The sequence below is a fragment of the Eschrichtius robustus genome, chromosome 10 (genome assembly GCF_028021215.1).
Source record: "Eschrichtius robustus isolate mEscRob2 chromosome 10, mEscRob2.pri, whole genome shotgun sequence".
Classification (NCBI taxonomy): Eukaryota; Metazoa; Chordata; class Mammalia; order Artiodactyla; family Eschrichtiidae; genus Eschrichtius; species Eschrichtius robustus.
This window is the reverse complement of record NC_090833.1, coordinates 35,536,459-35,607,270: the sequence shown is the minus strand read 5'-3', so window position 1 is coordinate 35,607,270 and position 70,812 is coordinate 35,536,459. Positions and strand designations below refer to the sequence as shown.

Genomic DNA, 70,812 nt, shown 5'->3' with positions numbered 1-70,812 from the left:
TCCTGGCTGGGGAGTCGGGGCCCTGGGGCAAGGACCCTCTCCTGAGGGTCTCACTCTCATCAGCTGTAGCCTGGACTCAACTGGCCCTAACGCCTCTTCCTGCTTTTCTGAGTCTCCTAAGTTCATTACCCCCACTAACAAAACAAAACAAAAATCTCTAAACAGAAGTATAAATGTATCCTCCTGGGAAATTCTGAAGGCATTTTCTACATATAAAGAGGTAACAGATTTAAAATTGAAATTTTACTCTGCTCTGTTTCCAAATGAGACTGAAAGTTCCTTTGATATTCATAAATCTTTAAAGTATCTAACCTCAGTTTCTGAAGGGATGAAGACTGCCTCTTCACCATCCATTCCTGAAGACTCCTGATTTCCCTGTCCTTTATTAAGTCCACCCAGTGGGGTAGTGTGTGTGTGTGTGTGTGTGTGTGTGTGCAGAGAGGAGTCATGTCATCAAAAACAACAGCAAATAAAACCGAATCGCACTTCAGTGGGGAATGGGTGGTGACCACATCTCCTCCGATGGTACCTCCCAAGGCAGCTGCCCCAGACGCTGAACCCACGTGTGTTCTCACTCAGTGCCCTTTCCGCGTCCGTGGGAAGGGTGTCGTGATCGCACTTCTGCTGCAGAGCGGTGAAGCCAGTCCAGACCCAGGGCAGCACAGCTGTCACAGGACACTCACGCAGGTGCTCAGCCCACAGCAGGCCGGGCCCATGGGGGCAAGTGAGGAATCGGAGGCCCTCACTCTCCTGGCTGTGGAAGTGCAGGCTCAGCCCCGGCAGGGAGTGTTTCCTTCAACCGCACCCTTCACATGGGCTGGCCTCACCCTGGTCCCCAACCTTGCTGGGGGCTGGGCGCCTGGTGAGAGGAATACCGGATGCAGCTCAAGAGATGCGAGTCCAAAGTTCTGTCTCTGCCACCACTTGTGGACCAGGCACACCTTGACTCTCCCCATTTATAAACCAAGAGGGTTAGAATGGATTGTTTCCAAATTTCTCTCTCTGTTTGATGTCTCCTTTATTCCTGGCCTTGTTGCAGCTCCTGAGGTGGGGCTGGGGGAAACCAAGAGGAACAGGGTCATGTGGTGACTCTGTCCTCACTGCGCTCAAAGTTTGGACAAAGAGATGAAATATGGGCATGAATGCCACTCGGTGGGAAGGAGGCTTGAGTGTGGTCCAGGGAAGCGTTCTGGAACCTCAGAATGGAGAGTGTCTAGCGGGGAGACCAGAGCTGCTTCCTGGAGGAGCAGGACTAGAGCTGAACCTGCAGTATTGGGGGATGTGCATATGCTGAGATGGACGGGGGAGAATCATTACAGAGGAGGATGCGTGGGAGACCCGGCCAGCCCAGCAAAGTGGTCCAGAAGGAACTGCAAGTGAGAACACGAAGTGAGTTTCTTAGTATCCCAGTACTGTGGAGCAGGGAAGAAAGGGATTCGGGGTTTGCTCATATGTGGAGTCAAAGTCTGAACAAAGGATTTTTTTTGCCTGTGACAGTAGCTGGTCTTTGGCCACAGTAGGGGCTTGTTCTGGTGGTGGCATGGATGATTGAGTGGACTCCTCCAAAGAAGTTCTTGGGCCCATTGCCACTTCTAGCATGAGAGTCCTGAGTGGGACCAGCCTGCACTTAATTTTATAAAAAGGAATTTTATAAAAGTTACATAAGACCATCAGAGGAAATTTGGAAAAGAGTAAAGAAGAAAAATAAAATTACCCCCAGCCATCCCTTCATATCATCCTGAGATATTGGGTGTGTTTCTATCCAGTATTTTCCATTAGCGTGGGTGGGCGTGGACTGCTGCTGTGTGGCTTATCTCCATATCACATGGTATGGCTCATACTGTTTGGGCACATTTTTTATCTTGCTTCTTCCACATGCTTCCATCTCCCCCCTCAATAATACCTCTGTATCCATCAGCTGTTGCTATAACAATCCAACTCAAAATTCATGGCTTAAAACAAGATTTATTACTGCTCATGAGTCTGTGGGTCAAGTGGGCAGTTCTACTGATCTGGGCAGGCCCAGCTGGTCTTGATTGGGGTTGTTTATGCATCTGTGGTCAGCTGGTGGGTCAGCTGGTGGGTCTAAGATGGCCTCATTCACATGTCTTGTGACTGGCCAGCTATTGCCTGAGCAACAGGGGTGACTGTGCCACGTGTCTCACCCTCCATCACATTCTGTGGGTCAAAGCAAATCACAAAAGCATCCCAGAGTCAGAGTGGGAAGGACTGCAAATTTCAGGGTAAAGGGTGTCGATACAGGGAGGCCAGTAATCATAGCAGCAATTATTGCCATCAATCTACCATACTCCTGATTTTCATTTTTTTTTTTAATTTATTTTTTGGCTGTGTTGGGTCTTCGTTTCTGTGCGAGGGCTTTCTCTAGTTGCGGCAAGCGGGGGCCACTCTTCATTGCGGTGCGCGGGCCTCTCACTCTTGTGGTCTCTCTTGTTGCGGAGCACAGGCTCCAGACACGCAGGCTCAGTAGTTGTGGCTCACGGGCCTAGTCGCTCCGCGGCATGTGGGATCTTCCCAGACCAGGGCTTGAACCCGTGTCCACTGCATTGGCAGGCAGATTCTCAACCACTGCGCCACCAGGGAAGCTCCCCTGATTTTCATTTTTAATGGCAGTAGAGTTTTTCATAGATGTACCACTTTTCATAGACATACCATTAAATGGGGACATGCCATATTTAATTTGTTTAAAAGTCTTCTCAAATAACGCTTAAGTGAACAACTTGGTAGAGCCTGAGTCTTTGAGGTCAAGGAAAGCAGTGTTTCCCACCCTTAACCAAAAAGCCAAGGTTAAGTAAGAGGATTGAGCCAGAGTGTTCCCAAGGCCCCTTAGAAGCAGCACCCCCTGCAGGCCTTCCTACGTTCCTCATCTGACTGAATTCAAATGTGCCAGACCAGGATTCTCAGAGCCAGTCCTGGCTGTTGAAATCACTTTAAAGAGTCCCTGTGGATCTCTGGGCCTCGGTTTCCCCATCTATAAAACTAGAGGTTCAGACTAAATGGCTGGGGGATTGGGCAAGAATGGTGTTTCTCAAATGATGTCACTCAGATCTAAAAGCCAAAAAGATGCCAGTGACATCCTTCTTACCTGTATTTTTAAATGCATAAGAAACACACAAGGCACACGTGTATCATTCTTCCTGCCCTGCAGTGACCCCCCTTTAAGAAATGGTGCCGTGTAAAGAGCAGAGGGGACAGTGAGAGAGGTGCCGGCTGGCACATGCAAGGGTGATGTTAGATGTGTGTCTCCAGGCCAGGCAGCCATCACAAGGCTGCCGATGATTGCTGGTTTCTGTTCAGTGTCTTGTCTTGTAATCTCAACATGTATTTGTGACCTTGCTCAATGTTCATTGTCTGTTAAATGTACTACAAAATTTAATTCCCATGGTTTGTGGCTGAGCGAAAGAGCTTTTAAAAGAAAGACGGTGTATTTTAACTCATGAGCTCTTGTTATCCTTTTTTTAAGACAGTTTTTTTAGAGCAGTTTTAGATTCACAGCAAAATTGAGAGGAAGGTAAAGAGGTTTCTCATATCCCCCCTCCTGCACACATGCACAGCCTCCCTTGTCAACATCCTGTACCAGAGTGGTACATATTTTAACCAAGGATGAACCTACACTGATATATCATAGTCACCCGAAGTCCATAGTTAACCTTAGGGTTCACTCTTGGTGTTGTATATTCTATGGGTTTGGACAAATGTATAATGACATGTATCCATCACTGTGGTATCATACAGAGCATCTTCACTGCCTTAAAAATCCTCTGTGCTCTGCCTGTTCATTCCTCCATGCCCACCTCCACCTCCTGCAACCACTTACCTTTTACTGTCTCCATAGTTTTGCCTTTTCCAGAATAGCATATACTTGGAATCATACTGTATGTAGCTTTTTCCAGATTGTCTTCTTTCACTTAGTAGTATACATTTAAGATCCCTCCATGTCTTTTTATGGCTTTGTAGCTCATTTCTTTTTAGTTCTGAATAGTATTCCATTGTCTGGAAGTGCCACAGTTTATTTATTCATTCCCCTTCTGAGGGACATCTTCGTTGCTTCCAAGTTTTGGCAATTTTGAATGAAGCTTCTATAAACATCCCTGTGCAAGTTTTCATGTGGGCATAAGTTTTCAGTTCCTTTGGGTCAATACCTTAGAGTACAATTGCTGGATCCTTTAGTAAGGGCATGCTTGGTTTTGTAAGAAACTGATAAACTGTCTTCCAAAGTGGCAGGACCATTACATATTCCCACCAGCAATGAATGAGAGTTTCTTTTGCTCCCCATCCTCACCAGCATTTGATGTTGTCAGAGTTCTGGATTTTGGTCATTCTAATAGGTGTGTAGCTGTATCTCGTTGTTTTAATTTGCATTTCCCTGATGGAATATGGTTTGGAGCATCATTTGATAGGCTTATTTGTCATCTGTTTATCTTCTTTGATGAGGTGTCTGTTAAGGTCCTTGGCCCATTTTTTAACCAGTAATTTGTTTTCTTGTTGCGTTTTAAGAGTTCTTCATATATTTTGAATAGCAGTCCTTTATCAGATATGTCTTTGGTAAATAGTATCTCCCAGTCAGTGGATGGTTTTGTTATTATTTTAAAGAGCTCCATGGATCAAATAAGTGAACTCCAACCATGCGTTGAGTTCTAACAGCCTAGAGAAGAGGTGGGGAGGGGGATGCTTGCTTTTTCTTCCCCAGCTGGGTTCAGAGGTCAACAGTCCTCCCAGACTGGAATAGGCAGGGCTGCCCAGCGGTACTTCTCAAGGGCCGCTGCTCATGATGGCCTCATGCATTGTAGAGACCCTGGGGATAGAACTGGCAATGTCCTGACTGCAGACTTTTCCTGCCTAGTCTGCTGGAAGAGGTCTTTCTGACACTTTGTGCTGGATATGTGGTTTTGTTCGCAAGTTTCTTTGGCAGAACCACTCCTCCCCGACTCCAGGAGGCTGTCAGTTATGATGGCTCCACCCTCCATCCCAGGCTTTCTGAGGCAGATGATCTCAAGGACCACTCCGCCCCACCCCTCAGCACAGTGGTTGGTTCAGGAGTGGGCATGTGACTCAAGCAGCCAATCAGAATTCTTTCCTGGGATTATTGCATAGTCCCTGGGAGAAAGAGGGCTTCCTCTAGATAGCCTTGTCTTGCTGGGAGGTTGTATATCTGGGCTGCCCAGCACCATCTTTCCTAACTCATGGAAAGAAGAAAGCCAAGCAGAGCTAAAAGATGGGGAGAGACACGACCCTGACTGCCTGAGCCCCCACATAAGCCATGCCTGGTTGCACCCAGACTTCTACCTTCCAGGAGCCGATGAATTCCATGATTGCCTAGGTTCAAGTGAGTTAGGTACTTCTCACTTGCAACCAAGAGTCCTTCAAGATCCATTCAGCAGGGCTTCCCTGTTCAGTTGTGCAGGTATGCACTATGTAACCATAGGGGGCATCCTAGACTTATATAATACACATTCTGTTCAGCTGAAAGTAGTAGGGTGCTCAATCATCACCTCCTCTCAGAAGCCCTCTTTGATTTCCCCAGCAGTTAGTCATTCCCTCCTCTATGCTTCCAAGAATCTTGTGAAAAATATACACTGTGGAGCTAATCCCTCTATATTGCAGTTTACATACATACACACCTGCCTGTCTCCCCATCAGACTGGGAGCTCCCTTGTAGGGACTAGATCTGATTTATCTCCTTTTCCTCAGTGACCCAACCGAGAATGTGCTTACGTTTTTATTAAGTGAATTATCAAATCTCATGACAAAAAACAACTGGAATATCCCATCTAGTTTGCTGTAAAGAAAATTCTCCTTGTAATTGCCACAGAAAAGTACTGTAGATCAGGAGCTGACAGACTTTTTTCTGTAAAGAGCCAGATAGTAAATATTTTAGGCTTAGCAGGCCACATTGTCTCTGTCATGACTTTCGTTTCTCCTGTTGTAGCACAAAAGCACCACGATGAGTAAACAAATGAACCTGGCTGCATTCCAATAAAACTTTATTTACAAACACTGTAATTTCATATAATTTCCATGTGTCACACAATAGTATTCTTTTGATTTTTTTCCAACTATTTCACAATGGAAAAATCATTCTTAGCTCTCAAGTCATGCAGAAATATGCACCTGGCAGGATCTGGCCAACAGGCCTCAGTTTGCTGATTCCTGGTATAGACGGTCACTGGGCGCCTCCATCCACAGCGAGCACTGGGACAAAGTTGCGTCTCTCCACTGACTTTGGGTCTCGGAGCTTGAAGGGCTGTCACCTGGTAGAGCAGCCTTGGCCTTCACCTGCCCTCACTATGTGAATAGGAGATTTGGGGCAACCTCCGGTGATCCACAGGCCCGCAGCATGTCAGAGCAAGAAGGACACAGCACAGCTGTACTTACTACAGACCCAGGGAGCTGAGGCCGCTTAAGCTTGCTGACTGGCCCAAGGTCACACACCTTGGTGAATCTGGGTCCCATGGGACCCGGTGTGCTGTCATCCGGGAGGCTTTCACCAAACCACCCAGAGGAGGTTTATTCCTTTAGCCACAATCCTCCAGGTGCTGGTTTCACCTTCACACATCCTCACACACTTGGCTCTCAGCTGCACTCACCTCCCCTAACCCCAAATGCCGCCAAGCTGTGACAGTCTGACGATGGCCTTCCCCTCTCACCTGTGAGGCCCAGATCTCTACCACATGCCGTGGCCCTCACGTGCCAGGTCCTTCCCAGCCCCCGTGAGCCCAGCCCATACAGCCAAGAAGGCACCTTTGTATAAGGGTCTGTTTCAGAGGCCCAGATGGCTCCAAACCGGTCTTCTCCATCTGCAGGAGATAACGGACGTGCATTTTAAAAAAGGAATAAATACATATTTAATGACTTAGTTTAAGGAACTGAGAAAATATTCATTTTCTTAAACTGTTAATACATAATTAACTGATAATAAAATTAATTGGGTAAAACAGCCTAAAAATAATGCAGTACTTATTACATGAGGGAATATAACTGCATTGAAAAGAGGTTTAATTGTTCCAGAGACCTAAAAAGTCCCCAAAAGCAGAGAAGGGAAGAGACTTTGTCCAGCCCCTGGGTAAGAGCTCTGGGTGTGAGGCTCCCTGACCCCCCTGCTAGAAGGGGTGGAGGTAAAGACTGCCTTTTGCAACGCAACAACTTGACGATGGATTTAGAGAGCATCCCAATGCCCACCCCAGCCTTGACAGCACCCCTTCACCACCACCAATTCCAAAAAGGAGAGAAAGAAAAGAAAAAAATCCACTATTTTGCCTGACTGAGTCTCTCCTCTGGGAAGTCTGGGAGGTTAGGGAAAGAAGAGACAGACACAAAATTCCCATAACAACTGGAGAAAAAGGTGAGGGTGCCCGGAGTGCAGTCAGAGGAGGGGAAGGCAACCGGGATCCAGCGAGGATGGGTGGGTGGGCTTTGACAGTGCAGATGAGGGAGGAACAGGAGCAGTGGCCCCAGGCAGGGAGGCACAGGGATCCACAGGAAACAGCTAGAATTTTATCTGGCTGAAACAGGACCCAGGAAGGGCTGGGACAGTGGGTCACAGGTGTGCGAGGAAAGCACTGGCTCTGGCCACCACGCCTGGGGCAGCCCGGCAAGCTCTGGGTCCCACTGTAGACCCTGCCTTTTATTATTCCTCTCTCTTGTGAATTCAGGTGGGGAAGGGTCTGCTGAGAGTCATGCCAGAATTCACAGGAGAAAGATTCTGTAATTTCTTTTAGCTCTGTAACTATGGACAAAGTATTCAGTATTAATTCAGTTGACCATGACATCTTCTGTGTGCGCGACTGACAGACCAAATTACCTTTCCTTATCTCCTTGGGAGAAAAAAGGACCATTTGTTTGACATACTTCATAATCATTTCACCTGCTTGCCCCCTGCGGAGAGCACGGGTGACCCAGTTCCCTCCCTCCTGCACAAGGCAGGAAGCATGTCCTCTAATAAAGCCCAGTTTCTAAAGAATGCTTTTAATCTTGGACTAGTGAGCATGATTTTCAATTGTATTTTTAATTCTCTATCTACTTTTTAAAAGCCCACGTTTCCATCCTCTCTAATTCTCAGCTCATCAGAGCTGGGAGGGAGCTGGGACCTCACACACTCTCATCTCCTGCTTGGCATCTGCTCCGTGGAGAAGGCAGTGGGCAAAGTCTGCTGGGGATTCAGAAGTGAGGGCTCTGTGCCACCCACGGGACACTGTTCTCTAGATGGCGGCTTGGAAATCCTTGGCTTATTGTGCCTGGCTTATTTCACTTAGTGTAATGTCCTCAAGGTTCATCCATGTTATAGTATGTTAGTATATGTCAGAATTTCCTTCCTTTTGGGGGGGGGGGCGGGGGGAGGTGAGAATCTCAGTTCCTTGACCAGGGATTGAACCCTGGCCATGGCAGTGAAAGCCCGGAATCCTAACCACTAGGCCACCAGGGAACTCCCCCAGAATTTCCTTCCTTTTTAAGGTTGAATAATATTCTATTGTATGTATACACCACATGTTGTTTATCCATTCATCCACTGAGGGATACTTGGGTTGCTTCCATATTTTGGCTATTGTGAATACTGCTGCTGTGAACAGAAGTGTCTCTTCAAGTCCCTGCTTTCAACTCTTTTGGGTATATACTCAAGAAGTGGGATTGCTGGATCAGATGGTAATTCTATTTTTAATTTTTTGAGCAGAAGCAGATTTTACTTATTACTCCTCTGGCCTTCTTCCACTCCTCAGGCTGGAGGCTAAGCCAGGCAGCAAATGAGAGCATGAGAAAGCAGTTTAGGGCTTCTCCAGAGAAAGGGAAAACTGACTGTGGGGTGATTTGCACCCACCCACCAGGTTCTGTACACGGCCTCTCAGGGCTTCCTCTGGGGATTTCAAGTCAATGTTTCCTGGGATTTCCAAGACCCTTGCTCTGGACCCTGCCCTTGGGAGCCAGCAGGGGAAGCATTCACATATCAAATAGGATAATAAGCGCCTGGGACCTGGGAGGTAGGTATGATCATTATCCCATTTTACAGATGAGAGTCCTGATGCTCAGAGAGGTTAAATGAGGGGCCCAAGGTCCCAGCTAGAAAGTGGTGAGGCTCAGACTCAAGCCCAGCTCTGTCCATGTTCTTTCCACTACCTCATGCTGCCTCTACTGGCATTTAAATGCGTGTGGAGATGTAAAAACCTCGTGCTACAGGAAGAAGTGTCTAGGGGCAGGGATGGGGGAGACTGATTATGACTTAGAAAGCTGGAAATTTCCTTGTAGGAGCCACATTATAGCAGAACTTTGAAAAACAGGTAGATGTTGGAAGTTGGAGGAGATGGGGGGAACTGGGTGAAAAGCTCCTTAAATGGTTCTGTCTGGTGAGAGGTGATAGATCTTAAATGTGGTAGAGATTTTCTTTTAAGACTGTAGCTCTAGACTATTAAGTTTGAAAGGTTTACAAAATGAATAATTTTATATGAAAATAAACATTTACAAGGTCAACTCAAAAAGAGGCCGTATAAGAAATTGGAAAACTTTCACTTTCTGCATTGTATATTTCTATAATATTTGAACTATAAATGAACATATGTTACTTTTGGAATCTGAAAAATAAATATATAAAAATTAAATAGGTATATTATTGTGGAAAATATGTATGATATATTGTTAGGTGTAAAAAAACAGATTGCAAATCAGTATATGTAGAGAATGACCCCATTTATGTAAGTAAATGTGTGAATGTGCGTATTTGTTTTTGTTTTTAAAACTGTTCTTTTTTTAAAAATTAATTAATTTATTTATTTTTATTTTTGGCTGTGTTGGGTCTTCGTTTCTGTGCGAGGGCTTTCTCTAGTTGCGGCAAGTGGGGGCCACTCTTCATTGCAGTGCGCAGGCCTCTCACTGTCATGGCCTCTCTTGTTGCGGAGCACAGGCTCCAGACACGCAGGCTCAGTAGTTGTGGCTCACGGGCCCAGTTGCTCCGCGGCATGTGGGATCTTCGCAGACCAAGGCTCGAACCCGTGTCTCCTGCATTGGCAGATAGATTCTCAACCGCTGCACCACCAGGGAAGCCCGTGAGTGTGTATTTGAAAGGATATACACCAAAATTCTCTCAATGTTTATCCCTGGGAAGTAGAACTATGGGTGACTTTCTCTTTTCTATCATTTGTATTTTACACTAAGAAAAAAAATTAATTTGAAGAGAAACCTAGATGAGGTTGGGTATGGTGATGTGATACCTTTTCAGATAAAACACCAAAGACACAATCCAGGAAAGAAGTAATTGATAAGCTGGACTTCATTAAAATTAAAGACTTCTGCTCTGCAAAACACAGTATCAAAAGAGTCAGAAAACAAGCCATAGACTGAAAACAAATATTTGCAAAAGACACACCTGATAAAGGACTTGTATCCAAAATATACAAAGAACTCTTAAAATTCAATGATAAGAGGGCTTCCCTGGTGGCGCAGTGGTTGAGAATCTGCCTGCCAATGCAGGGGACACGGGTTCGAGCCCTGGTCTGGGAAGATCCCACATGCTGCGGAGCAACTGGGCCCGTGAGCCACAACTACTGAGCCTGCGTGTCTGGAGCCTGTGCTCCGCAACAAGAGAGGCCGCGACAGTGAGAGGCCCGCGTACCGCGATGAAGAGTGGCCCCCGCTCGCCGCAACTAGAGAAAGCCCTCCACAGAAACGAAGACCCAACACAGCCAAAATAAATTAATTAATTAATTTAAAAAAAATTCAATGATAAGAAAACTACCTGGTTAAAAAATGGGCCAAAGATCTTAACAGACACCTCAGCAAAGATGATAAACAGTTGGCAAATAAGCATATGAAAAGATGTTCCAAATCATATGTCATCGGGAAAAATGCAGATTAAAGAAACAATGAGATACCACTACACGCATATTAGAATGGCCAAAATCTGGAACACTGACAACATCAAATGCTGCTGGTGACGTTGTGGAGTAACAGGACTCTCATACATTGCTGGTGGGAATGCAAATGGTACAGATACTTTGGAAGTTTCATCAGTTTGGCAGTTTCTTAGAAAACTAAACATACTCTTACAATAGGATCTAGCAGTCGTATGCCTTGGTATTTACCCAAAGGAGTTGAAAACTTAGTCCACACAAAAACCTGCACACAGATATGTATAGCAGCTTTATTCATAATTGCCAAAACTTGAAAGCAACCAAGATGTTCTTCAGTAGGCGAATGTCTAAACTGTAGTACATCCAAGACAATGGAATATCATTCAGCACTAAAAATAAATAAATAAATAAACAAACAAACAAACAAACAAAACAAAACAAAAACAGAGCTGTCAAGCCATGAAAAGACATGAAGGAATCTTTTTTTAAATTTACTTTATTGAAGTATAGTTGATTTAGAATGTTGTGTTTAATTTCTGCTGTACAGCAAAATGACTCAGTTATACATATACACATTCTTTTTCATATTCTTTTCCGCTATGGTTTATCACAGGATATTGAATATAGTTCCCCGTGATATATAGTAGGACCTTGTTGTTTATCCATTCTATATATAATAGTTTGCATCTCCTAATCCCAGACTCCCACTCCATCCCTCCCCCACCCCCCTCCCCCCTGGCAACCACAAATTTATTCTCTATGTCTGTGAGTCTGTTTTGTAGATAAGTTCATTTGTGTCATATTTTAGATTCCATACATAAATGATATCATATGGTATTTGTCTTTCTCTTTCTGACTGATGTACTTAGTATGATAATCTCTAGGTCCATCCATAGTGTTGCAAATGGCATTATTTCATTCTTTTTTATGCTGAGTAGTATTCCATTGTGTGTGTATGTATATATATATATATATATACATACGCACACATATATATACACCACATCTTTATCCATTCATCTGTCAGTGGACATTTAGATTGTTTCCATGTCTTGGCTATTGTAAATAGTTCTGCAATGAACACTGGGGTACCTGTATCTTTTCAAATTATAGTTTTCCCCAGATGTATGCCCAGGAGTGGGATTGCAGGATCATATGGCAACTCTATTTTTAGTTTTTTAAGGAATCTCCATACTGTTCTTCATAGTGGCTGTATCAATTTACATTCCCATCAACAGTGTAGAAGGGTTCCCTTTTCTCCACACCCTCTCCAGCATTTGTTATTTGTAGACTTTTTAATGATGGCCATGCTGACCGGTGTGAGGTGGTACTTCATTGTAGTTTTGATTTGCATTTCTCTGATAATTAGCGATGTTGAGCATCTTTCATGGCCTGTTGACCATCTGTATATCTTCTTTAGAGAAATGCCTATTTAGGTCTTCTGCCCATTTTTTGATTGGGTTGTTTATTTTTTTGTTAATGAGTTGTATGAGCTGTTTGTATATTTTGGAAATTAAGCCCTTGTCAGTTGCATCATTTGCAAATATTTTCTCCCAGTTTGTAGGTTGTCTTTTCATCTTGTTTATGGTTTCCTTTGCTGGTCAAAAGCTTGTAAGTTTGATTAGGTCCCATTTGTTTATTTTTGCTTTTATTTCTATTGCCTTGAGAGGCTGACCTAAGAAAACATTGGTACAATTTGTGTCAGAAGATGTTTTGCCTATATTCTCTACTAAGAATTTTATGGTGTCAAGGACCTGAAAGAATATTAGGAGGGGAAAGAAGCCAATCTGAAAAGGCTATATACTGTATGATTCCAACTATAAGACATTCTAGAAAAGGCAAAACTATGGAGACAGTAAAAAGATCAGTGGTTGACAAGGGTTGGTGGGAGTGATAGAAAGATAAATAGGTGAGGCACTTAGGATTTTTAAGATGTATGTTATTATAATGATGGATAAATGTCATCGTACATTTGTCCAAACCCATACAATGTATAACACCAAGATGAACCCTAAGGTTAACTATGGACTTTGGGTGATAACAATATGTTAATGTAGGTTCATCCTTGGTTAAAAATGTACCATACTAGTGGGGATGTTGATAATGGGGGAGGCTATGCATGTGTGGTGGCAGGGGATATGTGGGAAATCTCTGTACCTTCCTCTCAATTTTGTTGTAAATCTAAAACTTCTCTAAAAAAAATAAATTTAAAAAGTTAATTTGAAAAAGAAAAAGAAAGTAAAGCTTGTTCAAGCACTACTCTTGCAAAAGGATACAGGCCGTTCTCAGGATGAATCTTGTCAAGGTTTCACATAACAATTAATTCCTATGCTATTTAACCTTTTCCAGAGCTTAAAAAAGTTAAAAATTTTCCAATTAATTTTATACACTTCGAATAACTCCAATACCAAGACGATATATTTTTTTTAAAAAGCATCAGATAAAGTACGTTTACCTAAAATCAGAAGCCAACATCATACTCAGTGATAAAACACTCAACTCTAGTCTAGAGGGATTCACATTTGAGTCAGAATTAAGACAAGGATGTCAGTTAGGTATCAGCAATGCTAGCGGCTATAACAAACAAAACCCCAAATCTCAATAGCTTAACACAATAACAGTTTATTCCTTATTCACCCAAATAACAATGAGGACCCCTGGTCAACAAGCACCTCTCATTAGGCTTTTCATGGACCTAAACTCCTCTGCCTCTGGTCCTGCCATCACCTAGAACTGTTGCTAGATCCTCTGACAGCAGACAGAGAGAGGAGAGGGTGGTATGGGAGTTTCACAGGCCAAGCAGGAAAGCCACTTATGTCATTTCCACCCACCATCCAAAGGCTAGAACCCAGTCACAGGGCCACACAGCACTGCAGGGGGGCTGGGAAGAGCGTTCTAGCTTTGTGCCCAGAGGAAAAGGAGACAGGTGATAATGCAGCATTCCTTAAAGAGTGCTTCACTATTATCTTACTTTCTGCACATTTTGATGTGGGGCAGGCAGGCAATGACTGCCACCTGAGCACCAGTGATTATAAACACGTCCCAATTTCAGAGATTTAAAATGTGAAAACTTAGACTCGATGAAATACTGCTTATGAATACTAGACGAAATAAGAAATGCTGTATTTGTAAAAGCCCATGGACGAGCAAGGGTTTTCCAGGCATGATCCCAAGGCAAAAAGCATAAAAGATAGACTGAACCACACAAAAATAAAAAATCCCTCACATCAAAAAAAGAAAATTAGGGACTTCCCTGGCAGTCCAGTGGTTAAGACTCCACGCTTCCACTGCAGGGGGCAAGGGTTTGATATCCCTGGTCAGGGAACTAAGATCCCACATGCTGTGTGGCAAAAACAAAATAAAAAATAAAAAGCAGAAGGACCCATGGGAGGGGGATGTGGAAATATTTGTAACGTGTGATAGATCAAGAATTAGTAGGCTTACTATTTTTAAAAACCCTTATACACCAACGGTGAAAAAGATGAAGATCCCAAGATAAAAATGGACAAAGAAGTGTAACAGGAAATGAATCAAAAAAGAACTAAAAATGGTTAAATATGTTAACTATGTAAAACTCTTTGGTAGTCAAAGAAATGCAAATTAAAACCACAATAGGATATATATTTTTTAATCATAAAACTGGCAGAGGTCTGAAAATTGACAATGGTGCTGGCAAGGACTGGGAATTCGAGAGAGACTCTTTCACTTCTGGAAGAGGGTGAAATGGATGCATTGTTCAGCGCTGTGGCTAAGATCTTAAAAACATGCATGCCTGTTGACCCAGCCATCCCACTTCTGGAATTTTTTAAATTTCGGTTTTATTTTTATCAAAGTTAAACATGCACATAATTTTAAAAGTTGAAAAATTCTACATGGTTTCTTATGAAAATCAGCAATTCCCTGAAGCCCCTTCCCCTCAACCTCCAACACTATCACCACCCTACCCCTCTTTCTCAGTCCCAGAGATACAGGTTTCAATCTTTCTGATATTTACCGTATTTTCTTTAAATAACATGCTTATATTGCTACTTCTTGAATTTTCAGGTTTGGGCATTATCTAATAATTTCTCATCATGAAGAGAGGATTTAGCTCTCTCACCAACCCTCTCCCCAAAACACAACCCCTATAAAACACATGCACATACTGCAGCCACACACACCCACACATATCCCCTGGTCCTCAGCCTCCCAATATTGTTATTTGTCATTCTGATTAGATCAATATTCATTATTTGCCTTATTCTGGCTGTAAATCTATTGTCAAATGAGCTGTGCAGAACACTATCATTTTCTTTTCCTGCACAACACGTTGTTTTCCCTGGAGTAAATAACTGACTTGTTTTAATCATCGGCTTAATTTGCTCATTTTTATCATCAATTTAACCACAAACTCTCTTTCAGAATTTTGAACTTGTTACTCCACTGTGTTCTGGCTTGCACTGATGCTGTTTTTAAAATCCAGTGCCATTCTCAGCCATAATTCTCTATATATACCTACCTACTTTTTCTCTGCACACATGTAGAATCTTTTCTCTGTCCACGCACCCCATACTAACCCCAGTCCTGAGATGCTTGGTGAGCCTGGTTTGAGACCTCTTTATGGTTCTGCACTATAAATCAGGCTTCTTTTTCATCTTTGGGATATGGCTTTCTTGGGCCTGTTAAGTCCATCTACTTTCCAACTACCAAAATGCTGTTGCTGATGACTCCTCTATTATCCTCCTCCTTGTGGGTTTTTTCTTTTTTAATCAGTTTGCTATAGTTTGGAGAGAAAGCAGCATTGCACCAAAGTTAGGTGTAGAGTCCTGCTTCCCTGTGGAGGGTCTTGATTAGACTCTTCCTCCCCCCACTGGGTCCTGGGCCTCCACGTCTGTCCCCCTCGTCCCACAGTCCTCTCAAAACAGCTGTTGCTCAGCTCAGTTCAGCTGGCAGGCAAATGCCCTCAGGGCAAATTAATGACCTAAATGTCAAATCTAAGAAGTTTAAAAAAATACAGTAAACCCCAAAACAATATAAGTAAAGAGATAAAAAACAAAATGGAAACCAACAAAATAGAAAATAAAAACGGAATGAAGACCAATAAAACTAAGAGTTGATTCTTTGAAAAGACAGAATAGAAAAATCTCTGGGAAGATGGATCAAGGGAAAAAAAAGAAAATATACAAATAAATGACATTATACATGAAAAGAGTAACATAACTATAGTTAAAACAGAGGTTTAAAAGATAATACGATAAAAACATACAGCCATCTGGAGGTTTTATCTTTTCATGTGGCTGTATTTGCAAATAAAAGATTACTGAGAAAAAATATAATAAGAGAATGCTATTGACAACATTATGCCAACAAATTTGAAGTCTTAGTATTATAGAAATACATAAATTCCTACCAAAACTGAAAAAAAATTAGGTATTCTGAATAGTCCTAAAACAATTAAAGAATTTGAAGCAATAATTGAAAACATTCCCACAAAGAAAATTCAAGGCCCAGATGGTTTTAGGTGAATTATACCAACATTTCAAGAATAGATAAGCCAATCTTATATGAATTCTTCCAGGGAATAGAAAAATAAGGAATATTCCCAAATTCATTCTTTGAGGACAGTATAATCTTAATGTAAAAATTAAACAGGGCTTCCCTGGTGGCGCAGTGGTTAAGAATCCGCCTGCCAGTGCAGGGGACGTGGGTTCAAGCCCTGGTCCGGGAGGATCACACATGCCACGGAGCAACTAAGCCCGTGCACCACAACTACTGAGCCTGCGCTCTAGAGCCCTCGAGCCACAACTACTGAGCCCATGTGTGTGCCTAGAGCCCGTGCTCTGCAACAAGAGAAGCCACTGCAATGAGAAGCCTGCGCACCACGACAAAGAGTAGCCAGCCCCTGCTCGCCGCAACTAGAGAAAGCCCGCGCACAGCAACGAAGACCCAAGGCAGCCAAAAATAAATTAATTAATTAATTAAATTAAAAATGTAAACAAGTATAGCATAGGAAAGGAAAATCACAGGCCCATTTCACTCATACATTTAGATGTAATAATCCGAAGTAACATATTATTAAAATAATTCAACTGTATATAAAAAAGATAATGTACCATAACCAAGTTGAGTTTATTCCAAGAATACAAAGATGGCTTAATATTAGAAAATCTATAAAGCTAATTTATCACATTAATAGATTAAAGAAGAAAAACATGATCATCTAAGCAGACACAGAAAAGGTATTTGATAAAAGTATATAATGATTGATGATAAACTTTTAAGCAGATTGGAAATAAAAGGGAATTTCCTTAACCTGATAAAGGATATCTATAAAAACTTCTAAAGGAAATATTACTTGTGCAAACAATAGTAAAATTTCCTTTAAAATCAGGAAAAGATAAGGATGCCCACTATAACATTTTTTGTTCAGCATTGTACTTTTGAATTTATTTTTCTTAAATAAATTAATACATTTAGTGGTAGAAGTTTTTAAATAAATTAATAAAGAAAATAAATCAATGGCATACATTTGAAAAGAAAGAGATAAACTCATTATTTGCAGATGATACGATTATCTATTTAGAAAACCCAAAGGAATCTACGGACCAATTATTAGTTAGCAAGATTACTGGGTATAAAATCAATAGGCAAAAGTCAATGAAATTCCTAGTCATTAAAGAAAAAACACAAATGAATAAACTTATGAAAATATGCTCAACCTTTGTAGTTATCTGGGAAATTCAGTTTTAAACAAAGATATAGTGTTTTATACTTGTCAGATTAGCCGCTATTTTAAAAAATCTGACACCACCAAGTGTTAGAGAAGAGGTAGAGGAACTAGACCCCTCATACGCTGCTTGTGGGAATCATTGGTACAACCACCTTAGTTAGAGCCATTTGTACCATCTGTCTCAGTTAAGTCGAAGATGCCCTAGACTCAGCAAATCTATACCCCCAAAACCTCTTCTGAGTGTACTCAAAGAGACTTTTACAAGAATGCTTATGGCAATATTGTTTATAATGACCAAAAAAAAAAGAAATCCTAAATGTTCATTGACAAGACAATGAATAAAGATGGTACATTCATAAAAAAGAAAAAGATAGTATGGAGTAAGTAAGCAAGATATAGAAGGATATGATCCTACTTAAAATTGCAACATTCCATCCCCGCCTCTCTGACTTTTCTCCCCCTTTGCACCTCTCACATTCTAACATACAGTTTATCTATAATTCATAAATTTTGCTTATCGTTTGGCTCACCCCACGGGAATGTACACACCACAAGAGTAGTGATCTTGTCTGTTTTGTTCACTGATGTTCCCAGGGTGCCTCATATACAGTAGGCGCTCAATAAATATTTGCTAAGTGAATTTGTTGAATGAATAGAAGACAATATGAAGCCACATATTGAAAGTTTAAAAGCATGCAAAACAATACTACTTAATATTTATAGATAAACATCCCTTTCTGTTTTGGGTTACCTTTGTGACAGAGGTGGAGGGTGGGATCAGGAAGGGGCACCCAGGAACCTTCAAGTGTCCCCGTAAGCTTTTATTTCCTAAGGTGGCAATGGAGAGGGGAGCGTTGATTATATTATTACCAACAATGTCTGCATGATGGAAAAATTTCACATTAAAACTTGTTTTTAATAATCAGAACAGGAGCACCTGCAGCACGTACCAGAGTTTCTAAGGGTTTTCCCACATGATCTCATGGGTCAGCTGTGCACAAGGGGCTTCCTATAAGCCCAGCTCAGAACAAGGTGGGGCCCGGGACTGGGGTTCTTCCAAATTGCCCAAGAGGGGAAATCCCAGCCTGAGAAGGAGGAAGAGGCAGCCCCAGGGGCCACCCCTCCTGGATGAGACGGGAGGGTATGTGAGAACTGGGCTTTGTCTTGCACTGTCCTCACTCAGGAGCTGGGGGCTTGCTGCTGGGCCCGCAGTCAGGGACACGCTCCTCTGAGGCAGCACTGGGTTCTGTGTTAGGAGCTGTCCCAGTTCAGAATCTGAGTCCCTGTGGTCTCTCTTTCCTCCCCTGGATAATGGGAGAATAAATAATGACCCTGTTTTGTCTACCTGAGAGGGCTGTTGTGAGGACCAGACAACAAGGAAAGAAAGTTGCCCTGACGGTAGGGACCAGAGTCTCAATGCAGTTTTGCATTTTCTCCTTTGATATGAAACCTTTGAACATAAACATTATCTATGTTGTTACAAAATCTTCAAAATGATCATTTTTATTGGCTGAAAAACCATCAAGGGCTCAAGCATAATTTACTAAATCATTCCACTCTTGTTGTAGATTGAGTGTGTTTACCATTTTCCTCAACTGTAAAAACACTGCAGTTAACATCTTCATGTGCTTACATTTTGCTTTGCTTTTTTGAAATTATTTCACTAGGATAAATTCCCGAGTAAATAACTGGTCGAAGTATATAAATGGCTCTTATGGTTCTTGATGGGTTTTGTCAAAGTGCCATTTCCAAATGGTTGGCCCCGGTGACATACAGGTGTGTGTAGGACCACTGCACCTTATTCCAGGAAGGGTCTAGTCCTGCCAGGGCATAATTCAAAATTCACCAAATTTGAGACTAATCCTGACAAAAGACGAGAGGAGACACATTTGTTTACCAGTTTAAAAAATGCCCTACGTGGCAATATTGTAAATCCAGTTGACAGCTCGCTTAACTGGACAGCTTTGAAGTTATTTGTTTCTTGACATACATTTTAAAAGGTGGGAGAATTCAGACAAAATGAGACTTAATTAATATTTAACATTCATAAAATATTTACCTTGCATATTTAAAATGTTCACAAAATGCTGCCACGCTGTGCTAGTTTTGTCACACCATCTCCACAATGAGGCACTACTATTTTATTTTATTTTTTTTCCCTAAAGAAATAGGTCTTATTCTAACAACCAAGTTTGCAGCTGTAGGCCTGTGAGAACCATTTGTAAGGCAGGGAAGGAGGAGATAATGCAACATGGGCGCTTCTGTTGGAACCAGCTAATAACTGTATGCACTGATTGTTAAGAATTTACTTTCTGCTGGGCATTGTGCCAAGCACTTTCCTGTGTTACCTCATTTAGTCTTTGATCCTATTAGATAGGTACAATTTTCCCACTTTACAAATGAGGAAACTGAGGTCTGGGTCCTAGGGATATAGGCATTACAGACATAGCAGGTAGAATCAGAGAAAAAGATAGGACTGATGTCAAGACTCACTGGTCCTGGCTCTGTCCCTAATTTTTGGCTCATCAGTCAACTCTTCTGGGCCTTGTCTTTGCCCCAGGGAGAGGCTGAGGACCAGGGATGGGCACTGGGTGCGGTTATGCAACTTCTTCACATCCCCGCACCCACCGTGAGGCCCTCTGGAAGAGAGAGTTACTACCTTTTCTTTCCCTGCACAGAAAACCAGGAGGGCTTGGCTGAGCAAGGATGGGCCACACGGACCAGCCCAGCAGTGGGTTGACACATGCTGTGTTTACAGCATCTTCATCGCTCACTCAGGAGACCCAGAACTCAGGTCTGTCCTTCCCTTCATTCCCCAAACACTTTTTGAGCACCATGCTGAATGCAATGGGGCTGGCCTTGAGGCCACGGAGCACGGCTGCACTCCACCTTGTGACACAGCTGTGGGACTTGGGTAAGTCACTTCTGTGGCCTCTGACCGCAGTTTCCTCATCTGTAAAATGGGGATAATAATGACTACCTCAGAGGGTTATTCTGAGGCTTGAGTGAGGAGAAGGTGTGACTTAGGCCCCACGAGAGGCCCTGTAAAGCATGAGCTGAAGTGGCCCTCCAGGTGTTCTCTGGATATGAGTCAGGTGCCTGCCAGGGACCTCAGCCTGACACCAACACCCAAAACAGACCACAAGGGAGAAAGTGTCAGGCCGGGGGTGAGTAGGACAGACTTTCCCTGAGGGTTGGAAAGGGTTCTGGGAGGGCTCCCTGGAAGAGGTGATGTGTGCACCAAAGGAAAATCAGTCCTATTGAGTGATCAGAGCTGCCACCTGCAGCCAGAACTTCCATTTAGAACCAGGACAGAAGACTTCCTGCAGGAGGTAAGGTCAGGCTGACTCCACGCTCCCAGAGAGGATGCCCCCAGAACATCTCAGGGATCTCTGCCCACCCCCTCTGTCACATGACAGATGCATTTCATTCATTCATTTGATTAATGAGCATCGGCTATGTGCCAGGCACTGGTCTCAGTACTGGAGACGTGTCAGTGAACAAAACAAATCCCTTGCGCCTTCTCACGAAGATGGTGCCGAAGGCGAAGAAGGAAGCCCCTGCACCTCCCAAAGTGGAAGCCAAAGCAAAGGCTTTGAAGGCCAAGAAAGCAGCGTTGAAAGGCGTCTGTCCACAGGCACACACTAAAAAGATCCGGACGTCACCCACCTTCCAACGGCCCAAAACACTGCGGCTCAGGAGGCAGCCCAGATAGCCTCGGAAGGGCGCCCCCCTGGGAGAAAAGAGCTTGACCACTATGCCGTCAGAACACATTCCCCCTCACCACCAAGTCAGCCATGAAGAAAACAGAAGACAACAACACACCGGTGTTCATTGTGGTGTTCATTGTGGACGTCAAAGCCAACAAGCACCAGATTAAACAGGCTGTGAAGAAGCTCTATGACACTGACGTAACTAAGGTCAACACCCTGACCAGGCCCGATGGAGAGAAGAAGGCATATATGTTCGACTGGTTCCTGACTATGATGCTTTGGATGTTGCCAACAAAATTAGGATCGTCAAAACTGAGTCCAGCTGGCTAATTCTAAACATAAAATTTTTCACTATTGAAACAGAAACAAATCCCTTGCTCTCAGAGCTGACATTCTGGTGGAGAATAGAGGGAAACAAGACAATAAGTCAGAAAATAAGGATATTTCAGGTGGTGAGTGGTAAGAGGGTAAATACAGCAGAGTGAGGAGAATAGAGAATGAACGGGGCATGAGTGCAATCAGGGAAGCTGTGAAGGGCAAACTTTTGAGTGAGATCTGTAGGAAACGAGGGTGCAGACTTTGCAGATATCGGATCTCGGGAAGGACGTTCCAGGCAGGGGGAATACCTAGTGCAGGAGTGCTGGTAGGCAGAGTGTACAACATCAAGGGATTCCAGGGAGGCAGTGAGGTCGGAGGGCATTGTGTGGCCGTAATGAGCCTGGCATTACCCCAGGGAGCGGGGAGCCCTGGGAGAGCTTCTCAGAGGAGCAGTGGGCTTGGCTCTGGCTGCCTGGGAGCAGAGACTGGAGCAGGGCAAGGCAGAAACAGGGAGATGGCCAGGGGGCCATTGCAGAGGTGACCGTGGCTCAGCAGGGTGGAGGCAGCAGAGGGAGAGAGGAGGTCGGATTCTGGCTGTGCTCAAAGGTAGAGCCAAGAGGAACTTCTGATGAGCTAGACTCTGCGCCCCCAAAGTCCTCCTGGGGCTGCAGGACCGCAAGGCTCCCTGTGGCCTCACCAAACACCCCTTGGAAGCCTCCTCATTCCGCAGGTGATTGGGGAAATTAGACCTTAAATGCTTCGTTTTCGTTTTGTTTTTTTTCCAGAAATAAAACCAAATGTAATCACTGTAAGAAAAACTCCACCCCAAGGGCACTGCTCCCTCCGGTGGAGGCAGGGGTTAGACGAGATTTGCAGGACTGTGCTGGCTCCCAGTTTAGATGCTTTCCATAAATTAATTACAGAGGCAAAGCGGAGAGCGAGGCCCTGGGGCGGGTCCGGGGCTGCCCTTCCCTCTTCCCGGATAGCTGGGCTGAAGCCAGTGCTGCCCTGGCCTGCGGGCTCCGGGAAGCTGCTGGGACTCCTGATTTCTGCCCGAAGTTCGCTGATCTTGGTCCCTGCGGGCTAAGCATCGTCATCACGGGAGAGGACTTGGGAGAACACGGCGGCTTTGGTCTTTCTCCTGAGCGCAGTGGGGAGCCAGGGAAGCTGGCAGGCAGGGAAGGGACAGGACCAGATTTGCTTTTTAGAGGGGACCCTCTGGCAACTCCAGGAGACTGGATTGGAGGAGAGGAGGCTGGAGGCCAGGAGGTCAGGTGGGGCCTCTCTGGAGGGATGGAGAGAAGGGAAGCGGGGTCAAGTAAAGGGACAGGAGTTCCCACTAATACAGATCCATCTCCCTGGGCTGCCAACTAGTGGCTCTACCCTTTGGGCCCAAGCCTGATGCCCATCTCGCCTGGGGCCCCCGAGCTCTTGTTGACAGAGCCTCTTGGGGCCCAGGTCAGGCCAGTGACTCATTTCTGAACGGTTTTGACTGAATAAGACTGTTCTACCTCTCACCTGAGCTCTTTGTCCCTCCTCGTCACAGTTCAGGGTTTTGGCCACAAACAGCGGCAAATGAGAGAGGGATTTCCGGAGGTGGCTTATGGGACCTTTGCTGAAATAGTTGAGTGCACTTCACCTGCACCCTGCAGGGAGCTGAGCCATCCCTCCGAGCTCCGTGCTCCTCCTTGGCCTGTTCTAAACATGGCCACCTTGGCCTTCCGGCAGCGTGCCTGAGCTCCTCCCTTGGGTCCTGCTCAAACCCTTTTCCTCAGCAGCAACTGCACATCCTGCTCCACATCGCAGCGCAAGGCCACTCCTCCTCCTCCTCTGGGAAGCTGTACTCAGATCTCCTTGTCCTCAGCACCTTGGATGGTGCTGACTGATGGGTGCAGGGAATATGGAAGCCCAGCTCCCTTGCCTTGGGGTTTTGACAACCCTGAGGTGTAAGTTACACTCCAGAGCCCCCCTCAGGATCAGATTGAAGCTACCCTCTGCAGGACAAGGCCAGAAATGGCACCATTTATCTTCTCGCCTCCCCACTCCCCACCCCCATCCCTCCTGTGCCCCACTCCTTTCCAGGCTCATTCTGGGAGCACTTCCTGGATAAATCACTTGCACATGAATCCTCAGGTGAGAGCCTGCTTCTGAGGAACCCCTTGTTCAGCCCTGCCATACCCACAGTCCAGTCTGCATATGGCATTGTGCCGCCCCCAACCTCACAGCCACCCTGGGCCTCCGAGGCTCCATCTATATAAAGGCGGTGCTGGGCTCTGGCCCTGTGTGAGCACTGCTGCTGTTCTTGTCCTGGATCCCTGCTCCCTACCCCGACCCCTTTGCTACAGCTGAACTCAGTCATCAAGAAAAGAGGACTCATTTAAGAATGAGCAGTTGTTCTCAGCTCACAGAACCAAGTTCTCTGGCTGTTACAGCTCATTACTAAACCCCAGCCATGCCCTGAGAAGGATTACAGAAAGGGTTCTGGTAAAAATCCTCAGCAGAAATAACATGCTCCTGCCGCAAGGAGCCCTGCAAACCTGACTGTGGTAATCTTCTGCTCGTCTCCACCCAAGCATATTCAGGTGTTTGCATGTCAGTGGGGTCGCAGCAGCTGGGCAATGGTGCCTGCTTTTGGATCCACGTGCAGGACTTTCCACAGCTGCTGGGGGAGCTTCAAGGCCAAATTGGCCCATGGGGGGAACCTGAGTCTAGACAGTCTAGCAAGAGGCTTGGACAGGTCACTGCTCTGCTTGTAGCCTGCAGACCCCTCTGCTCTGGTGAGTCCAGCCTCCAGAAAGCCTGTGGGGCAGGTCCTGCTAAGCCTCCCTCCCTTCCCCCCAGCCTGCGGTTCCACACACTCACCCCATCCCTGGGACACACCTCACTGGGAACTGAAACTCGAACACATTATCCAAGGGCCTGGGCTGTCCAAGGGGGCCCAGCTGGGCCCTCTGCTACCCTCTGCGTCTGGGGCTCAGGCCCTCTGTATGGCAGCATCAGCTTCCAGCCATCAGATGCAAACCCAGGCAGAGGCCAAGATGAAGGCCACACTAAGCCTAGCTTGTCGTGCATCATCAAGGGTGTTCTTTTCCCTCTCTAGGCCTCAGTTTCTATATCTATATAAAGGGCAAGTAAGAGATCTCTGAGGTCCCTTTACAAATCATTATAGCCATTGTACTCTGTGGCCCAGAGAGGTGAAGGGAGCCCAGACTAGAACCCAGCCATCCTGCCCCCCAGGCCAGGGCTCTAGGACCATGAGGGTGATCAGAGGGAGGCTCCCAGGTCACGAAGCTGTCAGGCCCTGAGACAGTGTGGAGGAACCAAGCGCTCAGGCCTCTGGGTGTCTTGAACCCCAGCTCCTAGCTTCCTGCATGTGCCCCACCAACATGCACCCCCTTCAAGCACAAACCAGGGGCAAGTACTCCCATCAGGGAGGAGAGAATCAGATGAGCTCAATTCAAATCTAGTTTTGCCCTTTGTCAGCTGTGTGACCTTGGACATGTCACTTCACCAATCTGTGCCTCAGTTTCCTTATCTGTAAAATGGGGGTCCTAAAATCTGCCTCACTGGCCTTTGCAGGGGTTAAATGACCTTGTGCGTGTGAAGTGCCTGGCACGGATCAAACACTAAGTGGAAGTTCCTTTTTCTTGGGGCCTCTTCCCCTCCTCCTATGTCATTATCTGGCCTCACCTTCCACTGCCCATCTCAGCTGCTTGTACTTTTCTTCCCTTTGGCACACACCCATGCTTTCCAGCAGCCAGGCCTCTGCTCATGCTGTTCCTTCTACCAGGAATGCCATTCCTCCGTCTCATTCCCACCATTCCCAATCTTATTGCTTTCATTGTTCAGCTCAAATGCCACCTCCTCCAGGTAGACTCTCCTCCAAGGAGCTCTGTGCCAGCAGACAAGAACACAGATAACAGGGGCATCGGAAGGGGCAGTTCTCTGCCCACAGTGGCCTCCTCTACCTCCTGCCTGGGTCAGTCATACATGCAGAGCATTTTTCTCCCCCGCCCTGCAGTACACAAAAGTGCCCACTAGGTGGTGATAGAATGACAAAGTCCCAGCGGGGATGAGCAATAAGGGAGGCCAACCAGGCACCGCCTGCGTCATTCATTCATTTCTGCAACAAATATTTTCTGAACACCTGCCATGTGCAAGAATGTAGGACGACAGTGGCAAACAAAGCAACAAAGTCCCTGCTCTCAAGAAGCTTGTGTTCTAGTGGCAGGAGGTGAGAGAAGAAACACAAAAAATAAGGAAATAAAGCAAGAAAAACCAGGACAGAGGTGAAGGCTGTACAGAAAACACTGGGGCCTGCTTGTGTCCAGACCTCTGAGTTAGCATTTCGTCAGTGAACAGCAGGATCTGTAATCAAAGCATCACTTAGGATCTCAGAGCGGCTGAGCTGGAACATTCCCTAGCGCCTTGTTCACAGTGCGCTCTGCGGACAAACAGCAGCAGCAGCACTTGGGAGCTTACAGGAAATGCAGATTCTCAGGGCTGCCCCAAGTCTACTGAATCAGAATCTGCATTTTAACAAGATCCCCAAGTAATCTGTATGCACGTTAAAGTGAGAAGCTCTGCTCCAGCCAGGCGCCTGGGGGTGACCCATAGCCGTTGGCCAAATCTGGCCACCTATTTTTTTGCGTGATGCCCATGCAAGAATGGCTCTTGCTCAAAAAAAGAAATCTAGGAATTTTATGACACATGAAAATTACATTTCTTCAAATTTCAATGTCCATACATAAAGTTGTACTGAAACAGCCATGCCCATTCACTTGTGTATTGTCTGTGGCTGCTTTCGGGCTATAATGGCAGAGCTGAGTAGTGCAACAGCGACTATATGGCCCATGAAGACTAAAATATTTACTGTCGGGCCCTTTGCGGAAAAGTTTGCTGATCCCTGCTCTAGTTCAACCTCATTGAATGAGGAATCAGGGCCCAGAGAGGGGCAGTATCTTGTCAAGGCTCATAGGAGCCCTGCTTTTATTTCCATATCCCACCCAAGGTCCTGTTTGCACTGCCTCTGGTTTGGGCAGTTGAATTGCCTTTGCCTTTTCTGGGTTTGGAGTGATAGCCTCATTGGAAAAGGTTTGTAACTGATTTATGATGTAATCAAGACATTGCAATGAAATTTCCATTTCAGATGAAGCTAGTTTGGAGCCCAGAATGAGACGTGGGTACCCACAGAAACTGGGTTCCTTTTACTAGAGCGTGCATGACTGATATTAAGCCCTTTCCTGAGAAGGGAGGGGACCCTAGCCTCCTGAAGAAAGGAGAGGGCTTCAGGGGGGTCAGTGCAGGGAGCGGGAAGGAGTCTTTCCTGCTCCTAACCCACCTGCAGAGTGAGGGGTCCTGACCTGTCAGGTGCTCTGAGGCTTTGGGCCGGGCCGGCAGTTGAGACCAATCTCAAGTCACCAAGTATCAATACTTTGCTGCTGTGTCTCCAGTAGGAGTTTAGGGGGCTTGGTGCTGGTGGGGGTGTGGGTACCAATAGGGGGCAGCAGAGAAGACAGTGGTCAAGGCCTGGACTCTGGCTGGGGATGCAGCTCAGAGCAGCTCTCCCCTGCTCAGCCCCATCCATGATTCCCACCATCCTCATGCTTGAGGGCCAAGCTTAGCCTGCCCCAGCCCCTCCCTGCACGCGCCAGCTGCCCAGAACAGCTTGCAGCTCCCCTTTTGAGCCCATGCTTCCCACCTCAGGACCTTTGCTCCTGCTATAGCCAGCCAGTGACTGTGGTGCCCTCCCTTTGTCTCCCGACTGCCTCCCCAAATCCTCCCCACGATTCAGGGCCCAGCGCAAAGTCTGCTCCTAAGAGAAGCTTTCTTTGGCTTCTACGAAGTTAGTTACCCTGCCTCTTTGCAGCACCTTGAAACTTGAACTTTTCTCAAGATCAGGAACTCCGTTTCTCTATCTTTTCTCACCTGCTGAATGGGGAACAGAGGAGATAAGAGCACAACCCACAGTCATTCATACTTAGATTTAAATATCAGCTCAGCCACTTATTAGCTGTGAGACCTTGAACAAGTTTCTTAACGACTCTGAGCCTGTTTCCTCATCTGCAAAATGGGAATAATGACAGCACCCACCAGAGAGGGTTGCTGTGAAAATTAAATGAGATAATACATGTAAAGGATAGCCATGGACACACAGCTGGCACTCAGTAAATGTTAGCTCTCATAGCATGTTGGAATTATATTATTACTAATCATTTGTTGAATGAACAGCCGGGTGGCACATAATTCTGAGAGACTGACCAGCATTTGTGGACACCGCACACTGCCCAGTACGGGTGGGCACTCTTCTATATGCTGCCTCTTGCAGCCCTTCACTACGGCCCACGAGGCAGCCATACTCTCCCTGCCTCCCAGCCTGCAGCTGTCCCCGGGCTGTTTGATCTTCAGATGTCTCTGGGATGCGTGCCGAGCTGAGTCACTCTATGCCTGAGTGGCTGTGGGGAAGGCTAGGTTACAAGGTCAGCCCCGGGGTGCTACGGTGGGACCCCAGCCCAGAGGAGCAAGGCTGGGCTTTAACCAGGGCTGAGGGGAACAGTGGAGAAGAGAGGGCGGCAGGCCCCCACGTCAGCGGGTCAGGGCTCAGGAAGACTATGGGGTTGGCTCAACACTTAAGGTTCCAGACTCCAGAAGTCTCAGAGATTGGGCAGAAGCCAGATGACCAGAACAGAGGCCCAAGGGCCAAGCAGACCTAATCCAAGATCCCTGAGCTCTCCGAACCCCCTGATCAAGGACGGGAGGGGTCCAGGGCCTGGAGCAGGGCAGAGGCTGCAGGGGCAAGTGCCACGCTGTGGGGAGCGAAGCCAGAGGGAACAGGGAGACAGGCAGTGCCCAGCATGGACATGGCTGGGCCATCTTCTCCCCCAAAGAGTGAGGGTGCAAGTCAATGCCATTCTGTCCACATTTCCTGGGCACCCCCGAGGCCCTGGCCCTGGGCCCAGCGCATACCAACCACCATGCCAGGGAATAATTGTCCCCGTTCTATGGTTTGGAAACCAAGGATCAAACAGAAGTGCTTTGCCTGATGCCGCCAGTTTGTGGCCAAGGCAGACCTTCTGAGCCAGCCTTGTTCTCACAGAGCCTTGGAAATGACGTAAGCCACAAGTACCTAACTTTATGCTTCTAAAGAGGCCCTCAGGTGTGTCCTCACCTACTGTCGTGTACGAGGCCACATAACAAATGACCACGAACCTAGCGGCTTCCAACAGCACCCCTTTACTATCTCACAGATGACCAGTCACATGCGACTTGACAGAACAGGAGATCAAGTTTAGAAATAGACCCTAAAAGACCCACATTTAGTATACGACAGTGAGAAATAGGTGGATTGTTTCATAAAAGGTGTTGAACAACTTGCTATCTTTAAAAATATATGGATCAAAATTTCAGTAAAAACTTAAACCGTAAAGGTACCAGGCCTAGAAAGAATGATATTTAAAAAATGAAACCAATGTGAGAAAGGCTTTTTACATGAAAAAGCAATGTTAAAACATGCTCCCTCCCCCCGAACTCTTCCATACTCTTTCCATCAAGAGGTGGGGTCTCTGTCCTCTCCTGGAATCTGGGCTTGGTGACTGTGTAACCAATAGAATATGGCAGAAGTGATGCACACCATTTCCAGGCTGAGGCCTTAAGAGCCTAAGAGCTTCCCGTTCTGTCTCTTGGAATGGCCCAGGCTCCAGGCTGTGAGGCAGTCCAGGCCACAGGCAGGGGGCCTGTGTAGGTGTCCAGGCCAGCAGGCCAGCAGAGGGCCCAGCTGACGGCCAGCCTTGACAACCAGACACTTGAGCGAGGAAGCCTTCAGCTGCCTGCAGCCCAACCACCATCCAACTACACGGCATGAAGGAGCCTGAATGAGACCCTCTTGCTGAGCCCAGCCAACTTCCAGAACCATCAGAGAGAATAGTGGAATGATTGCTGTTGCTTTAAGCCACTATGTTTTGGGATAATTTATTATGCAGCAGTAGATGCACGATGATACACTCTGTATGACAAAACCTAGAAGCCATAAGAATAAAAAATGTCTGCATTAAAAATAATTAACAAAACCGTAAGACAGGGCCTTCCCTGGTGGCGCAGTGGCTAAGAATCCGCCTGCCAATGCAGGGGACACGGGTTCGATCCCTGGTCCGGGAAGATCCCACATGCCGCGGAGCAACTAAGCCCGTGCGCCACAACTACTGAGCCTGAGCTCTGGAGCCCGCGGGCCACAACTACTGAGCCCACGTGCCACAACTACTGCAGCCCGCGTGCCTAGAGCCCGTGCTCCGCAACAAGAGAAGCCATCGCAATGAGAAGCCCATACACCGCAATGAAGAGTAGCCCCCGCTCGCCACAACTAGAGAAAGCCCACGCGCAGCAAGGAAGACCCAATGCAGCCAAAATAAATGAATAAATAAATAAATTTATTTTTAAAAAACCCATATGACAGCAAACTCAGGGAAAGACCATATTTGCAACTCATATTACAAAGGGCTAATTTCCTTATTGTATGAATAGTACCTACAAATCATTAAGACAAAGATGCCTAGCTCACCTGAATAGGCAAAGAATATCCATAGGTTATAGAAGGAAATGGTTCTTAAACGTATGAAAAGTACTCAACTTGGCTCAAAAGAGAACTGTAAATTAAAATTACAATAAAATTACAATAAGATTACAACTTCTCTGAAAAGCATTTTATCAGTATCTATCAGTATCTATCAAAAGCATTTTATCAGTATCTATCAAAATTTTACAGTGCGCATATATTTTGACCCAGCAATTCTGCTTCTAGGAATTTATCTTACAGATGTATTTACCCACGCACAAAATGACATTTGTGAAAGGCTCTTTGTTGTGGCATTGTAATAGTAAAGATGGGAAACATCCTAAATGTCCATTAGTAGGGGACTGTTCATCATTTGTGGTTCACTCCTACAGTGAAATACTCTGCATCCATAAAAAGAATGAGGCACCTCTGTGTGTATGGATGTGCAATGATCTCCAGGATACACTGTTGAGTGAAAAAAATGGGGTGATGCAGAGTGTATATGCTACCATTTATGTGAAAACTATATGCATATTATTATATATATTAAACATCTCCGGAAAGATGTGACTGCTTCTGGGGAGAGGATCTGAGTGGTGGGGGACAGGGTAGGAGTGGCGATTTTCACCTTATACCCTTGTGTGCCTTTGGGAATTTGTATCTTGTGCATTTATTATCTATTCCAAAACTAAAAAAAATACTTACTTATAAATAGTACTTGAATAACTGGTTAACCATTTGGAAAAACATTAAGGAGAACCCCCCACCTCAAACCGTATACACAAAATGTTCCAAATAGATTCAAGATTTAAATGCAAAAGCGAATTTATAACAGTCCTACAGAAACTTCCTTTCTTACTGTCATTTTGAATTTTTTGCATGTTCCAAATTTCCATCCCCCTGCTGGAGCTGTGGCCCTGACCCTCAGTCAGTCACCCAGGTGTCTCCCAGGCTGCCATTGCCTGGAACTTACTAAGAGCTGCATAAATCTCAGCTGCTTATTAATTTGTTTTACCAGTTAAGCCCAGGTCAGGCCTCTGATCCCTCTCCAGTTTGGATCCTTCCTCTCCCAACCACTTCACCTGATCCTCCTCTAGGGCTCTCAGCTGGCTCTATCCTCTGGCTCCATGGCCACCATCCAGTAGCACTATTGAGCACCATCTGGGTGCTTTGCCTTGGGGGAGGGGGCCCATTGATGTGTCACACCCCCTCCTGCCCCTGGTGGACAGGCTTGCCCAGTGTCCTTGCCTGTCCTTGTGTGGGGGAGGAGCTGGGCCCAGGTGTCACCACTGATTAACAGGATGGAGCCACTGGGCTGTGCTGTCCCCAGAAGCCCTGGCCTGGGGACAGAAAAACACCTTGTTGTGTCAATAGTTGAGGTATTTCAGAAATTGTCCCCAAGGTGTCCTAGCAGTGCAGATAGCGGTCTGTGGGTAAGACATTTATTAATGTGTTACTTACAGGGAGAGATGGCAGGACAGAGCACTGGCCAGGGACCCAGGTGGCCCAAAGAGCCAGCTCTGGCCCCTCCAGCGACTTGCTGTGTGACCCCAGGCTGGAGATGTCACGTCTCTGTGCCTGTCTCTCTTTCCTAGCCGGGCCTTGACGGGGCAGAATGGATTCAGATAAAATCCTCAGAGAAGAGACCACCAGGTAGGGCTTTTGCCTTCTAGGTGCTCCCAAGCCTGGGAGCAAGTACCTGAACAGGCTCTGGCAGAGATGAAGCCGGCAGAGCTCAGGGACAGGTCTGGGCCCCTCCCACTTGTCCTGAGGCTTGCTTCAGCATCTGCATCTCTGACCAGCTGCTATCCCTGGGGTATGTGTTTCCTTGGATGTGTTACTATTTATCAAGCACCTACGATGTGTGTTACCTTGTACGGTTAGTCCATTCAAGATGGCTGTTCTCTTGCTCTCTGTATATACCCTGCTCTGCTAGTCCCTGCTTCACTCACATGACTATCCAATCCTCTTAATTATAGGGCTTAATTAGTCCCTGGAAACTGATGAGCCCACCTGACGTCAATTCCCCCCTATAAATAGTAGCCTCCTTCTCCCTCGGGCAGTAAAGACTGTTGTCATGTCCTGCCCGCTGTCTGCATGGTGGGGTGTTGCTCCAGGACCCTTTGTGTACGATCCCCTGTCCAATTAACCACTGATGTCTTCGTCACTGTCTCCAGGCTCTTTCTTGGGTCTCGAGGCTGGACAACTACAAGGCTTGCAGGCCTGCAGGGTGCAGCCCAACATACCTGCTGTTTTAAGTACTATATATAGTCATCCTCTCAACAAGCTGTGAGGGCGGTATCACTATTATCCTCATTTTACAGATGAGAAAACTGAGGCATGCAGAAGTTTAACAACTTGTCCTTAGTGGGTGGCAGAGCTGTGATTTAAACCCAGGCAGTCTGGCTCCTGAGCCTGAACTCCTCAACTCTTTCCTTCATGGCCTTGGTGCTTGGTAAATACCTAACATGGCCCGGGGCCCATGCAAATGTTGCTTGCTTAATAATCACAACAACCCTTAAAGGTAAGTGCTACCCCATCTTGTAGCTGAAGAAACAGAGGCTTAGGAAGAGGATGTGAACCGACCAAGATCACACAGCTTGTAAGTGGTAGAGCTGGGATTCAGACCCAGTCCACCTGATTGCAAACCCGGGGTCTGACCATGACCCCATGACCCCACATGTCTCCAGCATCTTGGCCCTGGCCCTATGCATGACCTGCCTCCAGCCGGTCAGCAAGTGTTCAGCAGACTGGGTGGCCCACAACCAATTAAACTCCCTCTCACAACTGTGGGCTTCCTATGGGGAACTGCACCAAGTATTAAAGAGGTCATTCTGGGATTCAGACCGCCCTCATCCAGGCTCCTATGTATGCACAATAGGCCAGGCTCAGAGCTCAGTCTGTGTGACCAAATACCCCTGCCTGGAACAGTGTGACCATGATGGAACAGACCTAGAGAAGATGGTCAATGCACTCAGGCCCTGGGAATGGGGATGGTCCTTGACTGCAACCCCCTCCCCCAGCGCAGTAGGCACCTTTATAGGCATCCACACACATTCACACAGGACTCTCCCCTGGATGCCCCTTTACCCAACGCAACCCCCAAGTCACGCCTGCCGGTCCTGATGCTCTGGGGCAGTGGGTACTCAGAGGTAGGCCCTGCGGGCCAAGGGTACGAGCCTGGCACCAGCCCCAGAACCGGGTATGAGCCTGGCACCAGCCCCAGAACCAGTCTCAGTTTCATTAAGGCTTGATCTCACACACACACACACACACACACACACACACAGGCACAAGGCGTACACGCGGAGCCCCAGTTACCCCTCACACAGACACACCGTCACTGCTACTCGCTCACAGCACAGCTGCAACCCCACACGCCCCAACTCTGCCCCCGCCCCCGGCGCCAGTCCGCACCCCCGCCCCTCCTGCTCCGGGCCCGGCCCTCCCGAGGCCCCACCCCTTTCCCGGCCTGCTTCCGCCCGCGGGGTCCGGCCCAGTATCCGGCGGCTGCTAGGTGAATGAGACCTGTGCGACTCATGAAGGTGTTTGTGACGCGCAGGATCCCCCCCGAGGGCAGCGCCGCGCTCGCCCGGGCCGCAGAGTAAGAGCCCGGCGCCACCGCACCGCTCCGCGCGCCGAGTCCCCGCCCTCCGGGCGCGAGTTCTGCGGGTGGCGTTGCGGGAAGGGGCTGCAGAGCCCCAGGCGCCGCTCCGGGACTTCGGGCACCCAGTACGCGGGCTGACTCAGCGTCTCCGGGCGGGTCGGGGTAGGCCTCCCGAGGCCCAGTTAGTTATTTTTGGTGGGGCGGACGGGGCGGTCCGTGGCGTCAGAGAGATCCGGGGTCCTGCGCTTGGGCCTTGGCCGAACTTTCCAACCTGTGCCTGGCCAGGACGGTCTTGGAGTTTGGGGAAGCTTAGAGAAAGTTCTCTGGGGCCCAGCTTTCTCCAGGCCTGTTTCAGTGACGCTGGGACCCGCAGCTCCCCTGGCCCTTGCAGTGTGGGTGGGGGAAAGGGCTGGAGCCCTCCCCAGTCATGGCCCTGGGGAGAGGGGAGACGGCCCATGACACAAGGTACAGGCTGTTAATCTTTTATCCTCTGTGGTCACTTGGCCAGGTCAGGGACCTTGGCAGTCACTGGATTACCTGGTCCCTTTGGACAGTTGGCAGGGGGCCTCTGGTAGCATTTCTTAAATTGAACCCTGCAAGTCAGCCTTGCCAGGTGCTTCATATACGTGAACTCTTAATCCTTCAGTACTGTGAAGTTGGTACTGTAATTCCCACTTTACAGAGAAAACTGGGAGAGGTTAAGTACCTTCCCTAATGACCATGTGTGGCACAGCTGGGATGTGAACTTTGCTCTGTCTGCTGCAGTCTGAGCCCTGCATTATGCAGGTTTGCACCGCCCATATCAGGCAGGGAGAAGGTGGAACCCAGCCTCAGAGACCAGTGCCAGGGGAAAATGAGATTTGTTCATTTCATTCAATGCAATAAAACCTTTGCTGAGGACTTGATATGTACCAAGCATTGAGAGGGGAAGAGGGGAGGGCAAAAACAACAAGGGCACCAATGGCAGCAGCTCACACTGCTATACTGCTGTGCCACCGTCAAAGGAGGGTGAAAGGAAGCCTGTGCCTGGGGCTTAGGCGTGGAGGTGCCGCGGAGGGGAATTCTGGGAAGTGCCAGCAGCTCTGTGTCTTGCGCATGTAGATGCTCCGTATGTGTTGGCTGCACAGAATTAAATGTCAAGGGCTGGGAGGTTGGGCAGCACCACGGGGAAACATGCCCCGTGCCCACCAGCCACCATGGAAGTGCCCCCTGAAACTCCTCCATGTTGAACTGCTTTGATCTTGTCCAAGTACAAAGTCAAGAACAAGAGTTTTTCATTTCATGGACTCAGAGGATGTGCAACTGGACAGGGAAATCAAGCCCCATGTGATGCTGGGACCCCCCACTGGCCTTCCCAACAATAGGCAGCCCAGGCCCGGGAGCTCACTACCTGTGAGGCCTCCTGTAGGGGTAAGAAAGCGCTTCCTTGTGTTGAGCTGAGAGCCATCCCCGTGACTTTATCCTTTCACTGTAAGCCCCTTTCAGTCCTTGTCAGAGAGCTGTGCTCTGTGACAGTCCTTCACCCTCAGGACAGTTCTGAGGCCACCCACGCCTGACCTTGACTCATCTCAGCCAGCCCCAGGCAGCTTGAGGCCAGAGCAAGCAGAAGACAATGTTTCCCACTCTGAGAGGGGTCTGCAGGGGGCTGGAGGGGCTTTGGGGGCCTGGGGGCACCTGCGGGGCTCCCGCACTTCTGAGCGGTCTTTCCTTTGCCTTCAGCTGTGAGGTGGAGCAGTGGGATTCCGATGAGCCCATCCCCAGCAAGGACCTGGAACGGGGCATGGCCGGGGCCCATGGCCTGCTCTGCCTCCTCTCTGACCGCATAGACAAGAAGCTCCTGGACGCCGCAGGTGTGTGCACTGGGCAGGCCCGGGGAGGGTTCCAAGGGTGTCTTGGCCCTGGTGGACATATCAGCCTGCTGCTGCTGGTTACTGAGCAGGTCTTCAGTGACCTCTCTGAGCTCTGAGGGCATTCACTGCGGACCTAGGCCAGAGGGAGCAGTTGTGTGCAGGTCCATCTGGCACACACTTTGCCCCTCTCTCCTGGCGGTGAGTCCCCAGAGGGAGGCCTTAGGAGGGCAAAGACCGTGGTGTGGAGGAGAGCCAGGGCCCGGGGCCCTCGTCCAGCTCTGCTCAGCCTTGCTTTATGACCTCGAGCAGGGCCCTGCCTTTTCTGGACCCGTCTGTAGTATGCAGGAGGGCCTTGAATCCCATGAGGAAAGATACAAACAATGCTTTTTCTGCCCAACAGGAGCCAATCTCAAAGTCATCAGTACAATGTCCGTGGGTGTCGACCACTTGGCTTTGGATGAAATCAAGAAGCGGTAAATGCAGCTTGGGCTCTGGAAGCAGGGCCTGGAGTGAGGGGTGACTACCAGAGAGGGAAAAAGAGGAGCTGAGTATTTATTTTTTTCTTCATATTCTTTGACCATTCAGTGAAAACGTAAGGTAGCTGATGATAAAATCTGCTCATGTGTGCACACATCAGTTAAGGTAAGGCCGAGCAGTCAGAAGCAGTGGGTAACAATGTCCGGGTGACACCCTTTCACATTCATTCCTTTTTTTTGACCCCCCCACAGCAACCCCTTCAAGTAGAAAAGGCAAGTATTATTATTTCTCTCTTTAGATGAGGAAGTTCAGAAAAGTTAAGTAGTTACTGGCTCCAGACTTTGGACCCCGATCTTCCATCTTATATCCTTCTCAAAATGGGAGATAATCAAGATGGGAATGAGGGCTGGCCATTCCTGAGTGCTCACTTACAGCTCTGAGCTTCCCGACAGGCAGCGCAAAGAGGGAACAAAGCTGCATCACGGGAATGTCCCAGCAGTAGAAATTGGTGAAGGTGCTTGAGGCCAGTGTTACCGCCAGATCTTTGATTCGTAGTGGGATCCGTGTGGGCTACACCCCAGATGTCCTGACGGACGCCACGGCCGAACTCGCTGTCTCCCTGCTGCTCACCACCTGTCGCCGGTTGCCTGAGGCCATCGAGGAGGTGAAGAAGTGAGTGAACACTTGGCAGGGAAGTCGACTCTGCTCAGCAGCTAGTACTTGAGCACCCAGTGTCACCCTGGACCAGAGGTGATCCTGTCCCCGGCTGTGCCCCAGCTAATGAGGGGGGACAGACTCAGGCACGATACTAAAATGCACAGCAGAGCTGAAATGAACAGGGCATGAAGGGCAGTTGTGGGGAAGGAGCGTGGATCAGGGAAGGCTGCATGGAAGTGGTAGCCGGTGGGCATCCTCTTGAGCCCTTAGAGGGCCCTGTCCACCATCATGTGGGAATCCAAAAGGCTCTGGAAACGGAAGGTGGTTTCATTTCGCTGCAGATACACCAACGTGCTTGATAAGGGTGCCACCCCAGATGCTGTTGAGGGTGTTATGTAGAATACAGCATATGCACCTTACCACCTTCCTAAAATCTGAAAATTTAAAAATTCTGGTCTGAGGGTTTCAGATCGGAGATGTGGGTCTGTACATCCAGAGTTGGGAAAGGTACTCCAGGTGCGGGGACTGGCTTGAGCAAAGGCCAGGAGGCGTGCAGATGCAGGCTCTCAGAGAATGTGTACTGGGAGAGGGGGTTTGAGGCGGGGATGTGGCAGGGACAGAGGCTGCATGGGGCTGACTAGACACGGTGCCGAATGTCCCTCTCACCCTTCTGTCGAGGGAGTTGGTCCCTTCATTGGAGGTGAGTCAAGACAGGCTCTATTCCCCTGTTCACCCAAGGCAACAGGGGTGGGCCTGTGGCTTCCCTGGAGCACTGAGAATACTGGTTTTGGAATCCTACATCCTGGGTTTGCAATCTGCTGCTCTGCCCTGGCTGTGTGACCTCACACAGATTGCCCTTTCTTGTCTCAGTTTTCCCGTCTGCAAAATGGGAGGAGAACCTGTGAGGCCCCTTCCAACCTTCGGATTCTGTGTCCCCAGTGGCTTTAAAGGAAGAGTCAGTCACGCTGCTTATCGGCAGCACCCAGTGGCTGTAGGGGGGTAACGCATGTTCCTCTCAGTCCTTGACTGGAGGGCTGGGCCTATCCCTTGGACCACGGGGTCTGCGCAGTGGCCCTCATCTTTGCCCGAGACCAGGGCCTCTAACCCGTCCCTCTCTCTCCCTGCAGCGGCGGCTGGACCTCGTGGAAGCCCCTGTGGATGTGTGGCTACGGCCTCACGCAGAGCACCGTTGGCATCATCGGGCTGGGGCGCATAGGTGAGGCTCCCGTCTACCCAGATTGGCACCCTGGCTCTCATGTCTTGGTTTGAGTCTCTGGCACCCCGTGTCCGGATGCTGACAATCCTTTGGAAAGAGTCGCCGTACCTGGGCGCAGTAGGGATATCTCTAGCGAGAAGACACAGCATCGTAAAACACAGGCCAAAAAATAAAATAAGGAGTTCCTTAAGAACTCACTAGGTGATAGAAGCAAGTTGTAAGAGTCAGGGTTCTTTATGATTATAGCTGCATACAGGACAGATGAAAGCGATGATGGCTGCAGGGTCGGGACTTTTAGGAGGGGTTTACTGTGGGAGAGCCCATGCTGCCCCAGGCCTGGGTTCTGGAAGGCATCTGACTCCTAAAGCCTTAATTCAGGAACCAGAGGGTCCAGCGGACAGAGCTTACCTGTGATTCTGAGGCGGGGAAGAGCTACTTTTCTTCCAGTGGCCCCCAGCGCTGGAGAAGCCTGGCATAGGCCGGTGGCTCTCTGGCACCCTGCCTGGTGCAGAGGTGAGGGTGAGGACGGGTGGGGTGCATAAATTGTCCGGCCAGCCAGCAGCCCTGCCTCCCACACTAGAGGGCTGCTTGGAGGGAGCCAGCAGCTTTGGGACATGCTCTGCCTCTGAAAATCCAGCTGCCCAAGCCTGTCCCGGCAGCAGTGTGTGTGCAAAGGGTCAGGGTCGGGGTGAGTCGGCAGTTGGGCAGTGCCACCAGAAGGTCGGGTGGGGTCTGTGGGTGCAGCACCAGAAGCAGAGGGTCCAGAAGGAGGAAGGGGACCGTGTGCTCAGACCTCTGCTGGGCTGCCGGGTCCAGTGCTCAGGGAAGGCTAGCAGATGGCCCTCAAGATGGCCAGCACCATGTGAGGACAGCACAAGTCAGTCACAGCCACCCAAGAGCTGTGGTGCTGCCTTCAGATCCCTGAAGGACTATCACAGGGACCCCTGAGGGCAGTGTGGGCTGGCAGGGGGCTGGGTACAGTGTGGCAGGAGTGGTTAATGTTGGGAAGGACCTCCCCACCCCCACCCTTCCCCCAGGGGCTCCCGCTCCCTGGAGCTGCTGGGCGCTGCCCTGCCCTCTTGAGGGACTGGGAACAAGCGCTGACTCTGACTTCTTGCCTCCAGGCCAGGCCATTGCTCGGTGTCTGAAACCATTCGGTGTCCAGAGACTGCTTTACACAGGGCGCCAGCCCAGGCCTCAGGAAGCAGAGGAATTCCAGGCAGAGTTTGGTAAGTAAAACCTCGATTTCCACAGGAACCCCACCTGTGCTCGGCTGGATGGTTCTCCGTGTTTGCTGTAATGGCAGCACTTCGGGGCAGAATGCAGGAGCTCCACGGTGTCTGTGGGGTGCCTTAGGTGTTGTCTGACCTCCCTGCCCCTGCACGCAGAGGCCCATTCAGGGAGCAAAGGGACTCACCCAGGCCACACAGTGAGTACCCTCAGTGCCAGAGGGACTCCAGGTCTCCTGTCTTGCAGGGTCTTTTATCACCATCGTTCACGTACAAACAGAGCAGCAGGGATGGTGACACATATAAGGAATTGCTGGGAACTTTCACGCAAAGTTTCCTTAATAAACTGGTGAGCGCTTACCCGCCAGCCTTGTGTCCGGGTGGATCCAGCTCCCTGGCAGGCGCACAGCGTGGTGAGCGGAGGGCAGGCTGGATTTCAGCCACTCCACCCCCTTGGCACATTGGGCCTTGAAGGTGGTGAAAGCCAGAGTGGCCCAGATCCTATCATGTGACCTTGAATAAGCTCCTGCCCCTCTCTGGCCTCAGTTTCCCCACCTTTAGAGCAGGGAGCTGGCTGAATGATATAACACACCAGGATCCCATGAGTGTCTGTTGACTTTGTGCAGTTATTAGAGTTCTCCAGGTAGAGACAAGGCCTTCAGGAAGCATCTTGGGAGTTTCCATTATGGGTGGAGGGAGGAACGGTCAAGGTTCCCACCCTCTTGCTGTCCCTAACCTGGGACACAGCACCTGATGGAGCCCTGCCCTCCCCCAGTGTCCACCCACCAGCTGGCCGCTGAGTCTGATTTCATCGTCGTGGCCTGCTCCTTAACGCCTGCAACCAGGGGGCTCTGCAACAAGGACTTCTTCCAGCAGATGAAGAAAACGGCCGTGTTTGTCAACATCAGCAGGTATCCTGCGTCACCAGGCAAGCCTAGAGAGGGGCTGTCCCTGCTGCTGTGACCTGAGGTTTTTCTTCCCCATGGGCTGTCAGTGAGACTCAGGCTGAGCTTACTGCCCTCCATAAACCAATCAATCAAACAACTCAGAAATACAGTAAAGGCCCAGAGCACGTCCCAGGTGCTCAGAGCAGGGCCTGGCCTGTCTGGTTCCCAGCAGTACCCTTGGCCTTGCTCAGGAAGTGAAGGCACCGTGGCAGCAAGTTACCAGGTAACCCTGTACCTCTAACCACAAAGGGGTGGCCTTAATGTTCTTATAGCCCTTTGGAGGCCGACCTTCATGGTGCTGAGCCTGGGTCTGTCTGTGTGAGTCAATGACAGCTTGAACCCTCATGCTCCTGGGCAGACAGACCCAAAACCCAGGTTGTCTTGGGTCCTCAAAATGTCCCCAGGGTGCCTTTAGGCCACTGAGCATGTTATGGGGGCAGACCTTCCCTCTCTGCCACTCCAACCCCTTCTTAGCTAGTGCCCTTTGAACCCACTTAAATCAATTTGGAGGCAAAGATGGGCAATGGGAGGGGACTCCAAGGGCTCATCCACCCCAGAGGTGCCTGTAGTTACGTTTAGCTGCAAAGGGGGTGCCTTTGGGATGGAGTGAACATGCTGGAACACAGGGCTCGCGCTGATACCAACAGTGTCGTTGCTTCCGTCACATACCCAGTACTTCAGGGCACTGGGTTATTTATTGCTGCACGAGTATCATTGGAGTGCACAATGTGAAGTCTCTAGCAAACCAGTTCTCTCCTCCAGTGGTTCATTGATGGGAAGGATGTCTGCTCACTTGGATGGATGTAGTTGGGTGTATCCTCAGGTCTCTGCCTGCAGTTGGGCAGGTGCCTCACACATGCTGCAGTGCTTGTCAGCCAGTGGTCGGGAGCCCAACACACATGCAGGCTCTGGGTCCCGTTCATGCAGTGGTGCGTGTAAGCTTTGATCCTCCTAGCACTCCTGGGAGTTAGGTAGTATTCTCCCTATCATACAGAGGAGGACCCTGAGGCACAGAGAATTTGGGACACTTGCCCAAGGTCACACAGCTCGAAACTGGCAGGCTGGGGTTCTCTGTATTACTGTACAAACTACAAATAAGTATACTGTAAGGCTTACGGCTTTGAAAGTTAGTGCCAAGTGCCAGGTTAATGGGAAAATTCATTCTCTGGGTGGTTCTGTCCTAAAGGCAACCTGGGTAGAGGGAGCTTTGGGGCACCCACATCACACTGTCATTCTCAGGGGAGAAGTGGTGGACCAGGACGACCTGTACCAGGCCCTGGCCAGTGGTCAGATTGCAGCTGCTGGACTGGACGTGACGACCCCAGAACCACTGCCTACAAACCACCCTCTCCTGACCCTGAAGAACTGCGGTAAGAACTGCGCTTTGCCAGCAACACTTCACCCAGCCCGGGTTCCTTCCCGCTACGGCTTGTGAAGCCAGCTTGCAGTTCTCCCAACACTCGGGTTAAGCACTGTGCCCCCAGAGACACAAGCCACAGCCGCCAGAGGTGGGAGTCGCAGCTCCAAACGCCCTTTCTCAGGCTAAGTTTTAACAGTCATACCCTTTTCCCTGTCCCCTAGCCCCCGGGGAGGTAGATGCGTCTGGCATCTCAACCCCTGTGACACCTTAGTGCAGTGGTTCTCAAACTTTTATGTTCATCGGTCACTGGAGGGACTGATCAAACACACGGTGCCGGGCCCCCCCGTGCTTCTGCCTCAGGGATGAGGCCTGAGAATGTGCTTCTAATGTCTCCCACACTGCTGCTGCCCCTTGGCCCGGGGAGCACTGTGAGAACCACTTACTTAGCATTCCTCTTCAGCCTCCTCAGTTACCGTTAGCAATTCTTTATATTACGGTCTCTCTGTTCAGCTAGCTGGTGTGGTTTCTGCCTCCAGACTAATATATAACCGAGTGGAAGGGCCTCAGGTTGTCTGGGCCAGTCCCTGTCCTTTACTTACATTCTGGAAGGGAAAACCAAAGAGAAGGGCCGTAGCTGCCTTCCCCACAGTGAATGCTCCCATTATTGCAGCCCTTGGAAGCTCTACCATCCCCGCCCCCGTGCCCGTCTGAGAGGAACATTGGCTGTGATGGCCAGGCTGTTGCCCAGAGCTGGGAAAACTTCCATCCCCCCAAGCCCTGGGCCTTTAGCTCAGTGCCCTGGGTACTGCTTTCGAAAGGCGCGCTTTAGGGACGAGTGACCTCACTTGCTCTGCAGTGGGGCCAGAGGGAGCTGCGCTGTCCAGCCTTTCATCTAGTTATTTCGGGAGATCAGAAGCCCAGGGCGTCACCTGGTTTCACCATCTGATATCTGAAGGGCTGCGTCTAGACAGACTCCAAGACTCCTTCTAGCCCTGACGTTCTTGTGTTCAGGATACGTAATTCTTGTCACCCTTGCGTCTGGGTTTCGGTAGCCCTGGGGGAATGGAGTGCTTAGTGAGAGGAGAGAAGGCAAATCTTTTTATTGGCACATCCTAGCCATGAAAAAAGGGTCCGAGTTAAGGCTCTTAAACCACCCTCCTCATTTCCCTTTCTTCCTCTCCTTTCCAGTGATCCTGCCCCACATTGGCAGTGCCACCCATAGAACCCGAAACACCATGTCCTTGTTGGCAGCTAACAATTTGCTGGCTGGCCTGAGAGGGGAGCCGATGCCCAGTGAACTCAAGCTGTAGCCGCACGGGAGACACTGAGGCTAGGAGGCGAATGGCCCCGGGATTCTGTCAGACGCGCCCAGGCTTGATTGGACCCACAGGATGGGAGCCAAAGGAAAAAGTCTGATGTGTACTGATTCTGTGGAGGGAAGACTGGTGCTAATGGATGTGGTCCCACTTTTGTGGTTGGAAGCATCTGAGTCCAAAGTGTGTAATTCTATTAAATAATTCTCTGAGAGACCGTCTGGGCATGTAACTGGGAGAAGCTGACGACAAGAGCATCTGCTTACATTTTCTAAATCAGGGTCTCTAGTGACCGCAGGTTCTGCTTCCCACCCCCATCCCCACGCATTTTAATTATTAGAGCCTGTCCAAACCACCTTACCCCTCATCCTCTCTAAAATGCCTTCAAGTGTCCCTCACTGAGGACAGGACAACCACAGCCCAGTGGTGACCGCAGCAATTGGACCTGCTCCCTAGACCATCGGACAAATTAAACACACATGGCAAAAAGAACTAGGTAAGGTCACAATACTCATTTTTTGGTCAAGACTAATCAAGGTAGGTGGGTTTCTTAATTTTTATTTTAAAATTAGTTTCAGCACCTTCATATTTTGTCCCTCGTGTCCATCTCCTCACTCCCCAGGTGAATGCCCTTTTCTAATCACCTCAGTCCTCCTAAGGCCAGGCCACCAGCACTGCCAAAGCCCTGCTCCTGCTGAGGGACCTGGGCTCCAGTTCTTCCCCACAGCTGAGCCAGACTGGAGAGTGGAGTCTTCACCCTGGGAGGCACATAAGGGAGGAGCAGAAAGCGCAAGATTCAGCAGGCCCACTAGGGGTAAAACTGCGGTGAGAACAACACATCACCCTTGTCCACAGCTCAGAGACAAAGCTCAGGGAAAGCACGAGGGACTAATGACCAATAGTGGTTATTAACTGACAGCATGAGAGTATTTTCTAGGAAGCTCGGTTTTAAAAAAAAGTACTGGTCACAGCAGGGTTAGCAGAGAAAGCAATACTACTTCACTTTTTTATTTCAACCTTAATAACCTAAGGCGAAGAAAAAGAACACATAATTAGTTAGAGGCATGAATATGACAAATTTTTTATTTCAAAGTCTCAAATTTTGACCAGCATAGCACCACTGACACAGGTGCCCTGATAGAACTTTATGATTTGGTCACCAGAAATGATTATGCCAAGCTATAATTAAGGCCAACCAATCAAATCCAGGTACCCAATACCAGTTAAAATTCAGGTAGAAACTACCAATTTGTAGAAACCCTGGGACTGGTTTTCCAGGGAACCTCTGAATTATTTTTTAAGTGCTACAGCATGTACGAGGACACTGGCTCACAGGCTTGCTTCTCACATGTAGGAACTGATTGACTAAGAGGTAGATGAGAGATTCCAGATTCCACTTAGCAGTGGAGAGGCAGGGCTCCAGCCGCTGTGTCAGAGATAGGCCCCGAAGCAAGTCCACTTAAGCTGGAGCTCAGGTGAGGGGGCGGCTTCCTGGCACCTCCTCCTCAAGGTGGAAGGGGGAGGAAGGCTGCCACTGCTCTCCTGGTGCCACCGATTCCTCTTCCCAAGCCAGGAAGGGCCTCTCTCGTTCTCCACGCTGACCCACCTGCCTCCCAGGGTTAATCTCACGAGTCACTGGTCCCCACAGAGGGGTGGATGTGGAGCCTCCTCACATCAAGTCAGAACATGACTGCTAACAATTCGCCACACACAACCGAACTTCACAGGTGATCCCATAGCCTCCACCATCTCCCCCACATCTGCTGAAAGGAGAGGAATCAGAGGTTTCCCTTTTGGTTTTCCTCCCTGGGAATCAGTTCATAGGAGATGCTAAGCGATGAACATTGTAAGTTTATCCACAGACAGATGTGTAACTGCATACACTAGATTAAGAGGAGAAAACACTCGCTGATTACCTTTTTTTCTAAACAAAGGTAGGAACTGAAGGATTTCACTCAATTATGCACAGTGGCTTGTGTCTAAAAAAGCTGTATAAAAAATGAACTCATATTCATGCATGAATTAAACTGACTTCATGAGCTCTATAGAGACACATTGACCTGTGCTGTTCCCCTGGAAGCTCATGAGCCAGGGCTTAGCCTAACAGCTGCTGCCAAATGCCCCAATGGCACAGGGTCAGAAGACCACAGGTGGGGCTGGGGAAGAGAAGCAGTGGGGTCCAGGGAGGCCCAGAGCAGTCACCCACATGTCTCCTCAAACTGTCTCAGATGCTGCTTGGTGACTTCTATGCTCTGGGCTGCCCAACCCGCTTATATTTACCCATGAATACTGCTGCATTTGGATTTCAAACATTCAGTATTGGGTTGGGGCAACAACAAAAGTTCAGGGTCTGTACTTTAAAATGACAGTATAGACCAGTAATAAAACCCCACAATGGAGGGGGGTTGATTTCACTTTTGGTTAGTTTTTACCTGAAAACAGTAACCTAGGCCAGGGAAGGATGCCATATGTGGCATGAGTGTGAAGAAGTGAAGCAGACAACGGGTTTGTCGTTGGGTGAGATGTGTCAGGCTGGACCAGCCCCCGAAATCTGCACGGAACAAAGGGTAAATGTGCCATAAAAGATCTCACTAAACAAGACTCCACACCATCAGAACAAAGACAAACACTAGCTCTTTTCTGACTTCCAAACATGGAACTGTAACATATGTAACACAAGTTGGTTAAAATACTGCTAAAACAGCACATACAGAAACAATACCTTACTTGTTGCTCCCTATAAGTACATACTCCTTTTACAACTTTGTTTTTAAAACCAGGAAAAATTGTTAAAACATCTATCTAACAAACAGTGATGTTTTCAAAAGTATATATACACCTAATAGTCCAGAGAATGCTTGCTCTGGACCCAGTGTCAGCACCATCAAAGTGCAGTGTCTGTGACTGCAAATCAGACAAAAATTAAAAATACAGTACTTTCTGAAGCCTAGGACTAGCTCATGATAAACTTTAAAGCATTTTTGGCAGACAGGCATGTCCTCAAGGGCCTTCCTTTTAGACAGGCACAAAGTTGCCACTGGTTACACATAAGTGCATCTTGCATCACTGTACAGGTATATAATCTCATCAGAAGGTATATAGGAAATTTAATTAAATGCTTCAGAGTTTTACAAAAATTGCTAAAAAAACTTTTTTGCACTTGAATTTTTAATTGTCAAATGTGCCACTTTTAATGACATCGATTCCAAACTACTTTCTGACTGCATTACTCAACCCTAAGGAAGAACTTGGTTTCGGGGATTGGATCCCTTCTCTGAAAGCGTACATTTCACTGAGAAATGTAGCAGCACAAGCACTACACCTATTAATTCTCCACTTATTAGTCATCAAAATTTGCATGAACCATTCGCAGCCTGAAGCCTCAAACCCAACGGCATTAACCACCAACCAAAAGAGATTTTAGTTTAGGTCCTGATACTGGCCTCAGCATTACCTCAAGTGGTCGGGTTAGAGCAAAGTGCTGGGAAGGTTGCTGCTCTGCCACCGCAGGCAGGTGGTCTTCGAGTGTTTGTACAGGTGGCTGGACTGACTGAACCTCTTGCCGCACTTCAGGCAGGCGTAGGGTTTTTCACCTGTGTGAACACGGATGTGCTTCTTGCAATCTGTCAAGGTCAGGAAAGTCTTGCAGCAGATTTTGCAGGCATACTTGCGAGCCCCCTCTACGACTAAGACGTTGTGCTCCGATAAGGCCTTCTTGCACTTTGACAGGACGTCAGCAGATGCCCTCGTCAACTGCGGGGGGCCGGGCTGCGAAGGGTGGCCATTTTCAAATGAGGATGTGGCTGCGTTCATCATTAGCTGGGAACTGGCAGAGTTCTCTGGGATCTGTGAGCTCCTGACGGACGTTACCACTGGCATTTTGGGAGCTATGCGGCGGTAGTATGGAAAGTTACTGGCTCCACCTCTAGGGGAGCCCATCATTACCCTGGAGAAGGAGGAATGCAACCCCAAACCAGACCTGGAAAAATCCATCCCAAACTGTTCTCCTCCTTGGTAGCCTGAGGTCTGCACACATGGCAGGCCCATCACTTCCTGCATAGGCCTGACGAAGTGGGCATCTGTGGGCTCGCTGAACGGGTTCTCCACGTGAGAGCCAGGGGCTGAGGAGGGCCCGCCTGCAGGCCCAGCCTCTGGACTCAACAAATAAGGGGCCTCCCCCTCCAGCCTGCAGTCACTAGTGGTGTTCGGGATATTATCGTCATTGTTCTGATTTGCACTAAAGTTACTTCCTCTGCTCTTGTTAAGAAAATTTGAAATGCTAAAAGTGGATTTATGTTCTAGGTTATTTGTGACTTCCAAAATATGGATGTCTCCTACCCGGTCAGTGCTAGACTGGGGATCTGAAAAACTCCGGTCGCTGCTCTCGGGGCTGAGGTCTATCTTCTCAGCACTGACCACCACTCCCTCCACCTCCACCGATTCGCTGCCTTCCGCTTGGGAGGTCACGTCGCTCACTTCATCCTGAGGCTCAGGAGAGCTCAGGGGCTCAGATTTAACCACCACTCTCATGTGCTCCTTCTCACCAAGGCCAGCCTCAGGGTTTTCACACTGAAAACCACTTTTCTCAGTTGTGGCTTCCTGCTCAAAACTAGCCTCGACCTGAGTGGCGCGGGAGGCCATGGAGAGCTGGGTCACGTTGCCGGCGCTGTTGTCGGACTGGCTGGGCACCTGGGCATCTTCTTGAGCACCAAAGGGCCGGTCAAACATGATGGCGCTGTCGTCCTGGGTGTCGGTCAGCCCGTCAGCTTTAGGGTTATCCACGATCTTCAGAGAATCCGGTGAAAAGAACTCCTCCCGAGAATGAACCCCCGGCCCATTCTCTGGCGTAACGTCGGAGATGGCAGACTCATCCAGGGCGGGTCGGAGCCGCTGTCTGGCCCGCTCCTCTGCAGACTGCTTGCGCTTATGCAGGCGTCTCATGGGGAAGGGTGTCCGCTGGTCCAGGTTACTGCGCATCGAGGAGCTCATGGGGGCCGGCTGCTCCTCGCCACTCTGGCTGGAATTGAGGGCTGAGCTCACGATGCTCAGTCCCAGCTGCTGCAGCATGAAGGAGCGCTGCATGCGGGCACTGTGCTCCTGAACGCGCTCACTGGGGGGAGACATGGGCAGCGTCCTTGTTGTTAGATAATGTTTACATGCCTTAACAACAGAGTTCAAGTGCAGGTGAGAGGCTGCCAATAAGACATCCATAACATTGCTCTCCCCCAGCATGAGCGTGGAGGTATACATCATGTCAATCAGTGCGGCAAAGGCCTCCGCTGTCACTACCTCGCTATCCAGCTGGATCATGTTCATGGTCTGATCTCCCTCTGCCACAGAGAACAGGGCTCGGAAATGTGTACTGCATGCTGCTAGTACCGAGCGGTGGGCTTTGAAATGTCTGTTCCCCACTACAATGACACAATCACAGAGCTGGCCGTGAAGTCTCTGGTAGTTCAGCTGCTGGAAGATCTGTTCAAAGTGGCCAGGAAAATCCATGATCCTATAAAAAAAGAAAGAAAGCGTGAAGATGCAGAAGAGCTTAAGTCAAAGAGCACAGAGGGTGCGATGACAAGAGAGGCATGGGGACTTCCCTGGCGGTCCAGTGGTTAAGACTTCGCCTTCCAATGCAGGGGGTGCGGGTTCGATCCCTCGTCGGGGAGCTAAGATCCCACATGCCTCTCATCCAAAACACCAAAACATAAAACAGAAGCAATGTTGTAACAAATTCTATAAACACTAAAAAAATGGTCCACATCAAAAAAAAAATCTTAAAAAAAAAGAGAGAGGCATGAATGGCCAAGCTTGGACCTTTCAAAGCTCGTGATGTTTTTGATGGTGGGCACGCAGACTAAACACCTGTCCAATAAGGAGCAAATGCTGATTCGGCTAACAGCCCTTGAAGCCTGCACACACACACAGATCAGCTACTGGCTGTTTACAGCCTCCCCTTCACCCTTACATGACCCACTTATAACACTTATTAGGGTCCATGTTAGAAAAGACCAGTGTGTGGGTGATCCAACATCTATACCTGAGAAGTCAGAGTTCTGCATTCCCTGAGGACAATAAATAAACTCCAAGAATATAAAGAGCCTTTTAGCAACCTTAAATAAATAAGGGCAAATCAGTATTAGTGGGGAAGATTTCCAGTTATAGATGGTAGTAGATTGCACTCATGCATTTACCCTCTCCACCCCTAAAGTTTTTTGCTTTTGTTGTTGTTTTAAAGGTAAAAACCCACAAGGGAAAAAAGAATGGGAAATAAATATCAATAGCATTTGGGGAGCTGGTGAGCAGGTAAACGAACGCATGCTGACTTAGCATGCCCAGAAAGCTGAATCCTAAACTGGCAGTGGCTAAAACAACCTGACATATGTAAGCCCCCACCCAGAGGCTCAGATCTGGCTGCCAAGGTGCCAGGGGAAGTGTAGTGAAGATGATGTCAAGACAAGGGGACTGGCTGGAAGTCTATTCGATAAAAAAATAATCTAATGGAAGTTCCACACCTGTGGCACAGAAAAGGTAAAGCTATAGAGACAGAGAGTAGATTATCGGTTATCTGGGACTAGGGTTGGGCTCGGGGCAGGACTGCAAATGGGAAGAGGGACTTTTGGGGGCACGATGGAAAGGTTCTAAAATTGGGTTATGATGATTACACATCAAATTCTCTAAAAATATTTGAACTGCACACTTAAAACAAGGAATTTTATGGTATGTACATAGACCTCAATAAAGCTCAATAAATTAAACTTCAAAAAAAAAATGGACAAAGAAAAACAAGAGATGAACAAGCTCCAAAACCATCTGCTCAGACTCCATTTTGACCTGTAGGGCTTCTATACAGCCAACCCAACCGACTGCTTAGAACATCACATGTTTCTTTGATGATACTAAGGAATTACTAGGTTTTTCTCCCCCTTAGGTGTGATAATGGCATTCTGATTTTTTTTTTTCAAAAGAGTAGTTTTTAAAGAGATAACATACTGAAATACTTACAGATGAAATGACATGATGTCTAGCATTTGCTTCAAAAGCTTATTTTTTGTACATTTGAAATTTTTTATAAATGTTAAAATTAAAAAAGGGAATAAAGAAGAGACCGAATGGACTATGGGTGGATCACTTTCCAATCCGAGTTTGGAATCATTACATATCTGTACATTTTCATCTCCTGGACTCATCAGAAACAAGAACTTGCTTGTCCTCTCCTAAGAAACTGCTACACTTCCTAGGAACTACATGACTGCTGATTCAAAGTATAACTCCTTGACTAGTACTCATGACACACTCTCATTGTGTGGTTAGAAAACAGGGTCAGTAACCCCCGAAGTGGTGCTGCTCTGTGCCTTCTGCCCACAGACTCTGTAGAAGCTGAAGGAGCCACAAAGTTTAAAACTCTTGTTTTATCCTCTCTGGCGAAGGAACCTCTGGTCCTCTGGGAGGGAGTGAGGCAGAATCTAATGGTTACACCCCAGGATACAAACACATGCAGACAGACAGTCATGCCTGGCACTAGAGATAAAATGATCAACAAGACAGATCCGATCTCTGCCCTCAGGGGCGACAGACTAATCAACATTCAAATACAATAAAGTATTGCAAGTGCTATGGTAGGAAGTACAAGGTGCTACAGGAGACAAAGAAAGGGCGCCTGCCTCTGACAGGGGTTGGGGGAGGGGGTGTGGAAAGCCTCTTCGGGAAAGAAGCCCCGAAGTCCCCTGCTGGGCTTGGGTGGCTGAACCGGAGAAACTCTGTACTCAGGACAGGAGGCTGGGACGAGCTGCTACACCCACAACTGGAGCATGAAGTTAAAGTCCGCACTAGAAGGTAAGACGTTCCACCCACCCCACCCACCAACAGAAGACTAGCAGCCCAGGGTTCATATACCCAGGGAATCCCTCCAACAGACCACTTGGGTCCCCATCAAACTTCCCTACAGTGAAGCCCACCAGTCCTCAAGGCCCATTCACTCAGCTTCCAATCGGTCAGGTAGAAGCACCACAAACTGGAGGGGAAAAATCCCTAACACTGAAACCGAGTGCGGCTCTATGGGGCTCCCAGGCACGGAGGCCTTTTTGTCCCCTGTTTCTTGTAGGCAAAACTCCAGCCTCCATGACCTTCCCTGAGTTCCAAAGGGCAGACTGAACAGTTGCTAATCAAGGGAGGAGCAGGCAAGAAACCACCTGAGGCAAGATTAAAGGGACCAGAGAAGCTCATCGAGATTAGGAGATGGACCATCTGAGACCCTGCACACATCCTAATCTTGTCAGCAACCCCATCCTTTTGAAACTCTGCAAAAGAAGAATGCAAGACTGTTACTGGCTTCGTCCTTATTGCATACCCCTGACCATGACCCCGACTATAAGACCTCTCCCTATTCCCCAGCGAGGGGAGCACAGTTCTTGAGGTGCTAGCCTACTGCGTTCCCTCTTTGCCTGGCCAAGAATAAAGCCACTCTTTCTTTCTCCTCCATAACTGTCTCAGTATTTCTGTACAGCAACGGTGCACAGACAGCCAAGATTTTGGCAACAACATGAAAGAGCCCTAAACAAAAAGGCATCTGGAAGAAACAGAACTAAGGGCGAAAAACACCTATAATTAACATCCTCAGAGAGCTAAGATACGATATCCATGAAACAAGAAGAGAATGTTTTAAATTTTTTTTGAAAAGAAATATTCCAGAAACCAAAAAAATTATTGGAAGTTTAAAACTGCAAAAAAAATTTTAAGTTACTAGAGGGGGTGGAAGATAATATGGCTGAGGAAATATCACAGACAAGGCAAAGGAGAAATAAAAGTGAATGAACAAGAGAAAAAAAGAATTAACTAATTAATGAAGCCCAAAGTCTGAATACAAAAAGAGAAAAGACAGAAAATGGGGAGAATGATAAACAACAAAGAATAATTCCCAGAACTGAAGAAGTTACTTATTCACACTAAAAAGGTCCACCAAGTGCTCAGCAATATGAAAGAACAAATCCCCACACCTGGCTCATTACAGTGACATTTTAAAACACCTGGGATAAAGATCTGGAAAGTTTGAAGTGGGGGGAGTTAACAAAGAATCAGGAATAAAACTGGCATTAGACTTCTCAAAAGCGATACTGGAAGGTAAAAGGTTCCTTTAAAATTCTCCGAGAAAATTATTTCCAACTTAGACCATACCCAGCCAAACATCAATTATGAAGGGAGACTAAGGCATTTTCCAGACAAGCAAGAACCCAAAAGTCTACGTCCCACATATCCTTTCTCAGGAAGCTATTAAAGCTTGTGCTTCAGGAAGCTGGGAATAAACCAAGAAAAGGAAGATGAAGAATATAGGAATTGGAGACCCATCCTAGAAAACAGGCAAAGAGAATTTGAAAGATGATGCTGAAGCCCAAAATGAGAGCTAGGCAGCAGGACTGGGGAGCAGACTGGAGCAGGAAGATGAGGGACTCCAAGGAGTTCCCCATGGGAAAAAAAGGAATGGAGAGATCACATGACATAGTTGAGAGCGCTAAGAAGTTAACAGTTCCATAAAAATGTGAAGATAGGTCATAAAAAAACAAGAAGAATTTTAAATGGGTGTTATTAACTCCAGGAAGAATACATGGTTGTTTAGTTGCCGTACCTATGTGTTTTGTTTACAGAGTCATAATAATGTGAACACGGAGCCAAATTTGAGATACTGGAAGGGTAAGGGAAGGCCAATACGTGTGTGGGGGGGGGGGGAGGCAGAGGAGAAGTGGTGTAAGAAAGTTAAATTCTCACCTTCCCTACTAGTCAAGAAATGCTGTCTGAAATACTCCCTCAAGAAATAGTAATATAAGAATGCTGTTTGGAAATACAGAATTCAGTAGCAGACGAAACAACTAAAACAAGTGAAAGTGGTTGCCTCTAAGGAGGGGGAATTTGGAGGGGAAAAATGGGGGACAGAAGACTGCTAGTTTTTTAGCTCTAAACCTTATGGAACTATGTGGCTTCTAAAATATAAATACATACATATATTAACTTTTATAAAATGATTTTTTTGGGGTTTTTTTTTTTTGGCCACACCACATGGCTTGTGGGATCTTAGTTCCCTGACCAGGGATTCAACCCGCGCCCTCAGCAGTAAAAGCACAAAGTCCTAACCACTGGACCGCCAGGGAATTCCCAATATTAAATGAAATTTTAAAAAACATGGTAGATCCTTGACATTCTAAAGGCATACACCCTGAGATCTTTGCACATCTCCAAATTCACAAGTACCATTATGGCACTTCACAAGGATTACTGCAAGCAGAAGGCCACATGGATGGCAAGCTGCGCACCAGGCTTGCCCACTTGCTTTCGTGGCCCAGCCCTATAGAGCAGGCCAAGTCATGACTGAGTGAAATGACAAGTGACCACAGAACACACACCTTCAAGATCCCTGGGAAATAACAAAAATGACAAACTCTAAATCCATAAAAACCAAAGGTCTACAGTGCCAGCTCAGAGTATTAAGCACAGGCCTTTGCTGTACCTGGAAAGTTACATATGGATGGTAAAATGCCTCAAAGCAGGGGCCACATGTTGGCCTATTCTTTTACCTCCTGTGTTTTTTCAGCCTTTGAAGAGTTTCCAACAACAAAATACATCACTAAAACATGTACTTTCCTGCTGCCCCCTTCTTGCTTTATCAAGATTCCCTGCCAGGAGTGAAGGGCCAACAATGGCGAGTAGCAGCACATGCGCCCCCTGACCCCACCCAATCAATCAGGGACCACAGAGCTCAAGGCTTTGGGGAGATTAGACAAAATGCAATTATTGCTCACAAGTCTATAGCCCCTGACTTGGAAAGTAAACACGTATACTAGTAAGTGTCAAGTTCCAAGGAGGCTATTATTTTATAGCGGTAACAGGGAAGAAACATTCTGGTTCAAGAAACAAAAGAAATAAAACAAGGAGTTGTCTCAGGAAGCTGTACCAGCCTCAGAGTCACTCTGAGAACTAAGAGACCATGTCAACTGGAGCCTTGTTAGGTTAAAGCAAGCAGCACCAGGCACTGAGTTTATTGCTTTCTCTCCTACTGTGGAGACTGGAACCAATGTTGTAGAACTGTTGCAGTGCTGACAGTAGTAGTAATAATAAAACAATAGTGACTACTGTTAGAGAGTCTTCTATGTGCTAGTCATTGTGTTAAGTACTTTTTATTTATATTATCTCTAATCTCCAAAACAACCTTGCCAGGTAGGGCTTACTATTCTGACTTAACAGATGAGGGGAACATAAAAGACTAACTTCCCAAATAAATGGTATTTTAATGGAGCATACTAATTTGAAAGGATAATGATATTCTGTCCAATGCCCTTCTTCTTCAACAAGCAGCAGAAATATGATCATCTGAGGAAAAACAGCCTCCTTATTTTTTGTAATGTCAGTTATCTTGAGTATCAGAGAAACCACCACTCTTTTCCACAAAAGGTCATTCACTAAAATGTCAAACTCCTAATATTCAATCCCCCTTTCTATAGAAAGGGCATAAGTAGCAAGGAAATTGTGGTCTCAAAAGCACCATTTTGAGGAGATTCCCAGGGCCCAGAAACCTATGAGAAGAGACTACTGAGGTAGCTAAACATGACCCCAACAAAAACAGAGGTTTAAATAATGTTGCAAAATAGGTAAACAGTCCATATAACTTCCTGTCATCCTAGAGACTGTCAGCCCTACACTAGATGCCCTGACACAGTCCTTGAGATCAACTCAAGTTCTCCAGGCTCTTCTCAAAACACTTTAGGGATGCCTGAAATGTCCTGCTATGCCTTACTGTCAGGCCTTCATCAGGGCAGTACAAAGGCTAAGGATTCCTTTCTTCTTAAGGGGCTCTGGAAGTTGTGAAACTAAATGGTGACATTAGAGATGATCATCAAAACCTGGAGAAACAGGGCTTCCCTGGTGGCTCAGTGGTTGAGAATCTGCCTGCCAATGCAGGGGACACGGGTTCGAGCCCTGGTCTGGGAAGATCCCACATGCCGCGGAGCAACTAGGCCCGTGAGCCACAATTGCTGAGCCTGCGCGTCTGGAGCCTGTGCTCCGCAACAAGAGAGGCCGCGATAGTGAGAGGCCCGCGCACCACGATGAAGAGTGGCCCCCACTTGCCGCAACTAGAGAAAGCCCTCACACAGAAACGAAGACCCAACACAGCCATAAAATAAAAATAAATAAAAAAAATTAAAAAAAAAGAGGATGCATTAAAAAAAAAAAAAAACCTGGAGAAACACTTATTCTCTAAGTTAGTAACTGTGTTGAATTATCTGTTTAGACATAACTCCAAACTAATTTCTCCTTAACGGCAATATTCTTTCATCTCAGTATCATTTAATCAGTCAATTTATGATCATTTAGATTAGCAATAGAAATCAAATCCACTAATATAAAAGCTAATTTTAGCCACAAAACTGGCCAATTAGATTATTCAACTGTTCCTTCCAATATATCCAGAGTGTCAGAAAACACTTCAGGATAAGTCAGAGCCCTTAACTGGATACAATCAGTCCGCTCAACTGATTTAAGGAGAAAGGAATTTATGGTAAAAAGATGTTAGGAAGCTCGCAAAATCTCCAGGAGGGTGGGAGAGTGATACTGGAATGCCCCAGAGCACCCAACCACATCGTGGAAATCGTTACTGCCACTACTACCTCTACTTTCCATGGATCCTGCTCTGGACTAGCTGCCCAGAAGAGAGCTGCCATTGCACCTTCTAGACCAGCACAGTCCAATACAACTTCCTACAATGACAGAAATCAACAGCATAGTTGCTATGCTGTCCACTAGTCACATGTGTTTACTGAGCACTTGAAATGTGGCTAGTGTGACTGAGGAAATGAACTTTTAATTTTATTTAATTTTAATTAATTTAATGTCTACTGGATTGGACAGAGTAGTTCTAAATGCTCAGTATTGTTCCATATTGCTCACATCTGCATCCAGACCCCACTCAGGTACCTACAACCAAGGGAACCTAGTTCTCACATCTGCCCTGTAATGATGATTCTACCTTGGGAAATGGGACCCACAATTTGCAGGCTCTCCAAATGGAAAGGTGGGGATGTTCAAAAGACTGGACAGCTGCCAGTGACAAACGGCCACTGTACCATTCCTCTGACAGTTAGAGCCCCTCCCCATGTATGTGATGTGCAGATGGCTTTGGAAATGCATAGCTTTTTTGGGCGAGAGGTGATCATCCCGAAAGTGAAAGAGAGAACCAAAATAACAGAAGGCCAAAGAGCTGGTATTGTAGCACACGTGCACTGGCAGTGCAGACATCTTCAACTAGCATTTATTGAGCCCTTCCATAGGCTGTGATGAGGAACTAGGGTAAATTTTTAAAAGCTCTAGGGAATTTAAAACAGAACATTTAAAAACACTTGTTTGTTAATTAATTTTTAAATAAAAATAAACAATTACAGGGACTTCCCTGGTGGCGCAATGGTTAAGAATCTGCCTGCCAATGCAGGTGACATGAGTTCAAGCCCTGGTCCGGGAAGATCCCACATGCCATGGAGCAACTAAGCCAGTGCACCACAACTGCTGAGCCCGCGCGCCTAGAGCCCGTGCTCTGCAACAAGAGAAGCCACCGCAATGAGAAACCCACGCACCACAACAAGAGTAGCCCCCACTCACTGCAACTAGAGAAAGCCCACGCGCAGCAATAAACACCCAATGCAGCCAAAAATAAATAATAATCAATTAATTAAAAAAAAAGACCCAACGCAGCCAAAAATAAATTTTTAAAAAATAAAATAAAAATAAACAATTACGTTAACTTTTATGAAAAATAACTATACTCCCCCCCCAAAAAAATAATGAGAAGAGTGGCACTGTTTTACATTTTTGCATTAACAGAAGATAGCTGGATTCTCATATTTGCTTCTGCATTCAGGATTTTGCAATATCATACACGAGTGTACACTCATGAAAGAATGAGAGTGAAAAAAGCAAATAAGTCTTTATATCAATATGAAAATAGCTTTGACCTCATAGACTCCTTGAAAAACTCTCAGAGGTCCCTATGGGTCCTTGGACTATACTTTGAGAATAGCTGATCTAATGAAAATTCTAGCTATACTGGGGGATGGAGGAATGGGGAGTGTGCATTGAAATGCACAGAGCAAAACCAGTAGAATCATAAGGAGAAATTAACAAACTCATAAAAAACAAAATTCTTATCTCTAACCAAGGGGAAGTCAATAGATAATGCCTAAACTGAAAAATTAAGAAGCTCCAAGCATGGCTTTTCACATATGTATATAAATATCAAAAGAATTAGCTAAGAGTTGAAAGTGGGAGTCTTGGGGAAGAGAAGTGGGGAGGAGGGAGGCCAGGGCCTGGTATTTATCTTAAAAATCTTGTGGAACTATTTGATTCCTTAAGTGATGTGTACTTAGCAAACTACATATATATCTTTGGTAAAATTTCTTTTTAAAAATCTAAAAAGAGAGCCTGAAGAGACCATAACTGGCCCCCACCGCCACGCGCACAATTAGAAAGAGCTGCCAAAGAATTACTTCTCCCCTGAAGAGGCATCAGCACCAAGTAGTTTTACAGGAAATATCTACTGAATGCTATAGAAAAGATAATTCCTATATTATTTAAACCATTTTAGGATAGAAAGCTTCCTATGATGCAATTTTAAATATTGATAAATAGCTATTATATCACATGCCAGGCAATGAAATTAAATACTGTAAATATTGGGACTTCTCTGGTGGTCCAGTGGTTAAGACTTGGTGCTCCCAATGCAGGGGGCATGGGTTTGATCCCTGGTCGGGGAACTAGGATCCTGCATGCCACATGGCGCGGCAGGGAAAATAAATAAATAAATAAATAATAAATAAATAAATAAATAAATAAATAAATAAATAAATAAATAAATAAATAAATAAATAAATAAATAAATAAATAAATAAATAAATAAATAAATAAATAAATAAATAAATAAATAAATAAATAAATAAATAAATAAATAAATAAATAAATAAATAAATAAATAAATAAATAAATAAATATTGACCAATCTTTCTGAATGGACTGGTGAGGATCGGTTATATATAGTGAAGGGCAACCTACTGCTGTGAGTGTACTGACTGACTTTTAAGAGAAGCTATTTAATATCCAGTAACAAGGGACTTCCCTGGTGGTCCAGTGGTAAAGAATCCACCTTACAATGCAGCAGATGAGGGTTCGATCCCTGGTCAGGGAACTAAGATCCCACATGCCGTGGGGCAACTAAACCCTTGCACCACAACTACTGAGCCCGTGCGCCTCAACAAGAGAGCCTGTGTGCCACAAACTACAGAGCCCACGTGCCCTGGAGCCTGTGCACCACAACTAGAGAGACAAAACCTGCACGCCACAACTAGAGGGAAGCCCACGTGCCGCAACAAAAGATCCTGCATGCTACAACTAAGACCCGACACAGCCAAAAAAAAAAAAAAAATCCAGTAACACATGCATAACTCAATTAAGGTAAAAATGGAGCCATGAGTTAAATGAAACGAGAAATGCAGCTGACTCACTAATGTGATTGTTAATATATGTTCTGGCCATCCCAAAGTGCCACAAGTCAGTATTCCAAGAATGAACTGGAAACAGTAGGGCATTACTGTGATGCCCCAAAGTGATTCCAAAGACTATGAATATGAAAAAGGCTTAGTGTCATACTGTCTTAGGTAGGGTTTCCCACAAGCAGACCCTAACAGAAGGATTCAAGTACATCTGACTTATCAAGGAAGTGCTCCCAGGAGAAACTGGGAATGGGAAGCAGTAGAGAGAAGCAGCAGTGGCCAAGCAAGGGAGCCATCTGGGGCAAAATCCCAGCTTTAGCCTGGTCCAGCAGGGGAACTCTGGAGTATAAGTAACTTGAGTTTGAGCCGTCTCAAGGCAAGGGAACTGGTCTTTCACAGCCCTTGCGTTAGTCAGTCAACAACTAAGAACCTCTCCAGGGAGACGGAGAACTCAAGCTCTCTGGGCCTATGCACAAAGTGAAGCCAGTCACTCAAAGATAGTCCTCAAAAGAGTCACAGACACAAGCCAGAAGCAAAGATTCACTCAAAGCTGCATAACTGGTGCACAGAAGCGGTAAAAAGGATCAAGGGGATCTGGTCAGGGCACAGACAGTATCTGCTATGTATACTTGGTGATACTAAAGAATAAAGTGCTATGTAACCATATGGATAAACAGATGACACTGTCTGTTAGTAAAGGATATTTTTGTAAATATACTTAATATGTTTTATCCCCAATCCCCCACTGCTGTCCCCAAACTATTATTAGGTCAATGAGAAATCCCAATTCCTTTCTTTGATTCTAAGAGGCCACTTAGCATTAAGAGGCCCCATTGTAGTAAAAGTTAGTAATCACTGTTTTAACAAGTCATTAACAAAATAATTTACCATAACATACTTTCTCAATTGAGCTTTCTGGGATAACTAAAGAAATTTAATTAATTTGGGTATTAAAATACAGCTAACTGTAGTTATGATGGTCTGTCAGTTAAGGCCTTGTACACAACCAACAGCACTCAACTCTGGTTTACTTGAATGAAAGCCATCTGAGAGCTCAAAGACTTGGGAGGCTGAAGAACCAGACAGCAGGAGCTTGGAAGGGCTACGAAGCAAAATCCACAATCACATTGGTACAGTACGAAGAGTCTCCTTGGGCTACTGCCCCTGAAATAAATGGTGTCCAACAGTTCCCTCAGTTATGGACATCACATGCTCAAGATTCAAAGTTCCAGGGAGAGCTTCTAATATAGCTGAACTTAGGGACCCACCCACCCTGTGATTGTGCTGGGGAAGAAAGAGGAAGGATCTATTTTTCCTTCTGTGGTGGAAGCCTGGTTGCTGATTTATCCACCTAACAAGATTATACATGAAGGGGATGGAGATAATTCACAACTAAGAAATCAGAGTGCTATTAGGAAGGGAGAAAGAATGCTGGAGAGCTTTTTGGTGATACTATGTGATAGATTAGGCAACAAAGAAACTGGTCAATATAAGGACAACCCAAGAACTGGCATAGCCTAATTTATATTTCATGTTCTTTATAAAAACTGGTCACTTGAAATAAGGCAATGTGTATAGCAGATTGCATTTTCCAAGTTGGCTAGCCACATGAAGATCTCCCATACTGCATGTTTTCTTACAATCTGACATCGACACTCCTCTCATGAAGAGGTGGGAGTCTACGTCCACTCCCCTTGAAGCCAGGCAAGTCTATGACTATGGCAAAAGTTACACTATGTGACTACTTGTGAGCTAGGTCATAAAAGGTGACACCGCTTTCACCTGGTCTTTTTGGCTTCCTCTTAGAACCCAAAAACCATTCTGTGAGGAAGCCCAGCTGAAATCTAGTTGACAGTCAACACGTGCCTCCAGACATGACTTCAAGTTAACTTCAGCCCCACTCACAATCTGACTACATAACAGACCCTAAGAGAGAATCAGCTAGCTGAGCCCAGTCAACCCCTAGAATTCTTAGAGATAATAATAAAATGCTTTTTGTTGTTTTAAGCCATTAAGCTTTCAAGTGATTTGTTACATAGCAATAAATAACTGAAACAATGTAAAACTTGTTAACATTGCCCCACAAATCAATATTCAAATACTATATCCAAGGGACACCTTTTTTTTTTTTTCTTTTGGTCTGTCTACTAATGTCTTTGGGGTAAATCACTTTCTACCCATTCTTAGTCCAGCTGGAACAGTTGAGACTGCCCCCAAACCTCTGAGTTCCAGATGATCTTCGGTTCCTCCTGCTGATCTAGAGAGGCCTGGCTAATTTCTTAACCACTTCCCTTGATTACAGTGATTGTTTCAGAGATGGATATGTGACCCAAGCCATGGCAATTAGAGTCTGCCCTGGGGACTTTTGCTGATACCATCAAGAAAGAATCTCCTGCGTGCTCGCTTCTGCACCACACGTGCTAAAATTTGAACCATAAAGAGAAGATTAGCATGGCCCCTGCGCAAGGATGACAAGCAAATTCATGAAATGTTCCGTATTTTTCACTCACTGGGATCCTTATCAATGCCAGTGTTACAGGAGAGAAATGATGGATTGACTGTTTCAAAAGAGAGAGAGAGAGAATAGAATAGAATAGATATTCTCTTCACCCAGATTGCAAGCTGTGAGAGAGATGTAAGTCTAACACTGATGGTGGCAATTTTTGCCTATCTGAGAATGAAGCTAACAAAGAAGGAAGCAATACCAAAGACAATGTCCTGATGACATCAAGACCCTGGGATCCAGCCATGACTGTAGTTAGCATGACCCTAGGACTTTCTATTTCATGAGCCAATGAATTCCCCTTTTACTTTAACCTGGTTCATGCTGGATCTCTGTCACACAGTGAAGTTCAAATCGCAATCTTAAAAAAATCTAAACAACATGGCTATCTTGAAACGGTTTAGGATCTAGAAAGGGTATTTTTAAAATTCAGTTAGTTTGAGAGGTATGAAATGTGTCACTCTCCACTGTGATGGAAGGGAATCATGAATCAAGATCATGGTTATTCAAAACTCACAAGCATCTCTAGCAAACTCAGAGATCCAGTCTAAAAGCTATAAAAGAGCTCATGCTGAGAAGATAAGTGTTTTACCAAAAGCTGCCTGTCTGAAGCCTTCAAACCAAGGAAAAAAGCTTCAGGTTTCTTTTTTTTTTTTTAATAATTTTTTAAAAAATTTATTTATTTATTTTTGGCTGCATTGGGTCTTCGTTGCTGCACGCGGGCTTTCTCTAGTTGCAGCGGGTGGGGGCTACGCTTCGTTGTGGGGCGCGGGCTTCTCATTGCGGTGGCTTCTCTTGTTGCAGAGCACGGGCTCTAGGCACACGGGCTTCAGCAGTTGTGGCTCACGGGCTGTAGAGCGCAGGCTCAGTAATTGTGGCACACGGGCTTAGTTGCTCCGCGGCATGTGGGATCTTCCCGGACCAGGGCTCGAACCCGTGTCCCTTCCATTGGCAGGCAGATTCTTAACCACTGTGCCACCAGGGAAGCCCCAGGTCTCTTTAAAAGATTTCAAAATGTGACTATGAGTCTATATGGCAGGAGGATATACAGCAAGTAATCTATCAATTTGTAACTTTGTCTGACCCAAAGCAAATGTACACTACAATATTTGTTATGCAGGAACAGAGTTTTAGAAATTTCCAAACTAAATATAATTAAGAAAATACACTTATACCACTGCTTATTACATTAACATGAATAATCAAGAGTTGACTGTTTCCTCAATAGATTTACTTTCCTAATAGTGTTTTACTTAGACTAATAAAAAAGTTCATTTGTGTTCTAGGGGAACAAGCCAGTTAATAGCACATTTTAAACTGTTTGACTTATATACTGACCTACCCACATGCTTTACAATAATATACTTAGTTCATAAAGAAACGTACACCCATACTCAAACATCATCTACAACATATCAAGTGATTTGCTGCTGGTCTGCCAGGCAGGACCTGCAAGGCTACACCTGCAAGAAGCATCTTAACGTTCTAAGAACTCTTAACGTTCAATATACCTAATCTAGGTAAAACCCTAGCAGAAAAATAACTAAACAGAACTTTTCCTCCACTTGTAGAGATGACGTAACTGAAAATAAATGTAAGAGAACAAAACTAGGCAAGGTCCCAGTCAAGCAGGCTAGGATTTTTGATGGGGTTCCAAGTCCTGGAGTCCTAGAACATTCATCCATATTCTGGTCTGACCAACCAAGTGGGACTAGGTAGGCACACAGGCGCCCAAGGTTAACCCCAGCTACCACGTCTGTCAGCATGACTAATTTTTATAGTCTCTCTGGTTCTGCTGTGTCAGGGCAGCTCAGAAATTGGACAGATTAAGTGTATTAAAAAGGAAATCAGGACTTCCCTGGTGGCCCAGCGGTAAAGAATCTGCCTTACAATGCAGGGGACGTGGGTTTGATCCCTGGTCAGGGAACTAAGATTCCACATGCTGCAGGGCAACTAAGCCCACGAGCCACAACTACTGAGCTCGAGCACCTCAACTAGAGAGCCCACGGTGCCCTGGAGCCTGCACGCCACAACTAGAGAAAGAAAACCCGCACGCCACAACTAGAGAGAAGCCCACGTGCTGCAACGAAAGATCCTGCATGCCGCAACTAAGACCCGACACAGCCAAAAATAAATAAAATAAATAAACAATAAATCTTAAAAAAAAAAAAAAAAGGAAATCCATCAATGACTAAAAGCGAGCATGACTGGGGATGTCAAGCTAATGCCAGAAGTCCTTACCATCTCACCCTACCCTCCAGCTCTCCCACTTTACCAGCTTGTTTTCCAGTTCAAAATTCCTAGGGCTGGACTTCCCTGGTGGTGCAGTGGTTAAGAATCCACCTGCCAATGCAGGGGACGCGGGTTTGAGCCCTGGTCCAGGAAGATCCCATATGCCGTGGAGCAACTAAGCCTGTGCGCCACAGCTACTGAGCCTGTGCTCTAGAGCCCACGAGCCACAACTACTGAGCCTGCATGACACAACTACTGAAGCCTGCGCGCCTAGAGCTCATGCTCCACAACAAGAGAAGCCACAGCAATGAGAAGCCCGCTCGCCGCAACTAGAGAAAGCCCGTGCACAGCAACAAAGACCCAACACAGCCAAAAATAAATAAATACATAAATTTCTTTGAAAAAATGCCTAGGGATTAGCTGACCTAAAACTTCATAATTCAGTTTGAATAAGAAAAGTTATTAGTGCCCTACTTATATTCTAGTGCAAAGTCAAAATGCTTCTACTAAAACTTCCTGTTGACTCCAGGGACTATATTTTCCCTCTCTCTTCCAAAGTGCCTGATATACAACTCAGTAAATTATCTTGAATGAATTTTGTATTTAGTTGAAATGTAATACCATATTACCCAACAGTCATTTTTCTAAGAGTCACAACTATCCCTACAATCAGCCAAAAGCCAGAAAGAAAAAGTCTCAGAATATCCAAAATAAAGGTCCAAGCCTATGTATGAAAGATTTCCTCATAGGAAAGTACCTCAAGCCCTCACATAGTCTTTTTCTTAATAATTATTTTTTTAATTAATTAATTAATTAAGCTGCAAAAGGAGACAGCTGACCCACTAAGGCAGAAAAGGGGCCCAGCAGCACGTACTGGGGCTATTAGCCCTAAATTTTCACATATATAGAAAGTGCATGTATGTGGAATCTCTTTCTTTTTTTGTTTTGTTTCAGTTTCGGGGGGTTGTTGTTTTTTGTTTGTTTTTGGCCGCACTGCGTGGCTTGCAGGATCTTAAGTTTCCCAACCAGGGACTGAACCTGGGCCCTTGGCAGTGAAAGCACGGCGTCCTAAACACTGGATCGCCAGGGAATTCCCTGCAATCTCATTCTTTAAAAATATAGGATAAATGGGACTTTAGCGTAAAGGCAGCCTTCGATTTATACATATACTGTGCTACTCAAGTTTGCAAAATAAATCACTTAGCATTTTCTCAGCAATATTACCTTACAAGATCACTCACAAAGTATGCCTTTAACCTGTTACTATGTTAGCAAACAGGTCAAAGCACCTGTGCAGTGTAAGTAACACTGCACCACACCTACCACTATACTTCAATTAGTTGGATGAAAGGGTTGAATGCCTACTAAGAGCGAGGTCCTGTAGGTATTTTACATGTATTCTCTCTTATGGATGATGATCAAGCAGTGACTGTCTTCCCCATGCCTAGGGCCAACATCACCCAACTAGTACAGCAAGTGAAGGATAAGAGATATGATCCTAGGTCCATCCACAAAACTTCACTTTGCAGTAATGGGAGTAGCCCCGAGGAAGACATGGGCCCGGTGGCTGATGACAGGATATTCAGAGGAGAGACAGTAAGCAATTACTAGTGTGAGCAAAGGCTAGGAATAAGGATTAGGCAATTGGAGGGAGTAAGGGGATGAAGCTGAAAAGCAGGGTCAGGGTCAAGGATTGGAACTGAGTGAAAAGACAGGTGTGTAAAATAACAGCTAAGGGAGTGAAAATTAGAGCAAGGATTCTGGAAGAGCTGGCAGGAGGGGCTTTTCTTCTCTTTTCTTCCTCAAATCCTCCCTTATTACCAATGCCACACGCCGCCACCACCACAGACCACACTGCCAAGCCTTCACCAGTGCTAACACACCCCAGTTTAGAAGGTCAGCAAGATGCAAGATAAGCTTTGCCTTCTCCTCCCACTGCTCCTTACCACTGGCTCCTCCCAACCCTGCCTTCCATGAAGCTGGTGCCAAACAAGAATCAGGGAGCAGAGCCTTGGGGAGAAGAGGGGCTGGGTGACAGAATGCATTCCTGGTGGCAGGATCACCTGTAATAAGGGGAAGATCTTGGTCTGCCCAAACCTGTCAGGGAGGTGGTCAGCCAAGGTGGTGGCCCACCAGCAGAATGCTGATAGTGGGCATGCCCAAGACAGTCAGTTACATGAGAGTCTGACAGCACTGCACTTCAACTTCAAAATAATTTATGACAAACTTCACTGCTTTATCCTATTTAAAACTTTACACTTGCACTGTAACTGTTCTAGAAATTTCCCTGTCTCAGGTACATTTTCCTAAAACTTAAAATGACTAGCCAGCCAGCTGATTGTCCAGATAAAAGAACATCTGTAGCCACTTAACGCTCTAAAGAGCCTACAAACTTCACAAAGGTACCCAAAAATCTATAGAAACATCCATCAATGGCTTCTTTTAGCTGTTTATATATTTGAGACTATAATTTAACATCTGTTTTAAAAGTCTAAATATATTTTCCCTCTATTATTTAGAAAATGTTGCCTGACACCCATCCCAGTTGCCTCCACCACACACAACCTTTGCAGCAATTTTTAAAAATAGCTTTTATTGCCTTGCACCCCTGACAGATCAAGATACACACTTCTTAAGGAAAAAAAACTAAACTTTTATCAAGAAGAAAGCCATGCTGAAGCATTGGAGACACAATTATTAATGGTGCCTTTCCAGAAGAGAAGATGAAAAATGGATTTTATTCATTTCTTATACCTAGTTTACTTTCAAAGTAGTATATTCCTTCACTTCTGAATCATTTATCAAATCAATAGTGTTCAGCAAGTGACTGATACTTCACCTGCTGAGTTGCTTTTGACATTCTACTCAAAATAAAATACAGTGTATGTTACTACATGTGTTTAGATTTTTGTACCATCTGTACATTCCTCTCAAAACTGAACCCCAAAACAGTGGGTTTTCTTCTCCCTGTCCTCCTTCCTCAAATCCTCTCTGTAGACTAAAACAGAAGGACTTGTATTTCAAAGACCTTCAAAATTGAAGGTCTTATATTTTTAGAGGAAGGCAGCTGAGTAGATTTAAATTATAACTAATTTAGATGTACTGAAAAATCAATTACACCAAGTTAACAACATCATGTACAGAAGAAAGGGGGGAACAATTCACCCTAATCATTTTAAACTTAAGAAGCTGGAAATAAAGCATTTGTAAACTGTTATCAAGTATACAAAGTAACAAAACACCAAGTACAGTTTCCAAAAAGCAGACCCAGCACTCAATCATCCTTTAAAATTTGTCAAAGAAACAAAACAGTTCATTAATTCCCCTCTGAATAAGGAAAAAATATTACTTCCAATAGGATTCCTTTCAATAGCAAACTTTCTTCAGAGTGCAGATTTGGAAAATTAATTGCTTACAATTAACAACGAATTAGTTGGATACAAAAGTCTTTTAATTGTACCAAGTTTCATTAAATCTAAGATGCCAGTGATTATCAAGTGCAATACTATCTCATGTAACATTGGGGGGGGGGGGAAACAATGCCAATTAAGCTATGGTATAATGCTTACTTATGGCATCCTGTCCTCAAGATTAAAATGTGAACAAAATGTGGTTTAGAATCAAGGAAATACTGGAACCTTAAACTTATCATTCAAGTATGTTAGAATATCACAAGGAAAATTATCTACAGATAAAATAATCTTAGATACTAAGACAGTAATCTATCTATATTACAATAAAATGTAAGTACTCCAACACAGTTCCTAATCTGAGCTGTCAGAAAGATAAATCAAAGCTTTTAGTAAATAGATGTATAATTAATCAAATGAAAGGCACCTCCCAAAATTGGAATCTGGAGATTAAAAGCCACTATTCAGTAATGAAAATGATGAAAACAACTGTAAGAACAATAGTTCACTCAGAAACAGCTGGTCTTTTAGCATGCGTTCACTTCATACTTAAACAAAAGGTGCCGTGTAGTGTTACATTCCATCCCACCTGCTACACTAACAAAATGTGGCTCTACCAGACAACATCCATATTTGAGAAATGTTAAGTACAGTAAAAGAGAACTCATATGCTTAAAACTGACAAACAGGAAAAGTATTTGTTTACAACAAATTTATATTAAAAAAACAAAAGTTGAAGACTAACATGGAATCAATACCTTGGGTTTTTCTTTTTCCTTTCCAAGGATAAACTGAGGCAGATTCAAGATTCTGTGTCAGCACTACAGCAAACTTTGTCATTTCTCACTGTACACAAGCTATTTTTAAGTCTTACCCATGCTAAAGAACTCCAATTCAGCATAATTCTTGCTAAATACTTTAAATACTAAACATTTACATGCATTTTGTATCCAAGTGATTTTTTTTTTAATAACTTCAACTACTTGTGATAGTCTTACGACAAAGTCTCTTTTGAGAGCACTGACCCCTAAGCTTAGGAAAACACCCCACTCTAAGATGCTTTTCTTCCAAATCTTATCTCTTTCAGAATTTTGCTAGACACCTCAAATAGGCAGAATACAGCTTGCCAGTATCCCCAGCTAACTATACCATGTTTTGACACAACTTTTAGGAGAGAAAAAGCAAATCAAGAAAACATGCTTACTTCAGGACTCTTTAAAAAGTCCTGGTTCATTTACTTAGCAAAACGCAAGAGCCTGGAACAGGTCCTCAACCAGTTAGTCTTACCTGGCAGGTCACCAAGCCGACAGTGATGGTGAGGCCAGTCTTCCCAAGTTTCCTGGGATTTCCAGAGGGGACTAAAGTAACAGTAGGAGGCTTTCCCTTGGTTTAGGGGCTTTTCTCTGAAATTCTCTCTCTCCTCTCCCCACCTGGTCTTTTTCCCCTGCCGCTAATCTTTTAGCTTATCAACCTCACCACCAAAATCACAACACTGAATGCACTTTCTCCAGAAAACGGTGAGGCACCCAGCCCACCTTTTTAAAATTATCTAAGGCACAACAGCCCCTACAAGGATAACAAATCATCAGTGATGTCTAAGGCACAGCATTCTCTTCAACCTCTAAAGAAAGATCCTAATGTATGTAGTATCTTCTACCTACTACAACTGAAAAGTATATGAACATATTTCGGATATATTTCTGCTTCAGTTCTCGAAGGTGAAGGGTTTCTTACTTCCATTCATTAAAATTAACCAGAACCCAACCATACTACTTAGTACTCAAGATTTCACTGCGCCTTTACCTAAAATTTTTCCTCCAAACTAAATATTTAGGATTTGTGTCCTATTCAGAAATTAGCTTCCACAGTACCCTCCACGATGCCAGAATGCACACTGACTTAACAAACGACCTTTTCTGGAAGAGAAGAAAAACTAACCTTCGACCCCCCTTAACTCACTGCCTAAGGTTAGTATTTAAGTATAAATCTACATGTCCTCCAAACAAGGGGAGGAGGGCGGAAGGCTGTTCTTACCACTGCATCCCCCACAGCTCCTAGCACGAAACCTGGAAGCAGAGGCCATTCAATAATAGCCTATAAACAGTGTAGTGCTCTGATAAGTTGGGGCATTCCAAAACACTGGCTCCACCCCTCCAAGGGTCAGCCTCCGGTTCCCGATTCCAGACCGCCTCGGCCTTGCTCTGGTGTAAATGAAACCTCGTCGCTCAAAGAGACCCAGGATGGGGGCGAGAGAGCCACCCGACCCTATCACGCAGATCCTCTATTCACCCCGCCAGGCTGTTGGTCCCAAGCCTTCCCCACCCGATCCCAGTAACCAACGTCGCCGGCCCGCAGATCCGAGGGGGCAAGAGCCCCAGCCCCACCGGCCGGACAGACAGCCTGGCGTCGGGACACGGGGGACGCCTGCGCAGAAGAACACGCCTTCCACCCGCCTGGCCCCTCCGTTCCGAGGGTAACAATACCACCTCAGAAAGACTGACAAGGTAGGCGGGGGTGGGGGGATGGAGGGGAACCGGTATGCGTCTGCGCGCTCCCCGCCGCCTGGACGAGACCCTGCTCGCGCCGCCCACCCAGCTCCCCCAGAGCTCAACCGTCTCCACGTGAGCGCGCCCGCGCGCGCCACCACGGCTCGCGCTGACAGGGTTGCCTCACCTGAGCCGGACTCCGCCCCCCTTCTCGCTGGAGGAGGCGGTGATCCTTCTCCGATCGGACCCGACAGTGTCGGAGGAGGCGGGAACGTCCAGGCTGGCGCCCCAGTGATGGGATTTCCTCCCCCTTCCGCCCACCCCGCCTCTCGTCCCCCGGCTGCTTCACCCCGTTCGCCGCCGCACTCTGAGACTACCGCAGCAGCTGCCCACAGTAAACGGAAGTGACGCAACACGAGATCACCTACTCCACGCCTTTCCTCCTCCCCTCCGGCCACGCTACAGCCAATCAGAAGCGGAGGGGGCGGGGCCAGGGTAGATGTGCCGCCAGCCGGCGCGCGGAATCCGGCGGAATTTACTCGGCCCCGGAACACTGACCAATCCGCCGTCCCAGGAGCCTCGCTGTGTTTACTACCGAGCGAATCCGTGAGCCCTGCAACCAATCACCGTATGCCTTACAACACGTAAAACTGTTATCAAACGCCTTTTAAGGCGGGATTTATCACTAAGCGGCTCTAGGTTTGGACTACAGAAAAGCGACTGTGTGTCGAAGCCAATCCAGACCCGCTGTGGTGGAGGCCAGCTGGTTATCCGCCTCATTCCACCAGTCAGAACTACGACTGCCTGAGGTCTGAGCCAGGTGTGAGGCGATCCCGCGAGGTAGTGTGTCCCACCGCTGGCTGCACCTGAAGGATTTTCCCACCCTCACGGCGCCCGGCTCCCTCTTCGGTGACACCGGCCTCCCTCTCCAATGCGAATTCCGTTCGCGGGACCCACACACTCGCTGGGTCCGAGGTTGAGTACCCACCTCGTAGGCTTTGGAAAAAAATAAAATTCCAAGACGCTGTTTAGGTTGAATTAAGCCAAAATCCAGGCTAAAGACGCTGAACCGAAAATGCCATCCATCTGACGGCAGTTGGGTCCGACACCGCTCCACGTCCAGTCCCGGTGGCGGCGTCTCCAAGGGCTGGGGCCTGAGAAGTCTGGCACTTTGCTCCGCATTCCGTGCCGCAGGTCTAATAAGCGTGCAGTCTCCAGAACCAGTCTTCCAATGAACAGAATTGGAAACGTGGAAGAGTCGCGGACTTCGGTGGGACAGTGTCAGAAAAGAGCAAGGTCCGTGCGGCTCCCGGGCTCCCAGGTGCACGCTCGGACGGAGAGCCCGAACCCTAAGGTACACCGGCCCCTGCGCCTCCGACGGCAGAAAGAAGCCCTCCTTCCCCAGGTGAAGAGGAGACAAGGAAGTCCGTAAGGGGCCTTCCGCGGCGGGAGCTGTCGGGAGCTCGGCGTGGCTCCGGAGACACAGGCAGGCAGGGGAACGCAGTTCGATTCTTTTTTTGGGTGGGTGGGTGGGTGGGGAAGACTATTTTTAAAAGGGAACACCCCACTTCTTCAGAGCTCAACACCCAGTTATCATTAGAGCTGATCCATCCCTTCAGACCATACACGTTGGAAGTGTTGTCCTTGCAATATTGGGGTTGGGGTTTTTTTCTTTAAGGTCTCAACGAAGTCTGATGGTAAATTGTGTGCATTGAGATTCCCTGACATTTTATAGCCCTTGAACGTATTTTACTCTCAGATTGGGCTGCTTAAAAAAAAAAAAAAAAAAAAAAAAAGGAATGCTGACAGTAAGCCAGGCAACGTGAGAGGTCCTTTAACATATGTGACCCTTACAGACATACTGTGAGC

The 70,812-nt window shown here is 46.6% G+C and overlaps 2 protein-coding genes, 1 non-coding gene and 1 pseudogene across 6 annotated transcripts; 3 read left to right on the top strand and 1 right to left on the bottom strand.

The window, feature by feature from the left end:
* Positions 1-21,094: 21,094 nt before the first annotated feature.
* On the top strand, positions 21,095-21,760 carry LOC137770925 (large ribosomal subunit protein uL23-like; annotated as a pseudogene).
* An 11,843-nt stretch (positions 21,761-33,603) lies between these two features.
* Positions 33,604-43,014, top strand: GRHPR (glyoxylate and hydroxypyruvate reductase). 2 transcript variants are annotated; one of them, XM_068553385.1, is made up of 9 exons: positions 33,604-33,745; positions 35,468-35,598; positions 35,999-36,071; positions 36,631-36,747; positions 37,860-37,948; positions 39,073-39,177; positions 39,953-40,088; positions 41,364-41,494; positions 42,673-43,014. In XM_068553385.1, the coding sequence occupies exons 1-9, from the start codon at positions 33,663-33,665 to the stop codon at positions 42,792-42,794; spliced, it is 987 nt and encodes a 328-aa protein (XP_068409486.1). In that variant the 5' UTR covers positions 33,604-33,662; the 3' UTR covers positions 42,795-43,014. The 2 variants fall into 2 exon arrangements, with proteins under 2 accessions (XP_068409486.1, XP_068409487.1); XM_068553386.1 differs by lacking the exon at positions 33,604-33,745 and adding an exon at positions 33,795-33,873.
* A 385-nt stretch (positions 43,015-43,399) lies between these two features.
* Positions 43,400-69,256, bottom strand: ZBTB5 (zinc finger and BTB domain containing 5). Of its 3 annotated transcripts, XM_068553340.1 has the most exons (3): positions 69,131-69,256; positions 46,252-48,300; positions 43,400-43,555 (listed from the first exon to the last, which is right to left on the bottom strand). In XM_068553340.1, exon 2 carries the CDS (start codon positions 48,294-48,296, stop codon positions 46,266-46,268), a length of 2,031 nt encoding a protein of 676 aa, XP_068409441.1. In that variant the 5' UTR covers positions 48,297-48,300; positions 69,131-69,256; the 3' UTR covers positions 43,400-43,555; positions 46,252-46,265. The 3 variants fall into 3 exon arrangements, with proteins under 3 accessions (XP_068409441.1, XP_068409440.1, XP_068409442.1); XM_068553339.1 differs by lacking the exon at positions 43,400-43,555 and having other exon boundaries at positions 43,854-48,300; XM_068553341.1 differs by lacking the exons at positions 43,400-43,555; positions 69,131-69,256 and adding an exon at positions 67,745-67,799 and having other exon boundaries at positions 43,854-48,300.
* LOC137771102 (U6 spliceosomal RNA) lies at positions 60,709-60,815 on the top strand. The gene has a single exon (XR_011075316.1). It is a non-coding gene; the product is annotated as a U6 spliceosomal RNA (small nuclear RNA).
* Positions 69,257-70,812: the final 1,556 nt, after the last annotated feature.

Excerpts from the sequence above, each read along its gene's own strand:
- ZBTB5 (XM_068553340.1), bottom strand. The coding sequence starts at position 48,296 with ATGGATTTTCCTGGCCACTTTGAACAGATCTTCCAGCAGCTGAACTAC.
- GRHPR (XM_068553385.1), top strand. The coding sequence starts at position 33,663 with ATGAGACCTGTGCGACTCATGAAGGTGTTTGTGACGCGCAGGATCCCC. Across the intron at positions 36,748-37,859 it reads GCCATCGAGGAGGTGAAGAA|CGGCGGCTGGACCTCGTGGA; the intron begins GTGAGTGAACAC and ends CTCTCCCTGCAG. Across the intron at positions 40,089-41,363 it reads GTGTTTGTCAACATCAGCAG|GGGAGAAGTGGTGGACCAGG; the intron begins GTATCCTGCGTC and ends TGTCATTCTCAG.